Source organism: Vigna umbellata, chromosome 5, assembly GCF_029865625.1.
Source record: "Vigna umbellata cultivar VRB3 chromosome 5, Vumbellata_1.0, whole genome shotgun sequence".
Classification (NCBI taxonomy): domain Eukaryota; kingdom Viridiplantae; phylum Streptophyta; class Magnoliopsida; order Fabales; family Fabaceae; genus Vigna; species Vigna umbellata.
In genome coordinates this window covers 53491013-53563101 of record NC_142169.1, presented here as the reverse complement: position 1 = coordinate 53563101, position 72089 = coordinate 53491013, and the positions used below count along the sequence as shown (strand labels likewise).

At 36.0% G+C, this 72089-nt stretch overlaps 5 protein-coding genes across 6 annotated transcripts; 4 read left to right on the top strand and 1 right to left on the bottom strand.

Annotated features, from left to right (window-relative positions):
- Positions 1 to 46: 46 nt before the first annotated feature.
- On the top strand, positions 47 to 2092 carry LOC148198612 (isoleucine N-monooxygenase 1-like). The gene is made up of 2 exons (XM_088091527.1): positions 47 to 1052; positions 1330 to 2092. Exons 1-2 carry the CDS (start codon positions 69 to 71, stop codon positions 1957 to 1959), a joined length of 1614 nt encoding a protein of 537 aa, XP_087947653.1. The 5' UTR covers positions 47 to 68; the 3' UTR covers positions 1960 to 2092.
- Positions 2093 to 28280: 26188 nt separating this feature from the next.
- Positions 28281 to 29445, bottom strand: LOC148198611 (uncharacterized). Its single transcript, XM_088115320.1, has 3 exons — positions 29128 to 29445; positions 28932 to 29036; positions 28281 to 28852 (listed from the first exon to the last, which is right to left on the bottom strand). Exons 1-3 carry the CDS (start codon positions 29443 to 29445, stop codon positions 28319 to 28321), a joined length of 957 nt encoding a protein of 318 aa, XP_087971446.1. The 3' UTR covers positions 28281 to 28318.
- Positions 29446 to 44525: 15080 nt separating this feature from the next.
- On the top strand, positions 44526 to 47148 carry ZIP11 (zinc transporter 11 precursor). Of its 2 annotated transcripts, none has more exons than XM_088116778.1 (3): positions 44526 to 45079; positions 46167 to 46222; positions 46334 to 47148. In XM_088116778.1, the coding sequence occupies exons 1-3, from the start codon at positions 44605 to 44607 to the stop codon at positions 46865 to 46867; spliced, it is 1065 nt and encodes a 354-aa protein (XP_087972904.1). In that variant the 5' UTR covers positions 44526 to 44604; the 3' UTR covers positions 46868 to 47148. The 2 variants fall into 2 exon arrangements, with proteins under 2 accessions (XP_087972904.1, XP_087972905.1); XM_088116779.1 differs by having other exon boundaries at positions 44527 to 45079; positions 46167 to 46183.
- Positions 47149 to 50238: 3090 nt separating this feature from the next.
- LOC124827679 (large ribosomal subunit protein bL19cz-like) lies at positions 50239 to 53241 on the top strand. Its single transcript, XM_047300787.2, has 5 exons — positions 50239 to 50399; positions 51506 to 51760; positions 51844 to 51930; positions 52025 to 52158; positions 52902 to 53241. Exons 1-5 carry the CDS (start codon positions 50268 to 50270, stop codon positions 53002 to 53004), a joined length of 711 nt encoding a protein of 236 aa, XP_047156743.2. The 5' UTR covers positions 50239 to 50267; the 3' UTR covers positions 53005 to 53241.
- An 8068-nt stretch (positions 53242 to 61309) lies between these two features.
- On the top strand, positions 61310 to 64473 carry LOC148198610 (zinc ion binding protein). Its single transcript, XM_088115327.1, has 4 exons — positions 61310 to 61670; positions 62412 to 62607; positions 63205 to 63882; positions 64044 to 64473. Exons 1-4 carry the CDS (start codon positions 61513 to 61515, stop codon positions 64233 to 64235), a joined length of 1224 nt encoding a protein of 407 aa, XP_087971453.1. The 5' UTR covers positions 61310 to 61512; the 3' UTR covers positions 64236 to 64473.
- Positions 64474 to 72089: the final 7616 nt, after the last annotated feature.

Below are 72089 nucleotides of genomic sequence, written 5' to 3'. Positions count from 1 at the left end.
AGGCATGAAGTTTTGGTGATGAATCATCATCCACTTCTTCCTTCTTGGTCACAAAGCTTTTCCAAACCATGGGCCACACCCAATTTCTTCTGTTGTCAAATCTTCAAAGCTTTTGGTCTTCTTTGGTTGTGATAATCATCTGCTTCACCATTATGATCAAAACTCTAAGGTCTAACTTCATTCAGACTTATTCCAAGAAACAAAAGCCAAAGCTCCCTCCTGGACCCAAACCATGGCCTATAGTAGGCAACCTTCCTGAAATGCTTGCAAGCAAACCTGCTTATAAGTGGATACATAATCTCATGAAACAAATGAACACTGATATTGCATGTATCCGCTTAGGAAATGCCTATGTCATCCCAGTCACGTCTTCCACCATTGCTACTGAGTTCTTGAGAAAACAAGATGCTACTTTTGCATCAAGATCACTCAGCATGTCCAGTGATCTCATTTCTAATGGATATTCAACAACAATTTTTGTGCCCTTCGGTGACCAGTGGAAGAAAATGAGGAAAATCGTAACCAACGATTTGCTTTCTCCACATAAGCACCGATGGCTTCACGACAAAAGAACTGAAGAGGCCGACAACCTTATGTTTTACGTCTTCAACAAGTGCAAAATGGTGAACGATGGTACTTATGGCCTTGTGAATGTTAGGAATGCTGCAAGGCATTATTGTGGCAACTTCATCAGAAAAATTACTTTCAATGTAAGGTATTTTGGGGAGGGTAGAGAGGACGGAGGAGCCGGTTTTGAAGAAGTAGAACATGTTGATTCCATCTTCGATTTGCTCAACTACATTTATTCCTTTTCTGTTTCTGATTATATGCCATGCTTGAGGAAACTTGACTTGGATGGCCAAGAGAAGAAAGTGAGGGAAGCTTTGAGGATCATCAAGAAGTATCATGATCCCATCGTTCAACAGAGAATCAAACAATGGAATGATGGATTAAAGGTTGATCAAGAGGACTGGCTTGATGTTCTCATCTCTCTGAAAGATTCCAACAATAACCCATCGTTAACATTCCAAGAGATCAGTGCACAAATCATAGTAATATATACTTCACTTCTCTCTTTGTTTGTTTTTCCCTACTTATACTAACACGTTATAACGCAAATCATATTCCACGAGGGAAAAAGGTTTAAAAACATACATATATTTTATTTTATTTTCCATCTCACCTCTGCCATTTTGTCGTTTACCTTTTTTTCAACCTCCGTATGAATAGTTTGTACGGTATACAGTAATTTCTGATTTGACTCCATATCATGCACGTTGAAAATGTGAAAATTGATATCATTCTAACTCTAAGTCAAACTGTTTGTAGGAATTGATGCTTGCAACAGTGGACAATCCATCCAATGCATTTGAATGGGCACTTGCTGAGATGATTAACCAACCTGAGATACTGCGTCGAGCTGTTGAAGAATTGGACAGTGTGGTAGGAAAAGACAGGCTGGTCCAAGAATCAGACATACCTAAGCTCAACTATGTGAAGGCATGTTCGAAAGAAGCTTTTCGTCTTCATCCCATTGCACCTTTCATTCCTCCCCATGTCTCTATGAGTGACACTGTTGTGGGGAATTACTTCATCCCTAAGGGTAGCCACGTATTGCTAAGCAGACAAGAACTTGGAAGAAATCCAAAAGTGTGGAATGAACCCTACAAGTTCAAACCTGAACGCCACCTGAAGAGTGATGCAGATGATGTGGTTTTGACTGAACCAAATCTGAAGTTCATATCATTTAGCACAGGAAGACGAGGTTGTCCCGGAGTGATGCTAGGAACGACAATGACAGTGATGCTATTTGCTAGATTGCTCCATGGCTTCACTTGGACTGCACCACCCGATGTTTCAACAATCAATCTTTCTGAGTCAGACCATGATATCCTTCTTGCACAACCACTCGTAGCCATTGCTCAGCCAAGGTTACCACCAAAGCTATACCAACTCTAAATTTTACCAAAATTTAAATTTAGGAGTGTGAAATAAAAAATGTAAACGTCTCTCTTATGGTGTAAAAAAGGACTCAACATGGTTTTTAACTGAGTCTCTTTGTATTAGTATTTCAGAATCATATTATACTCATCTCAATAAATATCAGTTTAGGTATCACTTCTTTTGAATAGATTTATCGAAGAAACATAACATTAATAAAATATAGAAAATAAACAATATTTCCAATATAAATTAACTTAATAAAACAAATGTCTACGGATCTTAATCTCTTGTCCGTGGGAGAAATTTCCATCAATATGATGTGGCTCGTGTGTAAGCACGTTTGCCACATCCATTTCACAGAAGTTTTCTACAGTCAAGTTCTAGTACAAGTTGGTTTCATCACTGTGCCATCACGGTCTTACCTAAACTTTATTAAATTTCAAATTATTAGGATAACTTGTATCAAATTTATTAAAATTTGAAAATATGTTGATATTATATAGTCATTAAATATGAGATATTATATATTTTTTTATTAGAAGATATTAAATATATTTTATAAGTGTTATGGACTCATAGCCGACCGAACGGTAAACGTACAGGAGAGCCTCTACGTTACTTTGCTCTCATAATTACTGATCGGTTAGGATGAGATACGACCCAAAAGAACTGAATGGTCAACGTGCTGCAGGAAGAAGCCTCTGAGCCTTTCGGTCTCGACAACCGTTGACCAGAGTTAAGGCACATTAAATGTGACAACGCTACTATTAAACAATTAAGGTTTGCATTAATGACCATTAAGAGGTAAATTAATTGGTCAGATTCCTTTAAACTCTATAAATAAGGGTTTAGGTTCGAGGTAAACTCACGTTTTGCTCACTACTAAATTATAGAAGGCCTAGAGAGTAAATTCCCGACTTGAGCGTCAGATTGTCTTCTGCAGGTCACCCCCCATTCGGTGTTCGGTTAACTAGAGCTAGGAGACGGAGGACGTTCGGCTGCGACAGGAGGATGTTCGACGGTTATCCTCGTCCTGTTTCAGCAGAAACAATAAGTATTTTGTTCTGAAGATATACTTTTTGGATTAAAAGAGAAAAATATTATAATTTAGTTTTTGTATCAATTCTTAAATAATATAATAAAAAATTTGTGTATCTGAATAATATATAATTAATGTTAACACTTCGGTAAGTGTACCGAATCGTATCAAGTAATATAAAATGGTAAGACCAAGTATCGTTTCCCAAGAGACTCACGATACTAAACAGTTATGTAATCGCTTAACCAATTAAGACTTAAGGACAATTTTTGGGGGTTTTGAATGCAAATGCAATAAAAATAAACATGAATGCAAATTTGATCAATTGAAGCTAAACCCAAGGGTGAATGGATGATATTGAAAATATGAGATGAATATGGTTTGGGGTTTAGATTTCACCTAATCACTCTCCTGCATATATGAATTCATCTTCTTCATTAATGTTAATGTCACTTTCTAATTTACCTTAAACCCGATGTCTCGGTGAAGAAAGCCTACTCTTAATTACTAGATCATAATGTCTTGTATCCCATCAATTAATTATGCATTACGTTCGCGCAGAAGCTTAAAGGCAACCAACCCTCCTATCCCTATGTCTAGGTAATATTGCTTTTGGGAGAATTTCTCCAGTTCTAGATTTTTCCATATGTGTCCATATTGACAAAATCAATAATCATGCAATTGAATGAGTTAAACAAAGCATGCATAAAGCGAAGAGGAAAAACTCTAACAATTAATGAAGTAAAGCATTTGTAATATAAATCAATTCAATACATGAGAGTTTAGAGGTTACATCTTCCCCAACAACAAATAAAGTTTAGTTCACCATAATCATGGAGAAACTATATGAACAATGGAATGAAAGAATGAAAGAGATAGAAAAACCCTAGAAAGAGAAGAGGAGAATTGTCACATCCCCAAATTACCCCCAAGGGTGAAAAGTGTATTTCTGTGCTCAAGCCATCAAAAGATGTGAACCCTAGAACGTCCAAGTCCTTAAATAGAACATAAAAATAACATAAAACAAGTTCAAGCCCACGTCGTCGGCGCTCAGCGCCCCAAAAGGGCGCCAACGGTAGCTGCAGCACTAAACCGATGCTCAACGGTGGCACTCAGGCATGAGACAGAAGAAATTGGCGCTCAGTGCCCTTTTTCTGCACTCTGGTTGACTTTTCTACCTTCCAACTATTTGGTACTTTAACTCTTCTTTCAAATCATTCCAATAGCCTACAAAATCCAGGGAATTTAGTGATAAAATCATCAAGTATAACCTCAACTCTCTTATACACAAAACTAAAGCAAAAGCATGAGTTCAAGCTAGTTTCTAAATCATAAAGGGTGTTTTTAATATAAAAATTAAGTATAAAAATAACGGTATTTCAACCGTTATGAATTAACTAATAATTACAAATGAAGTGTGTCATAATGGGTCTTAATTACAAAAACTGTTGTTAAAAAACTGCATTGTGTTTAAAAACTTGAATTGTTTAAAAAAAACCTTATAATTTGATTTTAATATTTAATTATATTAAAGTAAAATTTATTAAACTAAAATATAACTTATTAGAATGAAAATATATTTTAGAATAAAATATTTATTAATAACAACATAAATGATTAAGATATTTTAACTAATTTAAAATAATTCAATTTGATTGAGTTTGTAATGTATTTCAATTTACATATAATTATTATAATTAAATTAATCTTTATAACCACTTTTAAAATTTAATGAAAATTTTTAGTAATTTATTACATTTATGGGATGGCAACAGGTCAGGTCGAACACGGATAGTGCCTACCGCAACCTAACTCGAAAAAAAATCCACCATCTACCTGAACCGCTACCCGCACGAATATTCGCTTAAAAAATATTGTCAGGTATTTTAAAACTCGCGAATACCCGTGGATACACGCAGATATCTCACTAGTACAGACAGGGGAAACGATAGCGGTTATTTTTGTCTATAGGCAACGGTTCCCTAACCGAGGCATATCCAGACGAGGCGAAAAGTCTGCTACTTTTGGTCTCGGTAGAACCGAGTCATAAAATGACAAGATTTCGCCTCGGTTCAACATTAACCGAAGCAGTAAAGTTTTTGTTTTTTTTTAATTTTTCTTTTCTGTAAGACTTTATGCCTCAGTTCGGGGGAACCGAGGCAGTATATTCCCCTAGGCTTATGGTGTTTCCAGGCCCTTTTGTCTCATCACCCCCCTAGGCTTATGGTGTTTCCAGTCCCTTTTGTCTCATCACCAAAATCAGTGTCTGCTCATAAAATAAACTGCCAAATTCTCTCTGTTAATCAATTCCAGTGTTAATCAATTCCAGAAGCCATCATATGAGAAATTTCACTACTATAGTAGGCAAACACAACTTATGTTTCCAAATTGCCTCCATAGGCATACTAAGTAACTGCAATTTAAGCCTAGGAACGTCCATGAGAAATCTCATGCGAAAACACAGAATGTTATAGGTGGATTAACATGAGAACCAAACATATTTGCTTACAATCACACACAGTCACATACCAAGCAATAAAAAGAAAAAAAACAGTCACATAAGAGTCTGAACATAAGCAATGGTTCCCATGAACCAGCTTATTCTGGAAGCATCCTCAGTCTCAAAGGCCATCTTGAACCTCATCCCAAAACACCACTGAATTCTCATAGCAGCCCTTACAGAAGAAGCCTTAATGCAAAACTCAGGAGTACTGGCTCTTGGATAATAAACAACCTCAAAAGGTTTGTTAGCAGCAGCCAGGGTCACTGCTTCAACAACAGCCTCAGGCCTCACTTTGGCCCTGCCACTCAAATTCCCACCACCACCACTGCCGCCACCATTCCTTAAGCTCTTGTTCTCCTCTCTCAAGAAAAAAGAGAAAGGCCCATAAGGACCAATCCCACAATTTCCACTTCCACCGATACTTCCAGACCCTGAACCAGAAGCAGAGTTCCACACCTCAAACCCGATTCCCTTCTTTGCCCTCCGGATCCCAACACACAACTCTCCATTCTCAGACCTCAGAAAACCTCGACTCTGCCATCGTATTAAGAAACCCCAAAAAATTATCAACAGGAAGACAAGAAAACCCTTGCCACCGTCACCTCCTCCATGTGCGAGTTCTCCGCCCTCTACCCCACCATGTGCGAGTTCTCCGTCACCTCCTCGCAAGCGCACACGTACGAGTATAACGCCTTCCAGTTCCGCACCGGGGTCCAGTGGTTCGAGCCCCGTTCCCTCGACGACGAGGCAGCAATGGGGAGGCAACGACGGCTGTTGTGAACGCAGCGGGGAGGGAGCAACGGCGAGGCAAAAACAGGGAGGCGCGGCGGCGACGCAGTGGTTGGATGGCAGCACCGACGATGGCGACAGTGGTGGCCGCATAAGCGAGTTCTTCTTCCTTGAGAGGGTTTCTTGGGAGCATGAAGTGCTTCATTTTAGGGCAGAGAGGAGAAGAACACCGCCAGGATCTCACTATTCATTCTTTCTCTTCACTCATTCCTCAACTTCCTTGCTTGATTCAGACCCCTAGAAACACGAAGAAACCTAAAATAGACCGTTGGAACCCTAGAAAAGGGGGAAAACATAAAATGAACCGATTAATCAGTGTGAAATGGAGATTGAACGGTGAAAATGACGCTAATCGAAGAATCAATCGCTAGAATGGTGTTTAATCGGTGGAAAAGGTGGAAAATGGATTTTAATCGGTGAAAACAAAGGGAAAGGCGAAATGGAAGAGAAACCCTAACAGAGTATGAGGTTTGATGTTGGAGGAGACGCGCAAGGTAAAGAAGACGATGATGATTCGGTGAAGAAGAAGAAAAACCTTGAGGCGCGAGATGTGGTTGAAGAGAAATAAAGTTCTCTGAAGAAAGAATGTAGACGAAGACGAACTGAGAAGAGGATGTAGCGAAGGAGTTCGCGGGAGCAAAGGAAGAACAAGAGAACGCTATAGAGTAGGGTAATTTCCTGAAGATAAAAAACCAAATAGGCCTCGGGTCTGGGTGAAACCGAGGCCTAAAAGGCTCCCGTACGTTTCTCTACTGCATCAGGTCTAATTGAAACTGATGTTGTAGGTCATATTCAAAAAGTTGTCAGAGTTTGGTGAAAAAAAGCATAACATTACGTCTCAGTTTGGCCACTAACCGAGGTAATTTGACCTTTATGCCTCGGTTCAAGGAAAACCGGTGTTTATAAGTTTGTTTAAATTACAAAAATACCATCGTCTTTATATATACTTCGGTTTTTAAAAGCCGAGACATATTACCCGAATTCTTTTCCGCATTTTGTATTAGTGTCTACAAATATTTCAAAACGTATATTTTTATAAATTATTAAAATAAAATTTAAATAAAATTACAAAAAATATATAAAATATAATATAAATTAAAATTTAATTTTAATTAAATTTAAACATATAAAATATAAATTACTTTTAATTTTAATTAAATTTAACTTAATAAGATATAAATTACATTTTTATTTTTATTTTTGTGGGTATCGGATATTTGCGGGTACATATAGTATAATACCCACATCCGACCCGTTTATAAGTGGGTATCAACTATTCGTCGTGGATTTTATCTACGGATATCTGCGAGCATCGATTTTTTTGTCAACCCTAACCACACCCGTATCAAATTGAAAGAAATTATAAGATCGTCAGGAAAGAGAATGTACTAAAAGCAAAGTTGTGGTTGATAGTGAATGCAATTTGTTATTTGAAATTTTAGGAGTGTAATATTCCAATTTTTCTGAGAGCCAATAATTAAAAATAGGAATATCGTTCATGAATATAACGTTATTATAATTATTCATAATATAATTAATTGTATTAAGTACATATTTCTCAAGAAAATACATGTATCTAATTTAACTAATACTTATGTATCATTAAGTTCTCATCACTATTATAATGCATCTTCTTTGTTTTGTACTGGAGTAGTTATCACTTCCTCATTTGTTTCCGTATACACATTGTAATACAAACACAAACAAGTAAGTATGAGTTAATATATAAAAGTTAATTTATAAAGCAGACATCAAACTATTAATACACATGATTTACTTGTAATAATAATAAAATCATACGACAATCATACTAGACTCAATCATCAAGATGAAACGTTGATGCGAAATCTCGAGAGGTCGTACACTTATAATGACCTCCACTCCTCATACAAAACCATGGCCAATACAATACATCATGTCATCCACAAGGTTAGTTCGTTAGCACCTATATATGGCCAAAATCAGCCGATAGATAATGACCTCCTACCACTCTCACCACATAACTCATCCTTCTTTACGTGAGACTGGATGGTTATTAGAGTATCAGGATAACCTCTAATGTCGGGACTCCATCAATGTGTACACTAATTTATTACAAACATTAAATCTTTCCACGAGATCCTAAGTCAAACTAATACCATCTCCATATTCATCAACAATTCACCATGATATATAAAATCATTTGTGCCCCACTTCTGTCCTATATAGGAGTCAACTTGTCCTGTTCGCTCTTGACCATTGTCATTTCATATTTCTTGGGAACCACATGTATAAGGCTCACCCAAGTTCTGTCAGAATTGTGGTATATAACACCTGTTTGTAGCAACTTGGTGTCCTCTTTCCTTACAACCTCCATCAGTTGAGGACTCAGTCTTCTTTGAGGTTGTCTCATTAGTTTAGCATCCTCCTCCAAAAGTATTTTATGCATGCAAAAAGAAGGGTTAATATCAAGAATATCTGCTAAAGTCCAGCCTATTACTTTCTTGTGATCTCTGATAACCTGTAATAGTTGTTTTTCCTGCTCATCAGTAAGCAGTGCAAATATAATAACAGGAAGTTTCCCATCCTTCTCAAGATAAGCATATTTCAAATGAGATGGTAAGGGTTTCAACTTCAAAATGGGTGGTTGTACCACAGATGGCAACATTTTACACTACAAGAAAAAACGTCATTATCTACAGCCAAAATCCGTATATAAGGCCCAAAATCTGTATATAATACTTGGTTATATACGGATTACATACAGGCAAAAATCTGTATATAATACTATCGTAGCTAGGTTTATGTATAGATATATCCGTATATAATGGTTTTAGAAGACATAACTACTTGTCCTGCATATAGAGTTCCCCTGAACATGCCCAATTCATACAAGCAGACCTGGATACTCAACATTCACAATATAAGCAGACCTAGACATTATACATTGCACATTAACATAAAACCAATAAGCTTTTCACATACACTTAATCCACAAAGAATACATTGTACATGAATACATAAATATTGTTTACATCAATATAAGTGCAACATTAAACATCAGTTAAGTTCATAAACTGGTTATAGTTCTAAATAAGTTCAACATAAAGAGAAATAAGTTGTATAAAATGCCTAATAATGCACATAATTATTTCCATCTGGTGGTTGCTAGTCCGGTGGTTGCTGGTCCGGATGTTGTTGTTCTGGTTGGACACCATTGGGTGCTTGATTTTGAGTTGGAGGATTTTGGAGGCTTAAAAAGTCTTGTGCAGCTGCGGTTGCCAAAGGCAGAAGGAATGGTAGGAGGACGCCAATAAAGCCTTGAAATTTTTCAAGTTGCTGACCATATTGTTGTACCTACGATCTAAGGTTAACAATTTCTTCTGAATTTTGTTGCTGAGTAGAAGAAGATGCATGTGTCTGTTGGATATAACTATCGACACAGTCATCTTGGAAATTGACATTTCCAATGTCGTGTACACGTCCCTTGTATTTTCCACCAGCAACCTCTAACCAACATCGGTTTCTCAATCTTTCCTCATCAGCAGGGTCTAGAGGACTACATGTTGAGGCACCAACAGATGCAGTCTCAGATCTTATTTGAGAAAATTTTGCTTGAAATTGTTCCTGTTATTAGTAAACGTAAGGTTTAAAAACCGACAATGTATAATGTGATAGAGTTAGTAGAAACTTACATGGGTCCGCCTAGACCTTTCGTCCACAAATTCCCCTGTTGATTGACGAATATGTGTTTGCTGAAATATTTCATCAACATGCACAGACCGACCAAGCTCCTGTGACTGCAAACAAAATGAGTTGTTAATAAATATTGGTAAAATTATGATTAAAAATTTAAGAAATAAAATGTACAAGTTACATACCAAACGAATAGCATGCTCATGCATGCTAATAGATCCTCCAGTGTGCAAACAACCACCCTTTCAGATGTCTGATTCTTCTTAGTTGTTTCACACTTTTGTCTATAAAGTGGCATGTTCCACTTTTCCAGAAGAGCATTCCAAGTATCATCCCCCAGCCAATTTGGTTTTTTTCCTACAATTCTAGCTTTTTTATACATCTTTGAGAGTCTATGAGATGCCTTGGTGTGAATTTTTTTTTTACCTTTTCCTCATCTTCAGGCTTCCATGAAACCTTTCTCTGTTATATTAGAAACTCTTTCTTATTTCTAGTGTGACCCCTAGCTCCCATGTACCTAGCTTCACCATTGCTTAAGTCTAATTCATATACTACATGAGAAGAGGATACTTGTTGGACATAACAGGTGTCATAACTAAGGAGATTTTCAAAGTTTCATGTTCTGAACCTAATGGCTTGGCCTAGAGACAGACCCTTTCAAATGGGGGAATCTAGTGTAGTTATAGTGGTAGAAGAGCAACCACAACCATAGCAACTAACACCACCATAAAAAAACTCAGTAAAATCCAACACCAGTACCTCAATAACAACAACAATACCCATAACAGGACACCTCTTGAGAGCATACTTAATTTGTTACCACTACTATAGAAGAAAAAATTCCTTATAATGAAGGAACAAAGGAAGGAAGATCTGAAGGAAGCAAGCTAGAGTCCTTTGAACCAGAGGACTTCTTTGACTTTACACCAGAAAATTCTAAACCAAATAAAAACAACATATTACACCAGGTTAAGATTCAAAAAGGCTATAATATAAGGCAGCCAACTATAGCAATGCAGAATAACCAAAAATTCATGTCCATGCATTACACTAAACTGAGCAAGACAGGAAATTAAAAACACCTTTTTCTAGTTCCTTCGGCCTTTGCAGCACCAAGTTCTATGTCTCAGCTTAAACCGCAACACAACAGCCTCAATCGATGCCTCGTCAAAATCCAACTACGTCTTGCCAGACGAACCAAAAATGGACCAATTAAAATAAAATTAACACAGATTAGGGTTCAATTTTAAATATTTATAGGCATTACAGATTACCAGATAAATGAAGGAAGAGAAGAATCACTTACCAAATTTAGGGCTCGACAGAAGAGGGGTGGAGTCGACCGACAACTGCAGAGAAGAGATGTTCGACACAATGATTAACAAGGCTCGTGACCGGAGAAGTCGACCGACAGCTGCAGCGAAGAGAGGTTCGAGAGGAGAGGTGACTGAAGGTTCGAGACGAGAGCTGACTGAAGGTTGGAGAGGAGAGGTGACAGTGTTTGATGAAGGACTGATGAAGAGGGCTCGACAGAGAAGTGGGTTCGAGAGCGAAGAGAGAGAAGAGAGAGAGAAGAGAGTTCGTAGGGTTCGAGAAAGAGGGGAAAAAGCTTCAGAATGAGAGTGATACGCAGCTCTACCATCCAATTAATTAGAAAAACATTTATTTTTTTAATTATTTCCCACATCTGTATATAATATCCGTAGTTAACAACTTCGTTCTAACTGCATACGGATAATACGGGTTATATACGGATATATCCTAGGGTAATTTTCCCGCCACCACGCGCCAACTTTATATACGGAATTTATATACAGAAAAGTTCGTATATAATTCGTATATAACACCTTTTTTTATATTTGTATATAACTTTCGTATATAATACCTTATTTATATACGGATTTAAATCCGTATATAAAGTTCTGTATGTAATTTCATTATTTCTTGTAGTGTTACTACCTAAGATAATCTCAGTTACCTCAACATCACACACATACGCTATAGAGGTATCATCTATTAACCCCGCATCCTTAATATCACCTGCTTTACAGTTTTTTTTTTGTCGTCTAAAATTAGGCACAACATATTTGAAAAAGAAAAATCCAAAGATAGAGAAAAAGTTGAAAAAACATCTAAGAAACTAAAAGAAAAATTGTTTACAACATCACTTAATAAGTCAATATAAAACAAAGAATGTTCTTCAATTGGGTGCTTCATGGCTTCCAATACGTTAAAATGCACCTTATCGTCTCCTATCTCCATTGTCAATGATCTTGCATGCACATCTATTTTCGTTCGTGCTGTCACCATGAAGGGTCTTTGATGAATGCATATTTATGCCCAATTTATGCTTTAAAATTCAAATTTTTGATGAGATTCTTATGCTTTAATGATTGATTTAAAGTGAATTTGTGGCGATTGGATTTATTAAGTTTGAGAGTTAAAGAGACGTAAAAAGTGATTTTTAGCGCATAAATTATTCTTGGATGTCACAATGTTTGTTGATGCAGCTGAAATTAAAGTTTAATTGATTGAAAGCTTGGAGATAAGTGGCCCAAATTGCAAATTAAGACCCAAAATCAGATTTTGTTTGGAAAATAATATACAAATAGGCCCCTTTACCCTTACACCTCCTAAAATTCCCTACATACATTCCTATTTTTGAAATGGGCCCAATAAATAAGCCCAACACTAAGCCCTCTCTCCTACAACCCTAAATTTCCCTAAACACACCACTCCTAAATCAAACCCACCAGATGTTGCCATGTCAATGATCCTTGCATTCACCATTATCCAATGACAAAATGCCACATCAGTAGCCCTGCCACATCATCACCATCTTCTCTAACAACAGAACCCTAATCCAGCCAAACCCTAGACGCCGCCCAACCATCTTCGCTGGAAGCCATCACCGCAACCCTCCCCGGATCGCCATAGTGCTTCCATCATCTGCGAGAATCATCTCCTTCACCAACCTGCATCACAAATCGGAACCAGAGAAAGGAAAATTCGAACAATAGTCCAGAACGCAGAAACCCTCGTGCATTCCTCACCGCTGCCGCTAGACTCCACGTTCAACCTCCATGGCCGTCGCTGCTTCAACCCAGCAACCTCCATAGCCACCGCACAACCTTCATTCTCATTCAACCTCACTGAACCTGCCAATCATTCCCAGAAAACATAAATCAAATTCGAACCATCTTCCTCGCACTACCTTCGCACTCAACATGCATCAATCATGGCTTTCTCATTCGTGAAATCACTCACCATCTTCATCTTCGTCCAACCCTGCCTCACTGGGAACAAATTGTGAGCACCCCGAAGAACCCTAAAATGCACCGTTATTCATCAATCCTCTACGCGAGACAGATGTACCATCACCACCGCGAAGGCCGTTGCGCGAGTTCATCCTTCGTCACGACCTGCAGAAACCAGATTTAACAAAACATAACCATCACGCAGAGATCCAATTCAGAAACTGCGCGATTTTATTGGTCACCACCACTCCTCCAAAAGCCAATGTGAACTGCATCAATCCTAATCGCACAACCATGGCAACTCTCGCGCAGTGCCTCCTTCGCGACATAAGCCCTTTCCCCAATCTACAAAAACCCTAATTTTTGGGAGGGGAAGGGATGCCATGTGGCAGTCCCTAATTGGTGCGTGCATGCTGGGTTAAATCTGGTCAAATCAGGTCAAACAGGGCCTTTGTGCAATTTTGTAAGAAATGAGTTTCTAAAGTGCATATAGAAGAAATTTCAGGGCTTATGTGCAAATTTGGAAAATTCAGAAAGGCTAAAAGATAAAATTAAGTTGTTAAATTAATTTAATTTTGGAATATCAACACAAATTATCTCCTAAATAATTTTATCATTATCTAAATCTTTCAGTTATTTGGAAGATATAAGATAAAAGATTTTATCAACAGAATATTCAGAGTCCAAGCCCAATCAAACCCTATATAAAGAGACCCAGGGGAAGCAAACTTCATTCATTCGGAGACTCCTCCACTTGGAAGCATTCATTCACCACTCCTCTCATTTTATTTCATCATGTATTCTACTCCATTCATGGAGGGCTAAGCTCCTAGGGCTATTCCACTGTAATTTCATTATGGATTCTGAGGTTAAGTTGGATTAATGTAATTGTTTCTTTTGATTATTAATTTGAGTTGCTCTTTTTTTTTTATGTCTTTCATCTCTCAATCATATTAAAAGAAATGATTTTTGCATTATAAAGTGTTTGAATCTACATGCATATTAATCATATAAGTTCAAGGGCTTTTAGGTTTTGTTGAGAATCTACTTTGATTAAATTTAGGAAGTTTCATATAATTAAATGGGTTTTTGCAACTAATTGAGAATGTACTTTGATTGGTGGTAATAATTTCAACTATAATTAATTGAGAATTTAATTTGATTAATTAGCTTTTAATTTGGTTAGGATATTTAAGAATAGACATGATTAAACACAATAGAATTTGATCTAGAATGTACTTTGGTTGAATTCATTATGAATAATCTAGAAAGGTCTTGTATTTAATTGGGAATCTACTTTGGTTAAATGCATGATCACCCTCAAATTAATTAAGAATGTACTTTAATTAATTTGAAACTTGAACAATAATCAATTGACCAATAATCTGTGAATAACCGATGATGAATCTATCTTGGAAAAGCAGTGGAATTAGCCTATTTTATCATAATTATTTCTAAGTTTCCTCTTTGTTCTTCAAACATTAATTCTATTAGCATAGTTTCTCACTTTTATTCTTGAGCATTGCATTGCATTCATAAGATTCAAATATTGAAAAGTAATTTTGTATTCGTTGAGAGACGACTCAGGATTACTTTAACCCTATCTACTTTCTTGAATACTACTTGGCAATACTGAAGTTGCCTTAAAAAGTAGTATTAATATGATAGCTTCAACGACAGCATATCAGTCTTCCCAAGATAATAGTTGTTGGACTGATTCCTTCATCATCCTTCATATCCAAGATATAGAAATCTACAGGAAAAATTAACTTCTCTGCTCGGATAAGCACGTCCTCAAGCACACCTGCAGGGTTAACTGTGCTACGATTGACCATTTGAATGACCACACCTGTAGTCTTAAGAGGTCCCAAAGATAGAGAGGTAAACACTGATAAAGGCATTACATTTATGGAAGCCCCTAAATCTAGCATGGCATTATCAAACTTTGAATTTCCAATAACACAAGGAACAGAAAACATACATGGATCCTTGCATTTTTGCGGTATTTAAATACGCTTCTTAATCAAGCTTGACACATTTCTTCCCAAATTCACAATCTCATTATCCCTAATGCGCCTTTTACTTGTGCAAAGTTCTTTCAAAAAATTGGCGTATTTAGGGATTTGCTTAACAGCATCTAGCAAGGGAATGTTGATCTCCACCTTTTTGAAAGTATTTAAGATCTCTTGGTATAATTTCTCTATTTTTTTGTTTCACGGCTTCAATCGATTTGGATATGGAGGAGGAGGAGAATAAGATGAAGAAACTTTTTTAGAAGAAGAGTTAGAGGATACTAACCTGGATTTATCAGTGGTAGCCTCAGGTGATAGTTCACTTGTCCCTCCATTGTTATTAATATGTGTGTCTTCTTTCTCCTTATCTTCATCTTCTTGGGCTTCCTCAGAGCCTTGTACTTGCTTACCCGTTTTTAAAGTAATAGCACTTATATTTTTCATCTTGATTACTATTTGTGCAGGTAGTTTATTTGATTCCTTAGTCTCTAACTTATCCACCCTCTGAGTCAACTCTACAATTGATTTCTAAATTTTGCTCAAGTATTATCTTCATGAAATCTTGCAGTGATAATTCAGGTTGGGATTGTTGCCTTTGTTGAGGTGGAACATAAGGTTGCATGTTCTGCTGATACCTATTGGAGGATGAATCTTGATAATTCTGGTATGGTCTATTCCTCCAAACATGTTTGTAGCAAAAGCTTGAGATGGGTTTTTCCTAGTAATTTCTACCAAGCTAGGACATTCATCAGTATAATGTTCTCTTGAGATGCAAATTCCACATTTCTTGGTAATTTGTGGAGTTGAAGTTTTAACACAAGCTCGCAATCTCATCGAATTTTCTCTCTAGCTTATTTAATCTTTCATCTATCTTTTTTCCATCAACTGCACCATTTTCGATTTCATGCACTCTCTTCAACAAAGTCACTGAATTTTCTCTTGTTCCATACTGTTGATTATCTACTTCCTTCCATTCTATTAGATCTATATCATCTAGTGACTTGTCTAAGAAAGATCTTTCGCTTGCAGCATCTGCCCATGACCTATCTGTTGGACTTAAGTCTTCATAAAAGCTTAAAATGAAATCTTCCATTTGGAGTTAAGGGTATGAAGCACATAGTTTCTTGAATCTTTCCCAATATTCACTAAGATTCTCTCTATCTCTTTGTCTTATGTCTTGAATTTCTTTACGGATGACACATAATTTGGATGCATGAAAATACAAGAGTATCTCAGTAATGATGAGTTTAAATAAAAGATGTAATTAATGTATCTTAATGCATATGCTTTGGGGTTAATGCATGTGCTCTAGGGAGGCATAAAGGAAGACGTTTTAAGACTAATACAATAATGCACATCCCTAATAACTCATGCTATATAAACATCTTTTGTTTTTTTCCGTTTTCACGTCCTTATTATTACAAACTTTTGTGAAGAGGTTATGGATTTAAAAATAATTTCGATAGATTCCTATACATGAATATTATAAAAAACTAAGAATTAAATGAATTAAGTTTTCCATAATTTTTTAAATAAATGCAAAAAAATATATCTAAATGATCAACATTTATTATAAACCCTTTCTTCTTTTCAATTTTCACACACTAGTTACAAACTTGTGTGAAAATATTATTGAACTGAGAATGATTTACTTTGATTATGTGAGATAAATACCATAAAAAACAACTAAGATTAAAAAAAATTGAAAAATTAAAAAAATGCAACAAATAACCTAGTTGACCAACTAAATTATTTTAAGTTAAATGAAAAAATTCTAAAACTTTTCTTAAATTTAGTTTTTAATAAAAAAAAACTCAATAGCAATTAATACATAGATTAAAAAATACGAAAAATGAATAAAAATTTTAAAGTCATCAAAATATAACAAAAAAGATATTTTATCATTAATTATATTATAATTGAAAAAATATAATCCATAAATAATTTTTTAATTAATAAATAATTTCAAAATCAATTTCTTTAAATTTTTAAAATGTAGTGAATGACAGAAAAAATATTCAAAAATTTAAGGTATAATCAAAATATAATAAAACACAAATATTTTATCATTAACTATATTATAATTTAAAAATATAATCCATAAATATTTTTAATTAATAAATAATTTCAAAATGAATTTCTTTAAATTTTTGAAACGTAATGAATAGCCAGAAAAAAAAAGCATTAAGTTTAATATAAATATAAATTTTTTCATGTTTGAATAATTATTTTTAAAATAAATTTTAATAGTTATTAATATATAAATTAAAATTTAAAAATTTATTACAAAAATTAAAAATAATACAAATTAAACACAAAGAAATAATTTTATTATTGATTGTATTATAATTTAAAATATAATACATATTTTTTTAACTAAAAAATAATTTTAACGTTAAATACTTAATAAGAACGGTTGAGTAGTGCAAGTGCTAAAACTCAACTTTTCATGGATAAAAAACAAAAGAGAAAACAAAGAAGGGAAATCGGAGTGGGAAACCTGAATTTCCCTTTCTGGAAAAAAGTTGGATATTTATGACCATAAAATCCAAAGTTTGTCATATTCAACCATGGAGGTATTGGAGTGTGATATATGAGAAAAGAAGAGACCTACCTTAATATTAAAAGTATATGTGTTTTGTATTAACAGTTGTTTCGGTTACGGGAATGAGTCATCAAACTCTCTCACAATTTTGCCTTCTCGCCGTCCGGTCTCGTTCTAAGTTTTGTTGTCTTGCTCTTCCGTCTGGGAGGAATCTTGTCAAAGATCATCCGATGCCAAAGTCAATGTGTTAACCGTTCGGCAATTCAATAGAATAGTAATAAATGTGCAGTAAATGCAACGTACCTACCACTTACCTTTGACCTATATTTATAGTTTTTGCCATGGGCTTGGGATTAGTGAAAGTTAATCACGACCCAATTTTAGCCCAATAGCTCTAATCGCTGCTTACCTTTATCATGGTCTTAATGACCCAGATAACCTACCGACCGGTTATTCTGCCACCGTCCAGTTAGGCTGATCCTGTGTGGTCTTCCTTGGATAGTTCGGTCCATATGGTACACAAGCCCCCCAAGCCCTAGTGCACGTAGTAGACGTTGGGTTTAATGGTTGTGGGTGTGGGAGCTCCTTTTGCGGACCGTTCATCCTTGGTAATGGACTTGTATTGGTGGGTGCGCCATGTGACTACCGGTATGACGCTGTAGAAATCTTGCGGCCCACTAATTTTTGAAAATGGGTTTAGGCGGGAAAACACGTGTCGTGCGCGTGATGGTGGGAGCTGAGGCATCTCCGCATCCGGACCGTTGATCGTGGTAATTTTTTGACAATGAAGATGCATTGACGGTTATAAAAAATTTTCCTATAATAATTTCAAGAATTTCAAGAATCAGTTCTTCAAAATCATCATTGACGAGGCCAACCGTCAGGAGCTTCATGACGCGACGGGAAATTCCTTGTTCCCTTTTTATTGGACAAGGAACCCCAAGAAAATAAAAGCCTATCCGATTGGTGTAATGAACCCTGTCGACTTGGAGGCCGTGTGAATCATCAATGCTCTCCCCCGCCGCCTTTCTGCCCGCGGCTTAGTCGAATGTCTTCGTCATGAGGATTGTGAACGAATGGCGTTTGGTATGGTATTTTATGTTCGGTTTGTCTATTTTAATAAGTCGATGTTAACTTCGTTGAATTTTTGTGTGTTTGTCAGATATCATGTCTGCTCCTCCTCCCCGCAAATTCAACTTCATGGCTTCGAGGAAAGGAGTCGGTGTTAGCTCCTCCAGCGGCCGGGAACGGGTCGCCCCGACCGCTCTCTGTCCGCCCGCCATCAAATGCGCATCTTCTACCAGCCAGATACCTGTTGTTCCTCCGGTCGGCTCCAAGGCTTCTCTAGCTGCTAATGTTGTGGTTCCTCCAGGCGTCGCTACTACGGGAAACGATCCCCCCCAGAACACCCTAGTTGTATTCCTAGATCCATCTTCTGAAGCGGCCACCACCTTCGTCCAACCCCTCGTTAGGAAGAGGAAGGGGTACAAAGAGGGGGAAAGATCTGCTTCCAAGAAGGGGCAAAAAGAGAAAGAGGGATCCTCCTCCCGGTCGGCTTCCAAGAAGGGGTGCAAAGGGAAAGAGGGATCCTCCTCCCGACCACTTCCGGATGGGGTATTCAGCCCTACGTTCAACATAAGTGAACGGACAAATTTCCACACGAGTTCTACGCACCGGGCACTGATCGAGCCCCTGTTGGAGTCGGAGTTGACCAACGCGATGTTGGAGATGTCTACGCGGGCGGCTTCTCTAGCCTAGTATCTCAGGAAATACGCTGATCGTAGAGGAGCGGAGGACGTCCGAACCAAGCTGCTTGCTGAGAAGAAGATTTCTGATGATCTTCGGGCGGCCATGGAGGAGGTACTTTTGGCTCAGGATGAGTTCGATAAGAAAAATGACGAGCTTCAAGTCGAGCTTGATGAGGCCAAGGAAAAACTAGCTAGTACCACTAATCGGCTTCGTGATGCCCGGGCGAACTATGACCGACTGGTGGAGAAGTGCGAGCAACTAAAGGTGGTAGTTGCCCGCCAAAAACGAATGGAGAGCAGGCTTATCCAGAAAAGCCAGGCGCTAGCGGACGATTTGACGAAAGCCAAAGAGAAGATATCCGAGTTGGAAGCGGGTATCATGTTCAAGCATGAGGAGGGTTTCAACAAAGCTCTTCCCCAAGCGTCCGTCCTTATGGGGGTCAAGGAGCCTTTTGCCCTGGGTTTTGACATAGAGAAGAAGGATGTGTTCAACGGGGTCTTGGTCCCCCTCGAGTCACCGGCCGCCGAGGAGACGGATTTGGAGAATCCTCCGAACGCTGAGGCCTTGGATAAAGAGGTTGAGGTTGAAGATGTTGAAGACGAAGAGGCTGGTGACGCCGAAGGAGTTAATGCTGCCGTTGATGATGACAGTCGTGGCACCGAATAGGTTTTTTAATTTTGTATCTTAGGGGTTCTTTTTTTTTTGTCAAAAATTTTGATGTAATCATTCGTGTGGCCGGGCGGCCAACAGCTTAACGTGTTTAGGCGTTGGCTTTACCGGCCCGCTACTGACTTTTTGTATACCCCCATATGCATCAATACAATTTCTTCTTTTTGATTCGCTGGTTATTATTATTTTTCTGCCGGTCGTTTGATTTTATTATCTTGCTATCTTTGTCAATGGCTTCTATCAATAGAAATTCATCTATAAAATCTACATTTCGTCATACACACCGGGTGGATTGTTCTCCTAGGAGGAACTTTTCATTCTCCATCCGGCCAAGTTGATAGTGGTTCCGTTTAGAACTCGTCGTTCATCAACTTGGAATTTTGTGCAATTCGAGCGGCAGTGGTTCTATGAGAAGAACTCGCCATTCACCGCCCGGCCAAGTCGATAGGGGCTCCGTTTGGAACTTGCCGTTCATCAACTTGGACTTTCTCACAATCCAAGCGGCAGTGGTTCATGGGAAGAACTCGTCGTTCACCGCCCGGCCAAGTTGGCAGTGGTTCTGTTTGGAACTCGTCATTCATCAACTTGGATTTCTTTTTTATTAAACGCTTATTGGATTATGTCCTTATCATAGAGATCTTTGCCAAAAGTGGGACGCCCTGTCATTGTATTAATCATCTCAAAAGAAAATGTACAATCCTAAATGACTATTAACTAAAATAAAATTTGAGGTGAGTGGCGTTCCAAGTGCTTGGAATGGGGCGTCCGTCCAGATATGAGAGTTTGTAAGCTATGTTGCCCAAGGCCTCTATAATTCGAAAAGGTCCCTCCCACTTGGCTGCAAGTTTGTCGTGAGTGGTCGTCCGTCGTGCTTCCCCAGTCTTTCTCGACACCAAATCGCTCCCTTGAAAGCTCCTTGGTTGGATCTTAGAGTTATACCTTCTTTCCACCATTCGCCTGCACGCTTCCACCCTTAAAATTGCCCGATCTCTCCGCTCCTCCAGGGTGTCAAGCTCTACCCGCAACTCCACGTCGTTCAACTAAAGGTTCTCTATCTGGCGCCGTAAAGAGGGCTCTCCAAACTCGACCGGTAACATGGCGTCAGTATCGTATGTCAAGTTGAAGGGCGTCTCTCCGGTTGTTTCGTACGGGGTACACCTATAAGCCTATAGCACTTCCGGGAGTTCATCAACCCATGCTCCCATCTTCTCGCCCAATCGTTTCTTTAGTTCGGCCACGATTGTCTTTTTCATTGCCTCCACCTGGCCGTTCGTCTGAGGATGCTCCACCAAATTGGTGACGTGCTTGATTCCCACACGTGAACAGATCGTAAGGCCCGCACGTGACGCTTTCGTGTAGACGACGAAGATCCTTCCCCCGCGAAACCGCCGGATATCGTATTGACATGCCCCTGCAGGGGACGGTCATGGATCCTTCTGCGGCTCTTGTTTCGCCGTCTCTCAGATCGCGGGCGGTCGGTTCGATCATGCCTACACCTTTCTTGTCTTTTCGGTCTTTTGGGAGTAGTCTGTCGCGGACTTGGTCGATTCAAGGGTGCTTGGGGACGGTCGACCCTCACATGCTTCTTTAACTGCCCCGCCCGGATTAATTCTTCTATCTTATCCTTTAGGGTCACGCACACTTCTGTGGTGTGGCCCATGTTTTTATGATACAAATAGTGTTTGTTGTCATCCGCCCCTGGCGGAGTAGGTCATCTCTTTGGTTCTGGGATCAGTTCAGCACCTGCTTGTCGTCGTTCATGTAGATCTCAATCCGCCTCTTCAGCTCTGTCGACACAAATCCAATGTTTCAAATGACGTCGTTAGAATGCTACAATTGATGAGAACATAGAGAGATGCATACCTTTGTTGTCGACGTCGTCAGGGTTTTGTGGAACTGGCGGGGAGTTCCATTGGAGCAGAAAAGTTTTGGTCGTAGAGGAGTTGAAGCGGCAGGTGCAGGGGCGGAGTGAAGAAGGTTGCTTGTGAACAGAGTTGCATTTCTTAGAATAGTTCTTCATTGTTCTCTGTTTCTCTTTTGCACTCTAGGGTTTCTACTTCCTTGCCCCTTACATTCTGATTACTTCTCTCTTCATTTTTTTCTCTTTAGAATATTTTAAGGAATCCAATTTACCATCTCCCAGTCCTGTAGTACCCATAAAATAACCTCTTTCTTATTTCCCAGTTACCTCCTCCTAGTCCCGCGGTTCCCATAAAAGAAAGGTGCTTCCCCATATTAAGGATTTACTGCAACGAGTTTGTTGATGGAGTTATGGTAGAGAGGTCGGAGGGGGAAGAGATGCAGAAGGCGCAACCATGGAAGTAGATTTAAATCCCTAATATGAAAAATAAGTAAAACCCTTCCTAATCTCTTAAATTAAATAAAAATTTCACATAATAAAATATTTTGACATGAGCGTATTAATTGTGTAACACATCAGTATTTATTAACGCCGTCTTTGAAGATTTAACGAACATGACTTAATTGACTTAATTTTTCAAATATTTGGATTCAATTGGCTCAATTTTTCAAATATATGAACCCAATTGAGACAGTTGAAAATATGATGACCCACTTGAGATTTTCCAACAAATACGAGGATGATCCGAGGGTTTAAACCTAATATCTAATATCAATTACATATTTAGATTTTACTGTTGTTCATAGTAAAACTCGAACAATGCTCTAAAATAATATAAGGATTGCAAAAAAAAATATTATTTTGTTTTCACATGAAATATTCATATTTTAAAAATACTTATCTTGTTGATGAAATTTCACATGGATATCGTGATCCATGTGGTGTAGCTTTCATTTTGTTGAAAGTTCATGTAACAAAAGACATGCCTTTAGAAATTATTATTGAACTTTTTTGTTCTTGTTGCAAAACATGGTACTGATCCGAAGTAGCGATGTCGAGACTAAGGACGCTTCTGGTTCCTCGTGGTTTTGTGGGGATGCCGTTCAGTCCCACGTTGGGTGCCAAAATATTTCGGGTTAGGGTTGATATCCCTTACTCAAAGCATTCCAAGTTGTTCTGAAGACTGAATGAGCTTCCTGACAATCGTCCATTATCTAAATTGCATTGTTCGCTCCCTCTTCTCTTTATCCAAGCCATGTGGGAGGGTACATGTGAAAGGTACTCCGATGCTCAAGTCAATGACTTTGCGTGATAATAATTATAATATTCAATAGAAAGTAAGTACTCAGAATTAGTTACATAATCTTCTTGTCAAACATATATTTATATATATATATATATATATATATATATATATATATATATATATATATATATATTAAAATGAGCTTACCTTTAGGCCTGGCCCATTACCAATAAATGGTAAATATTTTTATTAACTGTCAATCAGTTGTAACTACCGCAACAACTATCTTAACCGATTGGTTAAGAGTTGTTAATTATTTGTTTGCTCAGTCCATTGGCCTGACAGGTATTCATACCATACATTACCTTTTATTTTAAATTACACTACAATTACTTATGTGAAATATATCAAAGCTTGAATGAACAATAAAGATTATTGATGCATATAATGAGATTATTGGGCTCTTTGACCACACATGGGAGGGGTGTTTGCTTCTATTAAAACAACATCAATGTTATCGTTGGGAGGTAGATGTGTTGCATTCAATATAATCTTCAAACGTGCACTTGTGTAAGGACTATGCTAACTTCCTGTAGTGCTAGAGAAGGTGCAGTTTCTTAATCCACACACAAGGTTCTTCAAATGAGAAAACTTTGCAAAATCGATTATACCCCATGTATAAGTTCATGAGAATATTATAAGTGTTGATGAATTGCACAGTTTGACATTTGGTTGTTAACAATTTAAACGACGTTTGCAAAAAAAACTAAATTGAACACAAATTACGATCTTTAGAACTACATTAAACATTTTAAAAAAATTTAGGACTATTTAAATAAAGTTGACAAAAATTGGACCAACAATTATCCTTTTCCCCAATAGTTATTATTAAAGTCATACAGAGTAAACAATAGAAACGTGTTTCTTTTATCTTTGTACTTTTGTTTCAATCAGGATACTAGGTAATAGCCAATAGGGTGACAAAAAGGGATAAATTCTTTCTGCACCACCATAATTTTCATATGTGTAAGTCTCTAGTCATCGCCCCTTGTCATTACCAACATTTATGTGTTGGGTGATGGATGAACTAAAAGAAGAAACTGTTATTGTTATACATGGTGTAATTCAAAAATTACTTTTCGTATAAAAGAAGTTATTTTTAGATTATATAATTTGTAAGTTAAAAAATAACTTTTTGATTCTACGATCTAAACTTTTTTTGTGAGTTAAATTTCTGAATTATATAATCTGAAATAACAAAAGTTTTTTTTTGCATAATAAAAAAATGATTTTTTAATTTCATATACAAAATTACTTTTATATTGTATAATCCATAAATTAAAAACTGTTCAGATTATACAATCTGAAATTTGTTTTAAGAACAAAGTAATAATTTTCCAAATCATGACCAGAAGAAAAATATGGAGTTGCATAAAGAAATTCCACGTAAAACCATAGGAAAACAAGGTAGGTAGTCCAAGAGAGATCATCCAGTACTGAGGCCTTTACAATGCCCACCCATCTTTTATCTATTCCCACCCCCAATTTTGTTTTATAACTTTCATTTCTTAGTATGCCCCTATCAAAAACTTGTTGCCATCAAACTTTAAACACCATGGAAATCTTTTCTGTTGTGTATACTTATTTTAGCACATGAAGAGTAACTAATGACTAATGCGTTCATCAATTATATTAACTCGTTAAAAGCTAATTAGTTAAGTGATCAAGCAAAGTATTGAACTTTTTTAATCATAAAATTATTTGAAGGAAACTTAGTTGTTTTAGGATTTAGTGTGAAATTTTACTACAAAGGATTTTTGCAAAATAATTGTTGATTAGTGTGAAAATCAAATACAAAGGACATGGCTAAAAGTGGTGTTAGCTAATATGAAATTACGCTTACGAGGATTAATACATTGTCAACTAAATATGGATAGATCACTTCAAACATTAGTGAAATAGTTAAATGCAATAAATTTTTCTTTAAGATTTGGTTGTTATAGTTAAATTCATCCATATAGTTAAATATTTGGTGTTTGATGAATGTTAACTAGGTAACTAAATGTTGATCATTTAATTTGTGAAGGCTTGTCAATTTTTTTTTTAAACATGCTAATTAACTAAATTTCAAATATGTTATGTTTTTGCAAGGCATGATATTATCTTTATTTTTGGGTATGAATAGTCACTAGTGCAGAATTGATCTTTAACGTCACCCCATAGACGTCCGTCCACGAAAACTCCAACGTAAATAATTGACCGGTGGCATAAATGTAAATAATTGAGTGTGGAGACGTCCGTCCTGGAGGGGGACGGACGTCTATAATATAGTAGACGACAGACCCCTCTTAACGGACGTTCAAAAGACTGACTGGTTGAACTACCCGGTCAGCCTCTTGAACGTCCGTCCTGGAGGGGGACGGACGTCTATATGTAGTAGACGTCTACTACATATAGACGTCCGTCCCCCTCCAGGACGGACGTTCAAGAGGCTGACCGGGTAGTGAACCGATCAGCCTCTTGAACGTCCGTCCTGGGGGGGACGGACGTCTACTATATATGGACGTCCGTCCCCCTCCAGGACGGACGTTCAAGAGGCTGAGGGGTTGTACTACCCTGTCTCTTGAACGTCCGTCCTGGAGGGGGACGGACGTCCATATATAATAGACGTGCGTCCCCCTCCAGGACGGACGTTCAAGAGACTGAGGGGTTGTACTACCCTGTCAATCTCTTAAACGTCCGTCCTGGAGGGGGACGGACGTCCATATATTATAGACGTTCGTCCCCCTCCAGGACGGACGTTCAAGAGACTGACCAGGTAGTACAACCCCTTAGTCTCTTGAACGTCCGTCCTGGAGGGGGACGGTCGTCTATTATATATGGACGTCCGTCCCCCTCCAGGACGGACGTTCAAGAGACTGAGGGGTTGTACTACCCTGTCAGTCTCTTGAACGTCCGTCCTGGAGGGGGACGGACGTCCATATATAATAGACGACCGTCCCCCTCCAGGACGGACGTTCAAGAGACTGAGGGTTGTACTACCCTGTCAGTCTCTTGAACGTCCGTCCTGGAGGGGGACGAACGTCTATTATATATGGACGTCCGTCCCCCTCCAGGACGGACGTTCAAGTGACTGACAGGTAGTACAACCCCTCAGTCTTTTGAACGTCCGTCCTGGAGGGGGACGGACGTCCATATATAATAGACGTCCGTCCCCCTCCAGGACGGACGTTCAAGAGACTGAGGGGTTGTACTACCCTGTCAGTCTCTTGAACGTCCGTCCTGGAGGGGGACGGACGTCTATTATATATGGACGTCCGTCCCACTCCAGGACGGACGTTCAAAAGACGTTTAAAATAAAGATACACACTTCAAAACGCGAACCCGCGAGGAGTTATGCGAACCTTTCCCTCTGCGCCTTGCATTTCCAGGTTGGTTTTTATGCGTTTTGGTCCATTTAATCTTACTTTTGTTCCGATTAAATTGTTCAGTGATGACATATCTTTCATTTGGACCGATTAAAAATCGTTTTCGGTGCATTTTGGTGCAGTTTGTTGCGTGTTCTTGGGCGGCGTTTTTTGGCCTACATTTTTAGGTCGTTTACTCCTCCATCTTCCTCCATTTTCATTTTGAATTTGTTCTTCAGACGTGTTGCAGTGCACAAACAAACGTTCAAACCCGTAATCCTAAATAATCCTAACCCGTAATCCTAAATAACCCTAAATAAGCCGTCTAATAAAGCCCTTTCTGCAGTAGTATATAGACGTCCGAGAGGTTCACAGCGGACGTCTATATAGACATCCGGGCTGACACAGCGGACGTCCATATAGACGTCCGGCCGAACACAACGGACGTCCATATAGACGTCCGACCTGACACAACGGACGTCTACATAGACGTCACCCGAATAGACGTCCGTTGGAGGTCGAACGTTAAAAGGCCTAAAGAACGGACGTCTATGCCCGTTTCTGCACTAGTGAGTTTTCTTATACTTCTATAAGTTGTTATCTGCTTTGAGTTTATGGTTTTCTTACCATTGTCACATTGTAATACTTACACAAAACATTTTGATGTTTATTTTTTTGTCCAAATTAGAGTATAATAAATGCATATAAGGTAATATAAGGTAAATTTTCCAATTACATTTATAATGTTTTATATAATCTTTTACCTTTTTGGAAGTTTAATTATGATTCAATGACATCATAACCTTCATTACGAGGTTAATGCATGGTTTACAATCTTAATTATATTGTCTTGTTGACTTATCGATCATAATGTTTAAGCTTGATAATGTTCTTAACACTACAAAAAAGTAGGGCATTACCGAAGGCCAGAAGCCCTCGGAAAATGCCAAAAGCCGTCGATAATGGGTGTTTACCGAAGGCCTATCGGCGGCCAAAAATCCTTCGGTAAATCCCCTGTCGCTAACCATTACCGAGGGCTTTCGCCCTTCGGTAATTACCGAGGGCCAGAAGCCTTCGGTAATTACCGAAGGGCAAAAGCCCTCGCTAATTACCGAAGGGCAAAAGCCTTCGGTAATTACCGAAGGGCGAAAGCCCTCGGTAAGTTCCGAAGGGCAGGAGCCCTCGGTAATGAGCATACGATGGTATTTACCAAAGGGCGAAAGCCTTCGGTAATGGCCATACGAGGGCATTTACCGAAGGGCAAAAGCCTTCGGTAAAATGCAGGACAGGTTTCAGCAAAATGGTTTTTCTTGTGCAACCCAGACCTGTATAACAAATTTCAATTACAAACAGACCTGCATAACAGTTTTCAAACACATACAAACATGCATAATGTGCATCTCAAAGATCCAATCAATGATCAATATCCAATGCACATCAAATAATCCACAAGACATCCATTAATGTATAAATAATGTATGGGGTAGTTCAAACATAAAACAATGTAACACAAGGATGTTGTAACATCCAAAGTCTGTAAGTACATCTAACATTGAAATGATATCAACTGAAAATGTTCTAATATCCAAATGTTTGTCTAACAAGTAATAAGAAAATGAAACCTAATAATGTACATAACTATCATCAGAATGATTTTCATCATCCTGCTCCTCTATTGATGGCTGGACTGGTGTGGGTTGGACTGATGAGGGTTGGACTGATGAGGGTTGGACTGAAGTGGGCTGCTGAGTGGCAGCAGGTGATGAGGAGGCTCGTGGCTGGGTCAGAGGGATATTTTGTACTTCCTGTGAGGTTTCAGGCAAGACTCTCATGATCAGGGCCTTGAAGTTCGTAAACTCTGTTCTGAGATCAGTGATCTCCTGGTCACGTTGATGGAGTTCCTGCCTCAGGCGAAGAACCTTGTCAGGAGTAGTGGTGGAAGAAGAAGGCTGGTGCTTCAGAGTACCTCCTCTGGATGCTGTATAGTTTGCAGCAAGCTGTCCCGCACCATATACTCGTCCCTTTTTCTTCCCACCAACGATGTCGATCCAGCACTGTGTCCTACGGATGTCATCATCTGCATTACTGGCATCATCCGGTGTAGGAGTTGACTCATGTTCAGATCTAACCTGTGAAAGTCTCGTAGAAAAGTCTTCCTGTTGAAACATTAAAAGCAATGTCAGAGAACGATAGTATAACAGAAATAAAAAATTAGTAATAGTGTTATTTGCTTACATGAGTCTTCCGAGATCTTTCATCAACAAATTCATTAGTTCCCTTCCGAACATGAGTCTGTGCAAAGACCTCATCAACATGGACCGCCCGTCCTAGAGCCTGTGCCTGTAACATAATTAAGAATTACAAGCGTACATATGAAATACAATATACATAACTTGTGTATGAAAGAAAAAGTTATGTAATGAGATTATACCATACGAATGGCATGCTCATGAATGGTGATCGACCCACCAGTATGCAGGGTGCCACCCCTTTCAGACGCTCTGTTTCGCTGGGCTTTGGCACACTTATTGCGGAACTCTATTGTATTCCAATGGGCCAGTAAAGAGTTCCAAATGTGCTCACCCAGCCAGTTAGGGCGCTGTGCTGCATTCCGGGCATCCCTAAACATCTCTGACAGCCAATGAGATGCTTTCATGTGGAAATTTCTGTGTATCTGAGTTTCATGTTCAGGTTTCCACTGCACCTTCATCTGTAACATTAAAGAGAACAAACATTGATTAGGCAACATACTAAAATAAGAGCGACAATTAGTTTAGTGGATTGTTCACCTGAAAACGCTCCCAGAATGCCTTTCTGTCGTCGTCAGGTATTGCTCCCCAAGTAGGCCATGGACTTAAAAACTGTTGCTTTATTGAACGTGTGATGGCCTGGGAAGCAACCCTAGATGGAATAAACCTGCATAACAAAACTCATTTCAATTACAATCTGGTTTAAACATCAAATGATATCAACAGATTATAAACTTACCCTTTACCATAGGGCTCAATCCATGGTCGATCATGGAGGGACGGGTCAAGATCTTCAGCATCACCACTTGAATCTGGATGACCAAGTGGTGTGACAGTCTCAGAAGGAGTTATAGAAGATGAGGAAGGTATAGAAGTAGGGTCAGGGAGAGGAGTGGGGGTAATAACAATAGGGGGAGGAGTGGGGGTTGTAGAAGGGTGTGCTGCAGGAGGAGGAGAAGGGTCTACTGCAGTGGTAGTAGAAGGGTGTACTGCAGGAGGAGGAGTAGGGGCTACTGCAGGTGTAGGAGTCTGTATACTAGGGGTAGGAGAAGGCCCCACAGATGATGTAGTACCGGGAGCAGGGGTAGGTAGTCTAGCAGGCACCCTAAGTACATACTTTGGTGCCTGCCGTTGTCTCTTTGTAGGCCTTGCTACCCCTTTTCCTTTATCAGGACGCTCTGAACCTTGTCCTGTCATTACTGCACTCAAATGGTTACAAATAAAGCGAAAAAAATATAAACAAATAAAGAAGGATGAATTGTTTTCAAAGTCAATGTATAAGTAATTGCAAACAACTTAAAGATGGTATTTTAGATAATGGTAATGAAATGATAGTCCAATTCGCTACAATAGATGTTCAACATTCAATCATCGTCATCATCATCATCATCTTCATCTTCATCTTCAGCATCGTCTTCTTCTTCTTGTTCTTCTTCTTCATCGTCATCATCACCATCATCTTCTTCTTCTTGTTCTTCTTCATCTTCTTCTTCTTCTTCTTCTTCTTCCTCTTGTTCTTCATCACCTTGTATTGTTGCTTCTAATTCATCTCCATCACCATCAGGGTCGACCAATGCGGTTATACGTTCAACTTCGATAATTTGTTGTGGTTGTGACATTTGGTCAAGTTGGTAGGCTACATCTTCCTCAACTTCATTTGAGTCTATGCGACCTCTAGGCTTCGTTTGTATTGCTACGGCCCAACCACGCTTGTCAATATTGCGAAATGGTGGATATGGCACATAATAAACCTGTCTGACATTAGATGGTAGAATGAAAGGATCAAAAGGCCCATATCTTAATCTCTGGTTCAGTTCGACAATATTAAAGCGTGGATCGACTCTAGTACCAGCTCTAGAAGGATCAAACCATTCACAATAAAACAGTACCACTCTGTTTGGAGAAGTAGTGCTGTTGTACTCTAACTCATATATTTTATGAATGATGCCGTAGAAATCATCATAAGACCCCTCTGTTAGGCCCTTGACATACACACCACAATTTGATGTTTTCTTTCCTTTAGACCATTCATGTGTATGGAATTTGTAACCATTGATGAAGTAAGTGTGCCATTCTTTGACACATCTCATTGGCCAATTGGAGAGATGTCTTAACTCTTGAACCGTGGGAGTTAATGCCTGATTAAAAACCTACAAAGGTACTAACAAAATTATAAAAACAATAGTCAAATTAACCTTGCTCTAAACGGAGGACAAAACTACGGACCTGATTTCTAAACCAATGGGGAAACTCAGAGTGTATTCTAGCAGAAGTATTTCCTTCTGTGACTTGCTCAGCCACAACAAATGAGTTGGTACAAATGAAATTAATTAGTGTATAACAATTAAACCTTTTGATAGATTAGAGATGGATGATGACATACTCAAGGTACGGCTTGACTTCACTGCAATTGATCAAGACATGGACATGAGCGGAGTTGAATTCAGCATCAGTTAACCAATGAGTGAATTCTTTCCCTGCGTGACGGCCTGATTGTCAGAAAACTGATAATGCACCTTCACGTGGTTCAACTTGCCATTGCATTTCATTTCTGACATGAGTGGGAGACAACATGAAGTTCTTGAAATAATGTGAACAAAAATAAGTTGTCTCTCTGTGCAAGTAAGCTGCACAAATTGAGCCTTCCACTCTAGCTTTATTTTTAACTGACCGTTTGGATTCTCCCATAAACCTTTCAAAGGGATACATCCACCTGTACTGCACGGGTCCCCCAAGCCAGGCTTCATATGCAAGATGAATTGCAATGTGCTCCATTGAATCAAAGAATGCAGGAGGGAATATTCTTTCCAATTTGCAGAGAATAATCGGGATATTTTCATCCATCTTTTTAAGGGAATCTTCCTTTAGTGTCGTGCAACACAAATCTTTAAAGAAGTTACTGATTTCTATCAGTGGATGTAACACGTGCATTGGCAAACAGCTGAACGCAAGAGGGATGAAAGTCTCCATGAATACATGACAATCATGACTCTTCAACCCTTGAATAGTACCGTTCTGAACATTGGCACATCTGGACAAGTTAGAAGCATATCCATCTGGCATTCTAAGCTCCTTGATCCATCCACACACTATTCTTGTCTCGTCTTTTGACATGGTGTAATTTGCTTTTGGTTTAAATAATCGGCCGTTACCTTGTGCCTTCAACTCTAAGTCTTTTCGTGCACAATACAAAGGTAAATCTTTTCTTGCTTTCTCATTATCTTTTGTCTTACCTTTAACATTCATAACTGTGTTGAAGACATTGTCAAAGAAATTTTTTTCTGTGTGCATCACATCGATGTTGTGTCTTAGCAAGTTGTCCTTCCAATAGGGAAGTTCCCAGAATATGCTTCTTTTAGTCCAATTATGCCATTCCCCAAACCCTTCTAGCCTATTCTAACCAGATTCAGTGACTTTTGGATAGTCTTTCACTCTTCTCCACACGTGTGATCCAGTCAACTTTGGCGGGGGCATATCCGTTTCAACTTGTCCTTTTCGAAATGCCTTTTTGTTTCTTCTAAAGGGGTGATCAATGGGCAAGAACCGTCGATGGCAGTCAAACCAACTACTTTTCCGGCCATGACTCAATTGGAATGATTTTGTATGTTCCATGCAATGTGGACAAGCTAATCGACCATGTGTGCTCCAACCAGATAACATGCCGTACGCTGGGAAGTCATTAATAGTCCACATCAAGGCTGCCCTCATAAGGAAATTTTGCCTCCTTGAAACGTCATACGTCCAAACACCATTCCATAACTTCTTCAAATCATCAATCAAAGGCTCCAAGTAAACATCAATCAATGATTTGGGATTAGATGGACCTGGTATTATACACGATAAAAACATGTAAGGCTTTGTCATGCACATCTCAGGTGGTAGATTGTATGGTGTAACTATCACGGGCCAACATGAATACGGTGATGCAGACGCCTGAATGTACGGGGTAAACCCATCAGAGCATAGACCAAGTCTGACGTTACGCGGTTCACTAGCAAAGGATGGATGTTTACGATTGAAGTGCTTCCAAGCTTCACCATCAGAAGGATGACGCAAAAGTCCCGGAGTTTTGTTACCATCATGCCATGTCATGTGTTCTGCTGTTTGCATTGAAGTAAACAATCTTTGTAATCTTGGAATTATAGGTAAATAGAACATGGACTTTAATGGAATTGGTTTTTTTTGCCTCCGTCCAGCATGCATTGTCTGATATCGAGGTGAGCCACAAAACTTGCATTCCACCAACAATGCATCATTTTTGCCACTGTCATTGTCATAGAATAACATACATCCATTAACACAACAATCAATCTTCTTCACATCCAATCCCAACTTTGAAACACATTTTTTGGCTTGGTAATAATTCTTCGGCATAAAATTGTTTGGTGGTGTCAAATCTAACATCAGTTTTGTATAGAAGTCCACTGCTTGAATGGGAACGTTCCAATTAGATTTGCCAGCCATGAGTCTAATGCACACTGACAATTTTGACTCAGATGAACCTTCAAATACAGGTAGATTTGCCTCTGTCAGTAAATTGTAAAACCTCTGCGTTGTTTCATTTGGAGGCTCTTCATCATGACTATCGTCTGATTCTGCAGCATGGTGACGAAGAGCATGGTCGACCATCTCTTGCATGTAGGCAAATTGATCTATCTCACATGTATGTACAACAGTATTCGAACCTGATGCAAGCCGTTTTTCAGCTGCAGTGGAGGTCGAAGGAATCTCTTCACCATGAAATGTCCAGACCGTGTAATTAGGCATGAACCCTTTTTGGTAAAGGTGAACTTTGACGACTTCATCTTTCAGAATGCTTGTACATTCGCACTTGATGCATGGACATCGAATCCCTCCATCAAGGGCATAATATTGATATCGTCGTGCCGTCTCCACGAACTCTTCAACTCCCATGACAAAAGATTCTTTCAAACCTCTCCTTCCACTATAACAACGGTCGTACATCCATCCACGATGGTTGGGAAAATGGGCCATGTTCTGTGACAAGCCAAACAAATAAAAACTTAGCCAAAACAGCAACACTCCATGTGACATTAGTAATAAACCTATTACTACTGAAGTCGAACATGGAAGGCAATTTCAACACTATGGTCATAGGCATTCAATAAGGGCATGCAAAGACAAGTCCTCAGTATTGAAATGCATTAAACATCCTAAGGGGTTGTGTATTAAAGTTGGAGGAGACAACTTATTACACCTGAAGTTCTCTTGTCTAGAGTACTTCCACATTTTTTGTACGTTCTAAGTGTTTATAGTATTTTTACCCTTCTCATTTCATTGAGAATGTGTGTAGTACCATAGGATTTTAAATGACTACTTAACTTAATCAAGTTGTAGCCTAATAAATGAAAGACAATATACATGAACATACAATATAAAGATGAACATAATTTAGGCAATCAAATATCTATAGAAGCATGGATATATAATACATATAAACATAATTTAGGCAATGAAATAGCTATAAAAGTATGTACTGACAATCACATTAGTTAAAATACCCAAAGTATTTATGTTCTAAAAACTCAAACTTTGAGTTTAAGGTAATTCTTTGCTTTTGACATGTTTCCTAGCTTCATTCCACTACTACTTTACACATGGTAGGATGTTCACATTACTTCAAATAAGTGTACATTAGGTGTGGTTGCAAATTCTCACCTTTTAAGCACACTTTTATACCTTCCAACTACTCAAAATTTTAGTTGTACCTAATTCTTTGCTTGAATCATCACTTAAGCTTTACAAACACTGCCAATCATTTTTGGGTTTGAAAGCACACTTTTAAAGTCCATTTTGTGGTGCAGTTTTCATTCTTAGTGCTGTTTGATTTTGTATACTTTGTATTTTCGAATTGTGCCCTCATATCTATCTTTCTTTTATGTTTTAAAACTTGTGTATATAGTTGTTTTACTGTTTTGGTTAATGCTTTAATACATTTTGCATTATGACCACTTTTAGTGTATTCTACTAACTAGTTATAGGTTCTAGGGTGTCATATTTTTAGTTCTAAGTTGTTTTTGTAGTGTGACTTTCTCATTAGCATTGATTTACCATCCTAAACTTGTTAGGACAGTTTGTTTCAAGTTTCTTAGGCTAGTTTAGTGCAGTCATCAAAATTTGACCATTCTAGTGCATTTATAGTAGCCCTTTTGAGGTTTTACTGGTGATTTCAAGATACTGTAATAGGAATCAGTTCTTCAGTCCATTCTTAGTCATTTCTAGGAGGTAACAACTTGTGTAGAGACTTTTAGGCCTGTTTAACAGATTGCTCATCATCATTCTTACCAAATTTACCATGGTGTAGTGTAATTTTAGGTCACTAAATAGTCAAATCTTCTATTTCTTTGTGTTTTCGAATTGTCCACTCATTTCTATCTTTCTTTTATGTTTTAAAACTTGTGTACATACTTCTTTTACTGTTTTGGTTACTACTTTAATACAGTTTGCATTATGACCACTTTTAGTGTATTCTACTAACTAGTTATAGGTTCTAGGGTGTCATATTTTGAGTTCTAAGTTGTTTTTGTAGTGTGACTTTCTCATTAGCATTGATTTACCATCCTAAACTTGTTGTTGTGAAGCTTAATATATATGTGTGTGTGTGTGTGTGTGTATCCTGTATGAAGAATTTGGTGCTGTTTAGTAATTTTGTGATAGTTTTTTAGAATATCTAAAGAAAGATTTGCTTCTAGGTTTTTCTCTGTTTTTCCTGGTGTCTTCAACAATCAGACAGTAATGTGATATCTATGCATGTTGTTTTCAGACACATGATACATGGAAAGTTAACCCTTAAGTCAGTTGGTTTCAGAATTGTGATTCAAACTAGAACTACGAAATATTTTCTGTTTTTATATTTATTTATTTTTTAATCATTTTCTCATGTTTGAAAATTATTCAATGTTTTCAGGGCAATGTGCTACATTGACTTTGGGTTGCCTGTGGAGCAAGATGAAGGTCATATGCTTAACACACAAGATTCAAGGTCTGGGAATTTACAAAATTTTAGTGTTAAGAAGGGGAGTAAGAGGAAGTTTGAAGTTTTACCAATAGATAAACCTGTTACGAGGAACTTTCAAGTTCTACCATTAGAGAATCCTGTTTTATTTTTAGCTCATACATCAAAAAATTCGTTGTTTATAGTAGACAAACCCTGGTTGGAAGTGGTCAGGAGTTTAGAAGCCCCACCAGTCCACAGACATATATATGGGACATGAGCTATAAGCAGCTTAGACAATTGTTCTCAGCTTTGAGGGGATATGATGGGGATAAAAGTCCCTTGTTTTTCTTTTTTGTCTCGTCATGGTTGGGAGGATCTAGAATCATGTATTGTGTTATCATAATCAATTTTGTTCCATTAGTAATAGCTTCAATTTACATTTTTTTTATTTACACAAGTTCTGTACTTTTACTCTTAATCAAATCCCCATATTAATTTTGGCTGCTATTTTGTTTCATATATATCCTACCGAAACAAAAGTTCAATAATTGTAGGGAGTGTTATGAATGGATGAGAATTGAAATGGAATAGTTTTGACTAGGTGGTGGGGTTGCTCCTAAAATGAAGGTTGGCTTTTGGTTTGATTTGGATACATTGTCCATTTTGGGTGTGAAGCTAAGTTACCTTGCCACATTTACCCACCCAAAGTGGTTGTGAGCTAGGCTGCCACTGCCTCAACTTAATAAAGTGGGTCACTACTCATTACTAGGCCTTTGGATTTGATATATGCTTCATGCTGGTGAGTGGTGAAATGACTTTTCCTTTTTCTCTGGCTCTCTTGCTAGCTAGCTGTGTTCAGTGGTGAATTACTTAATTCGGTTTTCTTTTGTGTTTATTATTACTGGAGAAAAAGGAGGAATAGTGAATTCCATATGAGGAAGAGTTTGATCATTCATCACGCATCATGATCAAACTTCAAATGAAACATATGGTCAACCAAGGTTGACAAAAACTAGCAATCATATTCAATCAAGTGCATTTAAAGTATACAAATATCAGAAGGGGTATGTTAAAGTGAACCTTGGGTGATAGATTTTCCAACCACTGACAGTGGTTGAAATCATATTTTAAACTCAGTTTTGGTGGTGTGATGGAGTGATTTTACCACATTTTTTGGCCATAACAAAGTCATATTTCGAATGCTAGAAGTTTCTATGTTGTGTGACAGTTTCAACAAGTCTAAAATGCTGTTTAAAAGTTGCTAGCAGAGTTCAATTACTGATATAATGGGCTGAGTGCATAATAGTATACTAAACCATCAATTTGGAGTCAAAATTGGGAAGTGACAAGGTGTTCTTGAGTAACAGTATGGATTTGACTGAATTCATAGTTATAACAAATTTAAAATCACTAAATGAAGTTGTTGGAGTGATTAGTTTTGACCTACAACCACTGCTATGACATTTCCTGTCTTGAACCACCAAATTTTGACTCATTTTTTTGGAAAAAATGAACCAGACAACACTTGTGTAGATAGTGGTAGCATCTTCAGGAGTGGAAACTTGAATAGCTCTTGATCTAAGTGGCTATACAGCAACGAAAATTAGCTTACTGAAACATCATTCTGCAGTGAGAAAAACAGTGAAAATTTGGCAACTCCACTAGCCAAATTTGGAGACACAAGCAAAATAGTTGAGGGATTGTAAGATTGAGTGTCTATCCTCTAAAAGAAACTTGGTACAGAACCCTAACAAAGTCTAGAACTGAGATTTGAATAACCTTGGTCGAGAGGAACAACCAATCACTACATGACACATCTAAATTGTAGTTTTCAAATAATTTTATAAAAAGAGAGAGATTTTGTTTTCTTGTATACATATGGGATGAACAAGTGGTTGAAATATGTGAGACCCTATGTGCATGTTGGAGGGACATGGTCCTGGCCGATCATTTTTGGGTGGAAGTTAAATGAGAAAGGAAGGAGCAAGGTGTGGGGGGGGGGGGCATGGTCCTGCCAAGAGCAGAATGAAGAAAGAAATAAAAGGCAAATATGAGAAGAAGTGTACAATACACATTCTTATTGTTGTTGGCAACCTTAAAGCATGTACTTTATCTCCTTTTTCATTAGGTTTGTTATCAGTTGTTATAGTTTTTGAAATTAGAGAACAATTAGGTGTCTTCAACGAATAGGCTTTTACACAGATCCATCAACAATAAACTAAAATAAAGCATCTACATAAGTTTCCATGGTCAATTTGCAGAATTTAATTCTCATGAAGGCTATAATAAGCAAAACAAACATTCATACATGCTCAAATTGCTCAAAGTGTGAAATTTATAAAACAAATTAAATACTCACCTCTTTAGTAGACTTTTCTAGGAGGGATATAGGTTTGATAACTTTGTATCTGTAAGGAAATAAAATTGCAAGATGTTCAGCCATGGTCTAAATGCCAAACAGAAGAAATGTCAAAATTACACAACAACAACTCTAGATCAAAACTAACTACTTTACCAACTTTGTTTGATGAATTGAAACATGTTCAAACTCAATTTTAACTCAAAACCAAACTTGTACTGAAAATGACCTTTCTACTTCCCAAAATTTACTCATAATTGGTGGTTTTGGAAGTGATTTTGTGCCTAAGCTATTCTTACACTTTGGTAATCATTTCAACAATTTTAATTCATCAAAATACACTCCTTTGAACTCTAATTACGCACAAAATAGATCAACAACTCAGATTCAATTTCCAAGTTCCAAAAATGCCTTAAATATGATGGTTTGACATATTCAATTGCATACAAGTGATACTAACTTTATATGAATGGTTCTAACAACTTTAATACATCAATTTGGACTTGTTTAAACTTCCAAACACCACAGAATCACACCAGAACAAAAATTGATAAGTAATCACCCTTTTAGTACACTTTTTTAGGTTCCAGCCACTCAAACTTTGACTTTTAGGTAGTTGTTTGCTTTTTAGTAGTTTCCTAGCTTCATTTGACTATTTTAGACTTATTAGGATAGTAACATTAGTTACTGTTATTCTACTTTAGGTCAATTGCCACTTTCTCAGCCTTTTACTTGACTTTTTAAGTTTTCAAGTACCCAAACTACTTGTTAGGATTAGTACAACACACAGTCTTATGCTAATTTAGGATTCTGCCCAAATTTCTCACCTATATACTACACTTTTGTAGGTTTTAAGTAGTCCAATTATGAGTTTCAGGTACACTACCAATTTCACTTCTTTCTTACCTTCATTTAACTAGTTTAAACTTGTTACAATATGAAGATTACACATTCTAAGGTTACTTTAGGTGAATTTCGAATTTATCACCTATTTAGTACACTTTTTTTATGTTTTAAGTGCCAAATTTAGAGATGTGAGTAGTGATTTTTAGAAGTTGTCTTAGGAATCAAAACTTCACTCAATTCTTTGTCATTTCTAGTCCATTAGAACTGCTGTAGATAGTTATAGGTTTGTAAAACCGAATGCACATTTGCATCCTTATCTATTTCACCCTATTCTACTGTAACTTTAGGTTCTCAATATATACTCAAATTTGATTGTCATCTTATTTTCAATTTGTGACTTCATTTTTATCTATTTTTTATGTTTTACAAGTTTTCTAGATAGTTATTTGACAATAAAACAGACCCAAAGAAATAATGAATGATCAAACTATATATGACTATGACAAGGCCTTTCCAGTCAGAATACACAGCCTATGTTTGGTACATTGTACTTTTAAATTACAACAGATTAATTAAGATTAATAGTACTACTCAATTACATTAAACACAAGACAAATACCCTTTTGTAATTATCAATGAAAACAAAAAAGATTAAGGGAAAAGAACAGATTTTGTTGAACTAAAACAAAGTTTCAATTTCCCTGCTTGGTTCAGATGTTGTGATTTGATGCAATCACCTAAATGTGGAAGAAAGAGTTTCTGTTTTAGGAAGTTATATCCACCAACAAACTGTTTCTGATAGCATCCAACTGAAAACCAACTTTTCTAAATGTTCTAAGGTTGTCCCTTTTTATCATGACCCAAGAATGGTGCACCCACCCACCTGAATTTTCCTACTTCCTACATCTCTAATTCTATTTTAACTTAGAAATATCATATGGTTGTCTCTTTCATCCTTATTTTCATTGATGTGCATTTTAATTAACTAAGAGTAAAAATAACCTTCTGAGTGAAAGGAAGTTTGAATGCACTATATTGAGTGCAACTTACTTATTATAAGGTTATGGGTATTAGGTATAGGACAGAGATATCAGTGTCCATGCAAATGTTCCTTGTTTATCACTGCCATATATTAAAATAATCAACTCCCAATGTTGTTCCAGGAACTTGTTCTCCAAACATTATTTTACACATCTTAGGAACTTAAAATTGAATTATATACCATGTTGGACAGCACAAATATGGCACTATTGTTTCTTATGCAAAATTGAGCTCATTTGCATGTGTTACTTAAACAAGGAACACATCCTAAAATATTTGACAGTCTTAGTCCACCGATTCAATTACTAGATTACTTAGGACCTCTTTTCATTCAATTCCAAGGTGGAGTTATCAAACTAACAAAAAAAGTAAAAACTTTGAACAATATTTTCAACAACAAATCATATTGCACAAACTAATTTAGAGCATGCATTGAACAAAGTCAGAACGAATTCTTCGTAGCAGCTATAGTTCATCAATCAAAATGACAACTTACCTCGACGGTAGCCCCTTCAATAGCCTCTACAGCGGTAGTGGAAGACCTTGTCACACAGCGACACTCCCCTGCTTACGCTGCCTCGTCTACGCCCCCTCGTCAAATATCCTCCCTCGACAATGGTAGCCTTCAACTCAACCACCCACCACCTTCCTCAGCTCAGAACACTGGAAAACGCGAAAAATTAAAAGAGCTTCCTCCACTAATGCATAATCGAAAATAGTAACAGTAAAAGAATATGAGATGGGAGAATGGGAGACCTCACCTATAATGGAGGAGTGGGGAAGAAGCGTAACGCCAACGATAACACCTCCTAACACGAGCTGGACAGGCAACGACAATGGTGCTTTCAGATTGTGAACGATTGAGGGAGATACAGATTAGGGCAACGGAGACCGGACAGTGGAAGGTAGGGACGGGAGCCAAATTTTGGGGGAAGCTTTCTCGGAGTGTATTTGGGAGAATGGAAGAGGGAAATCCCAAATTCAGATTTCATTAAGTGCATCCATATACCGACGGCCAAAGTCCTTCGGTAAATCCTCTGCACAATATCGAAGGCCAGAAGCCTTCGGTAATGAACAACTTTAATGACCGTCGAAAAATCCTTCGGTATTACCATTTGTACCGACGGCCACAAGGCCTTCGGTAATAATCCTTCGGTAATCAATGAAATTCTAGTAGTGTTAGCTAGACAAATATTTGTTTTATGTGTAATTGCAACTATGAAATCAAAATTGACCACTCTATCATTTGTGTTGGTGATTTACGAGTTGTGTTGGTGATTTGGAGTTTTATGGAAATTGGTTCTCCTGCAGGTTTCTTGTTCAGGCGAGGTTGGTGGTGCTACCATGGTGGTTGCTGGTGGTTTTCACGGCAACGTTCACGGTGGTAGGCCGAGAGGCGAAGAAGATGGTTGTGGTGGAACAAACCTGGTTGCACCCATTGAGAAGAGGAACTCGCGATGAAGGTTTTTGTATGTTGGTGGATTTTGCGATTTTTGGCACGGTGGATTGTGGCGGCGTGGAGCTCGTGGTGACAAGTTGGTCAAGTGAGGTGGTTGTTGGCCTAAGGGACATTAATGGTGGCACAAGGAAGGAGAAAGGGAATTAGGGTTTCTAGTGGAAGAAATTAAGCTGACGTGGCAGGATTTGATAAGGTGACTATCTCCCATTGGTTGATTGGGTGTAACGTCATTTAAAAACCATCATCATACCATGTGAATGTAATACTAACGTTGTTGGTCCAATTTAACGACATAGGTCTAATTTTTAATTGGAATAATTTTGGTAAAGTAAAGACCCAATTGAGAGAAAAAAAACCTATTTGAGATTTCCACTCGAAACAAGAATCTCGTGAATGATTAAACCTTAAAAAAAAGTATTCATGTAAGTTAATGAATCTATTTGTCTAAATTATTAATGTGATAACAAAATTATACTTTTTGTTGAATCATTCCTGGGAAATTATTAATGATAAGTTTAAATAAAAGATGTAACTAATGTATCTTAATGCATATGCTTTGGGGTTAATGCATGTGCTTTGGGAGACATAAAGGAAGACGTTTTAAGACTAATACAATAATGCACATCCCTAAAATAACTCATGCTATATAAACTTCATATGTTTTTTACCGTTTTCACGTCCTTATTATTACAAATTTTTGTGAAGAGGTTATGGATTTAAAAATAATTTCGATAGATTCCTAGAGATGAATTAAAAACTAAGAATCAAATTAATTAAGTTTTCCATAATTTTTTTTTAAATAAATGCAAAAAAATATCTAAATGATCAACGTTTATTATAAACCTTTTTTCTTTTCAATTTTCACACACTAGTTACAAACTTGTGTGAAAAGATTATTGAACTAAGAATGATTTACTTTGATTATGTGAGATAAATACCACAGAAAACAACTAAGATTAAAAAAAAACTTTGAAAAAATAAAAAAAAAAACGCAACAAATAACCTAGTTAATCAACTAAATTATTTTAGTTAAATGAAAAAATTAAAAAACTTTTGTTAAATTTATTTTTTAACAAAAAAAACTTAATAGCAATTAATACATAGATTAAAAAAATACGAAAAATGAATAAAAATGTTAAAGTCATCAAAATATAATAAAAAAGATATTTTATCATTAATTATATTATAATTGAAAAAACATAATCCATAAATAATTTTTTAATTAATAAATAATTTCAAAATCAATTTCTTTAAATTTTTAAAAAGTAATGAATACCAGAAAAAATATTAAAAAATTATAATAAAAATATAATAAAACACAAATATTTGATCATTAACTATATTAAAATTTAAAAATATAATCCATAAATATTTTTTAATTGATAAATAATTTCAAAATGAATTTCTTTAAATTTTTAAAAAGTAATGAATAGCCAGAAAAAAAAACCATTAAGTTTAATATAAATATACATTTTTTCATGTTTGAATAATTTAAAAAAAAACTTTTAATATAAATAGTTAATTTTAATAGTTATTAATATATAAATTAAAATTTAAAAATTTATTACAAAATTTAAAAATAATACAAATTAAACACAAAGAAATAATTTTATTATCGATTGTATTATAATGTAAAATATGACAAATATTTTTTTAAGTAAAAATAAATTTTAAAGATAAATACTTAATAAGAATTGAGTAGTGCAAGTGCGAGAACTCAACTTTTTATGGATAAAAAACATAAAAGAAAACAAATAAAGGAAATCGGAGTGGGGAAACCTGAATTTCCCTTTCCGGAAAAAAGTTTGATAATTTATGAACATAAATTCCAAAGTTTGTCATATTCAACCATGGAGGTATTGGAGTGTGATATATGAGCAAAGAAAAAAACCTGCCTTAATATTAAAAGTATATGTATTTTGTATTAACAGTGATAACAAATATTAACAATAAAAATAGTTTAATACACTAGTAATTAAAAAAAACAACTAAATTCAATATTTTCATTAAGACATGTAATTATAGTAAAAATGCCAAACAGGAGAAAATAACAAATAAAGTAAAAATATCAAGAGAAGACTTAATCAAAGTCTTCTCTCACTCACCATATCTCTCAACTCAATCGTCAATTAATGATTGAGATTACGTAAACCAAACATTTATCTGATGTCTGCAGTTACAAAATATCAATGAGACTACGGTAACCTGACGCCAAAGAAGGTAAGAGAGCAACGTTAAAGTCTACAAAGAAAACGACGTAGAAGTCTACGGAGAAACAGATATAGAAGAAACGTTTTATAGATCTGAAACCAAAATTCTCTCTATTTTATTTTAATATCTACCATAACAAGAGTAGGTAGAAAATGTCCATAAATACAATCTTATTTTAATATATAATGTTTCAAAAGGATAATTAATTTAGGCTTAGAGACCGTTTACGTCAAATTTAAAGAAGAAAACAAAGTTATAGATCAAAACGCGTGCTTTCATTGCAAGATAATAATATAATTAAGATTCCAATGACTTAAGACCCGTGACATAAGTTGCCGCTTTTAGTACGAATCAGATTTTATAGTACACACGCTTTCTTCTCCGGTTCACTTGGAACTAACAACACATTGCGACATCAAATGAAAATAATTCTTAAATTATTTCGTAATTAAAATATATATAATTTTAAGAAGTAATTTGACTGTAAATTTAGAACTATTTTGTAATTAAATTGTGATATAATGAGTTTTTACTTTTATTATTTACATTTAAAACATAATAAGAAAGAAGTAGAATTGAGATCGAAGCAAAACATTATGATGGCTTGAGTGGTCCAACGTAGTACAAACTGTGTCACTCTCACTTAGGCGCAGTACAAAACAAACTTCTAAACCTTACCACCAATCAAAAACAAAGCAACGGTCCCTTCCCATTAATACATTCACATCCATTTCCATAAATTTTGTCTACTCTTCTTCTTCTCCTTCACTTCTAACGTTGCAGCAATGTCTTCCTCTTCACGCACACTCCTCTTCCTCTTCACGCTCTCCCTTCTCTTCTCCCTCATATACGCCCATGGCGGCCACGACGACGACGACGGCGGCGACGGTGAACCCGACTCCAACGAGGTTCCCGTTGACCTCCACTCGAGGACTTTGATCCTGGCGAAGGTGTGGTGTCTGATCGTGATCTTTTTGGCCACGTTCGTGTCTGGGGTGTCTCCCTATGTGTTGAAATGGAACGAGGGGTTCTTGGTTCTGGGGACCCAGTTCGCTGGAGGAGTGTTTCTGGGAACTGCCATGATGCATTTTCTCAGTGATGCTAACGAGACTTTCGGGGATTTGACTACCACAGAGTACCCTTTCGCGTTCATGCTGGCTTGTGCCGGCTATTTGCTGACCATGCTTGCTGATTCTGTCATTTCTTCGGTTTTAGCGAAGGTGGGGCGTGATGGAGATGCAGTAGATGTCGAAGTTCAAGGTTGGTACTCTGGCTTCTGCTTGTGTTGGCTCGTTGAATGGTATGCGAAAATGAAAATGTGATTCAGTTAGAATTGCTACTACTACTGCTATAAGTATTTTACTGTGTTGAGTCGTGCTTTTTTTCAGGGAATAACAGTGTTATGTTTTTTGGGTAAATAAGTATCGAATGGAATAGTAAATATGTTTTCAAAACTTTTTAGACATTCCATTTCAATATTTTCTTTTTATCAAAGTAGGATGCTTAGTAAAAAAATTGAATTCTTCTTTTTAAGCCGAAACTTCGATGCAATTTGTATGTTGGTAATTCGTGTAATCAGGGTTTCTGTGATCCATATAGATTGCTAAGGCGAAGCTTCAATTTTGATAGAAGATCAGAATCAAAAGGGTACAAGAACTTGCATCCAAGTTTTGTCATACTTTTGTTCTCTTCTTTTGAGGTGTGATTTTGGATTATAATTTTGATGGGGAATGCATAATGATTCAGCTAACAGACTGTTCTTTTTGTTTAATTTGTTTTGTTGAATTTGTGTTTTTCATAAGCTGATTGGTCGCTGTGAGTGATGGAGTATTACAATACCTTCTGATTATGCAATTCAATTTGATTTTGGAAATCTCTCTTCCTCTGAACTGTGTTTTGTTTTTTGTTGTTGGGATTAAATGCTTGAATTGCGGCGGTGCATGATTCAGACTACAAACCACCTTAAAATTACTCTTGTAAATGATTATACGAAATTAAGCACTTGTGATATAATTTCTCTTGTAATTAATTCTTATTAAAAGAACTTGTGATATAATTTCTCTTGTAATTAATTCTTATTTAAAAAAATGTTTATTTTTATTCATCCACTTTCTATAAAAGTGTGTTTATGGTGATGGTTGAATGCCATAAACAAATGAAAAACCAAAGGTCATATATTGCTTCATTTCAGCATGATCATTGTGCTGTATTGAATTGTAGTAGCACTTCTGAATTTGTCATTATTGTCATGGCCTATCAATTTGGCAAATATGAAATTGGATTTGAATATCCTCAAGTTCGACTATCTCTAATGAAAAAAATGTAACATTATATTTTACTTGTGCAGGAGCTGATACAAGCAAAGTAAGTGGAAACGGTGTTACTTCTCAGTCACAAAACCAAGTTAGATATTCATGTTTTTGTATCAGTTCAATGAGTGGTGAAAAAGATGTTGTAATCTTAGGCTTGCTACCTCTTTTTTGGTACTAACTTCTTGTTTCTCTGTGCTATCAGAACCATTCTGTTTCTAGCACCGATCACAACTTCGCAAGCCCTGCACTTGGCTATGCCCATTCACTTGGAGACACCATCTTGTTGATTGTTGCCCTTTGTGCACATTCTGTGTTTGAGGGCTTAGCAATAGGAGTTGCTGAGACAAAAGCAGATGCATGGAAGGCCTTATGGACAATCTGTCTGCACAAGATATTTGCAGCCATAGCCATGGGAATTGCACTCCTTAGAATGATTCCTAACCGTCCCCTTATGTCATGTGCAGCCTATGCTTTCGCTTTTGCCATCTCCAGTCCAATTGGTGTGGCCATTGGAATCATTTTGGATGCCACAACACAAGGTCATGTGGCAGATTGGATCTTTGCCATATCGATGGGTCTGGCCTGTGGAGTGTTTATCTATGTATCAGTAAACCATCTGTTGGCAAAGGGATACAAACCACACAACCCCACAAAGGTTGACTCACCCTATTTCAAGTTTTTTGCAGTGCTGTTGGGCGTGGGAGTGATAGCAGTTGTGATGATTTGGGATACCTAAGGTTGTCCATAAATAGGAGACATACATAATGATAGCTTAGGTTCCAAGATAACTTCTCTTTACAGCATATGCAGACCTTTTTCTTATTCTGTTTTCATCTGGGTTGATGATGAATACGTTTTAGAAAAAGTTGTGCTAGTTCCTACGATTGAAAAGGTTACATAAATTTCCTCAAATGATGCAAAAGATGAGCAAGAAGTATGGAGAAGAATTAACCTTGTTAGATAAGGAATTTTAAAATTTCCAAAAAATTAAAATATATGATATTTGAATTTGAATTACTTACTATTGAATTCTCTTTATTTCTTAACTAGTTTTCTTTATTTCTTAAATAGTTAAAATATTCTGAATTTTCAATTCTCTTGTTTGGATAAAGCAAATTCATTTATCTTTGAATCAAAATTCTATTTTAAAAGTATTTGGTTTAATCTTTGGATCGGACTAATTCAACTTAACTTTCGGTCTGAACTGGCTCGTTTTGACCTTTGTCCTAAGTCGTCCCGTCTAGACCCTTGACTATGGTTGACTCCATTCATCCTTCATCCTAGGTTCAATCGGCTCAACCTTCAGCGTCAAAGGTTGTGCTAAGTCTGTCTAAGTTAAAGGGTTGAGTCAAGTCAAATAGGATAGAAGCTTAAGTCGACATATAGTAAAGGTTAAGTCGAGTTGGCCCTAACTAAAGGTCGTGACTAGTAGGACTTAGCCAAAGGTTGAGACTAATTGGTCTTAGATAGAAGTTGAGATTAGTCGATCCTAGTTGAAGGTCAAGAAGATTCATTCCTAACTATAAATAGAGACCATTTGACCTTAGTCAAAGGTTGAGTCGAGTAGGTTCAGGTTAAAGGTTCAACTTAGTAGGTTCGAGTTGAAAGTAAAGGCAAGTCACTCGGGATGGAGGTTCAACCCAAGTCAAAGGATCAAGTTGAGTTGACTTAGTCAAAAAGTCAAGCTAAATTAGTTAGGACAGAAACGAGTCGACTTTGGACAAAGGTTGAGACAAATCAATTCATACTCATGATCAAGTTATATCAACCCAGGTTAAATCTCAAAACAACTTGACCCGAGTTAAATATTGATATAAGTTGACTTTCTGAACTTGTGGCCTTTTTTTCATCTTAAAAAATCCCACAAGAGGAATTTCATTTACATTCTTTTTTTGAATTTCAAATTTTATAATTTAGTTATTTAAAATACCTTTTTAAACTTTATCAATTTTAATTTTCTTGTCCAAACAAATAATTTTATTTTAAAAAAAAACATTAAATTCTTCAAATAAATAAATTACTTTCTTATTGTTCACAAAAATAAAATGTGAACGGGAAAAGAAATATATACAAATCTATAGTACAAATATTATTTACATCAAAATACTATATACGGCTCTCTTTAAACATTATTTACATCATAAAGTGGTTCTCTTTTAATTCATGTAGTCTTATGAAAAAAAAAGGTTATTGTATATGATTTAATAATATTGACTTTTGTTTTGAAAGATCAACATTTAAAAAGAGAGTTTAAGTATGTTTTCTAGTAATTGAAATTTCGGCTGATGTTGTTTTACCTTTCAAATTTAAAGTCATCTTCTTGGATCTTTGTGATTTGAAAAATTAATATTTATTTTAATACCTAGTTAAAATGGACACTTTAAAAGAAAAAAAAATAATAATTATGTTTTTGAGTTTTTGATGATGAAAATTATAAATTAAAATAAATGATCTTGTGAATAACTTGTAACTTTTTAAATTATAGAACTAAACAATTGAATTTAAATTTAAAGGACTAAAATCAATCTCATTTTAATAAAATTATTCATCTAATTGGAATTTATCTTATTTTTATATCAGGTCGTGCTATATTATATAGTTTCATATCAAAATGACAATGTTGGTGCTAATTTAGAAAAAAACTCTAAGGTTATGTTCTCTTACACAAAATTCTATTCAAAAGGATTTTGAGATACGGATTTGTGGGACTCGTTTTTGTTTATTTTGTTCATTTCATGCAATTTAAGAATGAGAAAATATTTGTAAGGTGGTGGGTGAGTTTTTCTAATCTCGCTTGAGGTGATACGATTTGAGGATAATATATAAATTTTCACAATGATACTCTTTTTTAAATTACATTCTAAATTTCCATTGGTCAAGGAAGATGATTGTGAAATATAAATTGTACGTTGGAGTGATGAGAATCGATTCTGGATGTGATGGAATCGATTTCAAGAACTCTGCATATGTAGGAATCAGTTTTCTTATTGCTGAACCGATTCCAAATGTCTGAAAAATCAGTTTTTAATTTAAACTGCTCCACCGTTGAATATAAGTTTTTGTCGTATTATTTGATATTATTTGAGTTTTGTAGATGGCTTACGGGTCTCGGGTGGACACGTGCATAGAGTTTATCATCAGAGTTGGAAGGTTCTTCCAGAGGTCTGGACGTGAACGCGCAGCCCGCCGTAGGCAGAGGATGAGGCAGAAAAAGTGGTGGCACATGAGGGATGTGTGCATGTATAATAGATGGGGGAGTTTCTACAAAAGGAACTATGAGGATGAAGCTTATGATCAAAGGTCCTCTTCAAGAGCCACTGAGGAGGAACGTAACACTAATCATTAATCATGTTTCATAACTAATAGCTTTTAGAATAATTAATATCTAAATATTCAATTTTTTTATGTTAAATAAATTGTATTCTTTATTTATTACTATTATTTTTTCAAAATTATTAAATAACACTTCTTTTAAAAAAAATTAACTCATCCAAAATTATTTCATATTAGTTTTAATATTAAAGATAATTTGTAATATTTATTTTTACTCTATTAAATTTTTTATTTATTTATCACGTCAAACAAATTACTTAAATTTTTATAAATTTTATTTTCAAAATTACTTACTTTCGCTTTTAAATCTTTTAAAATAAACAACACAAAATTTATTTTCAAATTCATACGTTTTTATTTCTCCACAAATCCATCTTTAAGAAAAAATATTATTAAACCTTGAATAAATAAATCAATACTTTTGAATTTAAGAATTTAAGTTTTGGAACAGTGTAATGTTAAAAAATCAATTTACCTGTTGTTTATAATTAATCTTTTATAAACTTTTTAATAAATCTTTATAACTTTTTAATTGTTTCATCATGTTTTAAATTTAATTATTTATATATTTTAAAATAGATTTTATTATTATGGCTTACATTAAATATTTTAATAAATTTTGAAGGGATCGCATTTTCAGAAATCTATTATCAAAGTAAAAACTAATAGAATTTTTTTAACTAAAATAATACGGTTCGGGTCGAAAATCCGGTTTATTCGCCCGACCCATATCGTATGGTCCAAGCCATAAACCCTAACCTAAACGAAGGGCTTTTCCCTTTCACTCTCACTGCGTTTCGGTTATGGCTTCTCGAAGGCTCTCATCATCTCTACTCCGACCATTTCTCCGTCGATCTCCGCTGCAATTTCATGCTCCGGCATCTTTTCGGTCGTTCTCTCTCCCAAAATGCACCTCTCATGTTTCTCCGATCGCCGTAAGCATCACCTCGTGTCATTCATATCCTTACACTTTTTTATACTTGATTTTGTTGTTGTGATGATGATAAATAAAGTAACAAAGAAGACCCGTGTATTTTCTCGTGTTGGTTGATAAAATAACTACCAAAATATGTCCTCATATCATCGTACTTCATGAGTCCGACAATTGCTTATCCCTGTCTTACATTTTTTTTCATTTCTACCCGTATAATTAAGCACGATGTCATCCTCTCACCAAAAGCTACCATTTTCGGTCGTTTAGTTGGTCTCTGCTACATGCTAGGTGCTAAATGGTTGAAGTTATAAGAATTAATAAAGAATACTACATACTCCTAAATTTATGTATATTGAAATTGAAATTAAAATTAAATACATGATTTATCGTCAAATAAATTTATATATCAAAATCCCATAAAGAAAGAATGAATAGAGACGGGAAGTGTGACATGTTTCTAATTCACTGAATAGTATTTTACAAGAATTGTCTCTTTTAGTAGTGTGTTTGTTTCTATCGGTAGAATCCCAAATCTCATCTCAAGTGTGTTATTAGGCACATATAAATAAAGTAACAAAGAAGATCTATTAATAAGATATAATCTTGAACTGTGATTGGGAGATTTGTTAACTTGCAGATAATAATGTTTACTAAAAGTTTGATCTTCTCAGTTTTCTTGTTTCTTTCTTGTTAATTATGCATGATTGAGTGGAATGAATAAAGGAATTTGAAATGACAAAGTATCAAGAGCTCGTCAATGGGTTTATTTTGGGGTTTGTTTGAATAAATCTCTCCACGTCACTCATGTAGGAGAATAAAAGTAGAAGGAAAAATTAAATAAGCTTCTTCATTCTGAAAATTAGCTTAAGGAGGCTAATTTGTAGAAGTTCTTTCAGGTTAGCTTTTTCAAAAGCTAATTTTTAACCTATGCCTAACTAATTTAACTTATGGACATGCTTATTTTATTTTCCCAAAAGTATTTATAGAGGAGTTTATCATTGTCCAAGCTAATTCTATGTTTCAGTTTAGTTTTTTGAAAGTGTGACCTGATTAACTTTAGCACAAATTATGTGGGATATCAGCTCTTATGGGTGCTTGCTTTTGTAGATTACGAAATCCCCTCAGACTGGGGCATTCTCAAGATTTGAATGTGGCTATGGTTTAGCATCAGTTCAGCGAAGTTCTGAACTGGGACCATTTAAGATTTCTAGGGGGATCGCACCACCTTTAGCTAGCAGGTATATGTCAACAGAGGCACCTTCTGTTGATTCTTCTTCTCAAGGTAGTTTGATGCCAGAACCTGAAGTTCCTCCTCGTATCAAATTTAAGAGATTAGACAAAACTGGCCGGCATATTATGCAGGCATGTGACTGATCTGGATTGCTTTTTAATGAGAAATTCATTTTTTGTCATTTGTAAAAATGGTTGGTATTTATATCCTTTAGATTTTAGACAAGGAAGCAGTAGAGGAGGTGAGAGGGCAAAGAGAGATACCTGACATAAAGCCTGGTTATATTGTGCAGCTCAAAGTGGTATGAAGGTTTTTATTTTCTATTCATTTTTTTTTCTTCGTGTTTGTTTGTGATAGGGATATGATCTTTTGTTTAATAACATCTGGTGTAACAGGAATCACCTGAGAATAAGAGGCGCATTTCTATTATAAAAGGCATTGTTATTGCCAGGCGTAATGCTGGACTCAATACTACATTCAGAATTAGGAGGCAGGTGGCTGGGGTTGGGATTGAATCTCTATTCCCTCTGTAAGTATGACCTTCCCATATTTTAAGTATATATACATTCTATTTGAACTGGTAAAATAATCGTTTCACATATCTTGGCATTGGATGACGGTGTATTTAAATTGCTTCACTCACCATAAAGATAAAAGGATTATAGAAATAATTATTTGAGGTGGTGATAATTATTTAAAATTCTAGTTATGGCCCAGTTATTTGTGTTGTTTACTATCTTTTAATTAAAATGTCTAAAGTATTGATGATTAATGAATTTTTTAAGAAAAAAAATAAAAGGAAGGAAAACGCAATTTTACTGCTTTTCTTATAAGCTACAAAGTGTGAACATGATTGTTTCCAAACTTATTCAAATGAAAAATTAGATTTTTGGAAAGGACTTGTTGGAATATACATTTTGATTTTCAATTTCAGCTCAATCTGTAATTTTCCCCAAGCATTATCTTTAGGGAAAAAGTGGTCTATTTTACTTCAGTGTACATTCAGACTGTAATTTTTGTTCTCTTTCATGAGCTTAATTTGAGGTGTTTTTCTGTGTTTGGGATGAGTTCTTGAGTTTGTTATACTAAAAGGGTCCTCTGTTTATCCTCATTTCAGTCTGCCATATGATTTATGTACTATTGTGTGGGGTTGGGAAGGAGGAATTGATGTGATTTTGTGTTGGGGTTTTTTAATTTTCAGCTGGTTGTGCTTGTAGTCATATTACATAAAGCTTAATGCCTGAAATTTATGCCATATGTGAACTGTAATAGGTATTCACCTAACATAAAGGAGATAAAGGTGCTTGACAAGAAGAAAGTGAGAAGGGCTAAACTCTACTATTTGAGGGACAGAATGAACGCACTTAAAGGTTGACGTCAATCTTCATCTTGGTGGACATTTTTTTATGATTCATTTCTCATACTTAGCATCTACATTTACATGTGTATTAATTTATTTGCTGCTGTTATGTCGTCAACTAGATTTTTTGTTTTTCAATGTGGCTTATTACAACCTAAGAATATGGTCCATCAGTTTTATCTGATTTAAAACTTGTCACGTTTTGAATGGTGGGTATTATCTCGAGTAATAAGAAGTTAAAGTTTTATCGAAGGCAAGTTTCCCCCTGTTATGTTAAATCTGTGAAAAATGGGCTAGTATTTTAGCTGCCTTTTGACGTAAGATGAAATTGTGATCAGCAGGCTTCAGGGATTTGATTGATTATTATGTAATTGTCCAATTTCACATTTGCATCGAAACATTCAAGCTGTGATAAAACAGTTGCCCCCCTTTTATTGGTAGTTACAGTCTGGTTACTATCTTATAGAATTTTATCAATCCATACCAAATGGTTACTAATCTACTTTCTGGTGAAGCAAACACTTAGGCATATGTTTCTAAACTATAGTTCTTTGAAAAAAGAAACTTAGTAAGCGAAAAAAAGGTATTATGGGTAATTTAATTATTTGTGGTAATTTAATGATTTGTGCCTCTGTTGGAGATACATCAATCTTTGAAAGGAGACGATCTTTTTAAGCTGTGTTCAACTAGCAAACTCTGAACTCTAAATCTGAGTATTTAAATTTAAATAAAGACAAAACATAGGTATAGATAGTATCACCTCGATAATGTTCATAGATTATTAATACATACTTTTATTTCAACAATTGTTGCGTTAAAACTGCAATTTTTAATTTGAAAACAGCAAAAGCAGTAATACTTTTCTCCTTTAGAAAAAAACAAAAGACAAGTGGATGGCTTTGCTTAAATAAATCAATAAAAACAAAATAAATAATGAAAGTGAAAATTTGAAGCACTAAAATTCAGAGAAAAGAAAAACGCCAAAACTCTTTACAAGACATAACTTAAATATATTACAAATTATGAAAACTCTTTTCTTTTGTGCTTCAAGCCTCAATAATGGTTATAATTAGTATTGTCAAATAATAATCCAATTTTGTTCACTATGTCGGTGCATTTATTAGCGAATAAAAAAAAATTGAATCTAACTCAGTCCATTACGGATTGGTAGTTCAAACGGATTGTGGTTCAATTAATTATAATTTTTTTCAAATCTAAAAAAAGTTAATTTTTTTTGTAATTCAAATATAAATAAATTTCACTCTAAAATGATGTTAAACTTCAAAAGACAATTCAAAGCAAACAAATAAGTTTCTAAAATTTTTGTGTTACTTATCCGTTTTATAATATTAGAGTTTTGAATAGATAAATTCATAATATTTTTTTTCTTAAAAGTATATTTTTCTTTATCTCCAACTATAACACAATAAAAAAAAGTGTTAACTAATAATATTGAAACATAAATTACAAAAACATAGGATCATATTTTTTTTGAGTTGATTTACCTAGAAATTAATTTAGTAGAGATTTTTTTTCTATTGTTTAATAGAGTTTATATTTCTAAGAATTACTTTATTAATATCTCTCTTGTGCGAATTTTTTGTTTGAAGGGAATGTGAAGCACAAATTTGTAAGACACATTTGTGTTCGTTTCATGCGATTTGAAAGTAAGGAAAAAAGAAAATTTGTAAGATGGTGAGTTTCTTTAATCTCGCTTGAGGTGAGACAATTTGAAGGTAACATATAAGCTAGGACAATAATATGAGGAGACCATGGACCAGTCTGGCAATCCTTCCAACCTCTTTTACCTACATCCTAGGGAAAATCCAGACCTCACTCTCATCTCTTAGGTTATGAATGAAACCAATTATTCTTTTTGGAGAAGAAACATAAAGAGAGTTTTTCTCTCTAAGAACAAGATCAAATTCATAAATAGTGGAATCAAGAAACCTAAAAGAAATTATCTCCTATTTTATGCTTAGGAAAAATGATGATTCTATCTTGGATTATAAAGATCATTTCTTCACAAATTGTAGAAAGTGTCATACATGTTGAAGATGCTAAAAATTATGGGATGAATGAAAAGAAAGGTTCTCAAAAAGTGATTACTTCAAGATTTCTGACTTACTTCAAGACATTTACTCAATTAAACAAGGAGAAAGAGTGCAAGTCAAAAATTTTATTGATTTGAAGATTCTTTGGGAATAATTAGAATTTCTTAGACCCATACCATGTTGTACTTGTGATATTCCTTGTAGTTGCGATTTGTCTAAAATCTCTTTCAAATACTGAGAAATAAAACATGTTGTTTTCTTTCTAAAGGGCCTAAATGAGACCTATAATACTCTTAGAACACAAATATTGCCAATGGAGCCTCTTTTCAACATCAACCATATATTCTCTCTCATTATGTAGTAAGAAATGCAAGAAAAATAAGGTATCGAGATCACCAATCAGAATACTAAAACCAAGATTCTAGCTAACACTATTGATAAATAGAAGGTTTAATTGCTTCCTTTGTCCCCAGTTTGGTTGAATTGTGTCAAATTCATCCTCATTTTTAAAAAAGTTTCATTGTCGTCCTCACGTGGTATAAAAGTGTCAATTGAATCCAAACATAGAAAAAATTTGTGTCAAAGTAGTCATTTTTCCTATATCTCTGTGTCTTCCTTTCATATGTCACTTCTCTGGAGCTATGAAAAGCCTTAAATTGGATAAGGTAAAATGAATATCTGTACTTGATTGTATGAAAGGAAGACACAGATATATAGGAAAAATGACTACTTTGACACAAATTTTTTCTATGTTTGGATTCAATTGACACTTTTACACCACGTGAGGACGACAATGAAACTTTTACACCACGTGAGGATGACAATGAAACTTTTTTAAAAATGAGGATGAATTTGACACAATTCAACCAAACTGGGGACAAAGGAAGCAATTAAACCTAAATAGAATGAGTGGAAACCAGAACAAACCTAAAGGTCCCAAGGTTGTGGTGCTAGATCACATGGTAAAGAAAGAGGGAGATGAAAAAAATCCCAATTATGAGAAACAATGCTTCTACTACTACAGGATGAATCACATTGTGGATGAAGGCTACTCTAAACATGGTTACTTATCGTGGTACAAGGAAAATGACAACAATCAAGATAAAGGAGGACAAAATGAATGGAACTCTACCAACATCTGCAAGAGTGATTTTGCCCTTATAAAAGCATAGCCTACCCAATAGATAAACACTAACACTGTCTTTCGTTCTTTTAGTCCAGAACAGATGCAAAAATTGCTAAAGATGATAGAAAACACTAACAACCCTTCACATAACATTAGTCAAATACAGAGGAACACAACAAAAGATAAACTAGGTACATTTTCTTGGATTATGGACACTATGGTTACTGATAATGTGACCTATGAGAAAAAACACTTTGTCACTTTTCATAAGATCAAACTCATATTTGTTAAACTGCCAAATAACTCCATTATGACTGCCAAACATGAAAGAACCATTCAATTTTCAAAATATTTTATTATCTTTAATGTCTTATACATCTATGATTTCTCTTTTAATCTAATATCTGTCCAAAACTTAACTAGGGACATAAACTGCACCCTAACCTTTTCCTCTAAGATGTGTCAGATATAGGACAGTTCTACCTTGAAGATGATTGAATGTGTTAATGTCTACAAAGGTCTCTATTATTTGTGGTATTTTCCCATTTCTGACCAAGATTTCATTCCTAAAATTTCTTTTTATTATGAACGTATGATATTAATTTGTGACATTATAGACTACGCCACCTTAGACACAAAATTATAGAATATATATGCAACCAATTTCCAATTTAAAAAATAATTAAAAAAAATACTACATTAGTTAATATTAAGATGTAGTATCCCTTATTTTCATAACTGCACTACAAATATATTTTGCACTTCTCTTGTCATGCTTTGTCTTCTTCACCTTCTCCCTCACTTCATGACAACATTGTGAAGCTTCTTTCAGTCCATTTTCTCCTTCATTCTCACTATTTTAAGGTTATTTAGTGTTCTCGTTGTATGCATTGTATTTTCCAAGCGCTTTGAATATTTTCTTGTTGTAGTTCACAACCTATTTTCAAAATCATCTCTCATTGTCGTCGCGATCACATTCGTGGAAGAAGTCTCATTGAAGCTCGTCGTCACTTTCACTCAGTCTGGTTGAGGCTCACTACCTCTCTCGGTCACGCCTCTGCTCGCTCATTGTCTTACCCACGTTGACGTTCTCGCCATAGATGGTAGGAAGGTTGTTCTCTTATTTTGGAAGCCGCCACCAATGATAAAAAGGTGGGTCTTTGTTTTGTTCTTTCCATAACCAAATAGGGACCTATAACCATAAGGTTTAGGGTTTTGTTTATTGTTTGTTAATATTCTGCCTTTCTATGTGCGAGGGAGATGAATGAAGAACCCTTTATTTTTCACTTCGATGTCATATAATCATTGGTTGTTCTACAATCGATGTATAAAGTTTTAAACTTATTTTATCTTTATCAGATGCAAGATTGATGTAATACGCTCTAAATAATCAATGTAAAAATTAGAAGCATTCTTTATTCTCTTTTTAATTAAAGTTATTCCCTTCACGAAAATATTTCAATAAACATTCTATGTCCTAATTTTTAAACTCGAAGAATATGACATCCCAAAAATATACGACGTGCATATATAATAAAGACGTCATTCAATTATAATATTGGAAAGCAGTTAGAGACATATAACAGACTATATTGGTTACAGTCATCCAAAATAAAATCAGATTTGGTCTCTTAAACGTAAAGGACCACTGGGAATTATCATCAGAATAATACTACTAATCAAGATCCTAGACATGCTAAGCTGCAACATCACCGTCTCCCAGCGCTTGCTCCACAGACACCTCCTCTTCATCTGCTCACATCCAATTTTGGATGATCATTGCAACAGAAAGCATACCCAAACAAAGCACAAACACACAAGCAAGGGTGAGCTAGTTTTACAAGCAAGCATACTATATTAGAGTAAACAATTCATCAAATAAATACTTTAAGCCAAACAAGTTAAATCATACAAAGGAACATGTCATAAACTAGACTTGACTCGTCCGGACTTAGAATGACTACCGAGCTATGGCGGGTTATGCACTCGTGGTGGCTTATGAAACTTGGGTTTCCCACCCTACCACACTCATGAGGTTAGCCTGTTTCGGGCCTTGAAGCATACTGGAAGCCCCCAAGACTAAAACCTCCTGCTACTCCTCACCACATGGTTCAATCCTTTCTACTTGAGAGTGAAAGACCATTGGAGCGTCAGGAAAACCCCTAAGACTGAGCTTCCTTGCAGATCATTCTAAACACTAAGGCACCACCATGAATCTTCTCCTTGAAGATCATGGAATTACGTCAATCCACCACACTCTTAACCACATATCCTTTTACTTTAACCATACATAACATGTTGAATCTCCTCATACAATATAATATGTTCCCATAGATATTTCACAACCAATGTAACCACCCCTTAGTCAATCATACAACAAGAGTATATTAATCTACTAGACATCATAACTTCTCGCACAGCGCATGCCATCCGCAAGGCGAGACAGGATCCTCTCGCACCGCGCACACCTTAATTCGCATAGCGAATTAAGTCGCAACATACATCAGACTTCAAACCTCTCGCATAGCGTACCCAGGTCGCTATGCAAGAACCCAGACAGAGACTAACCTCCCCAATGCTCTCGCTATGCGCCCCACTCGCCCTTCAAAATTAAATGGGCAGTGATCCCAGACCACCACCAGTCGCATAGCGACAAGATTCACCATACGAATCTGCAAGCAGAGAGCAACACCCTTTGGTAATTCGCACATCGCACCAGCTCGCCCAGTGAATTACTCAGATAGTGAGCACCCTCTATAGGGTCTCGCTATGCGAGACAGATCGTATAACGACTCTGCATCATTTGCAGAACGCGAATTCTGCAGAATCACACACTATCACCAGCCCTTACCATTTCTAGACTTCTTGACCAACTTCTAAGACTTCCAATTTGTGTATTAAGCTCCATTAAACTCGCCTAAATGATCATGAATGTTATTATTATGATTCTAAAGTGATTTATACTTCCATTTTTCTCTAAAACACCACAATCCACAACTTAAGGGCCTAAATCCAATTCTGTCATTTTCAACATGTTCTATTCTAGTTTTATGACTCTAATAAGTTCTAATTGACTCATCCAAGTTAGCCCAAACTGCCCAATTGGTCATCAGAGAAGAACCTAATGTTTGAACGCATCAAACTCACCTTAGACGCCAACACATATGACTAGTCACAACTGACTGGATCAGATCAGGGCTGCTCTATGATCAGGGATGTGCCAACTCAGGTTTTTAAGGTTCCTCTATCCTACCAACAAAGTACTCTCAGAACTTCCCAGTTAATTTATTTAAGTTATACAAACTGTTCTAAGGGGTTCTAGACTCAATTTGTCCAATTCCAATACTACACTTCCCTTCACAGTAATCTAAAACAGTACTTGTACTATCCATATTGACTATTTTATCATAATTCTTACCCCAAACCTGAAACTCAATACAACCAACAACTCATCCAAGTCAAAAACATTCAGTGCACCATGATTATGCTACTGTTACTCATCCAATCATACAAACCAATATGCTCATCACCAGAAACATAACATAACAGTAAAATAAATCACAATTTATTTAAACACACACACAATACAGTTCAAACAATATATGACTAGCTCCCCTTACCTTAGTGGTTACAAGCACAACACTCTTTAGAGGAAACCCCAAAACAGTACTCTTGCACAGAAGCACGTTCAACAGGATCTACAAAATGTCAAATTGGGTATAGAGACATCTCTTAGAGTTAGAATAGGTAGAGAATCTAGAGAGAAAATCCATTGTTTTCATGCAACTAGAAAATTGCATGCCCTAGGTTCAAAGGAAAGGGAGGAATAGAGAAAGATAACTTACCCGTCCAAAGCAGAATTTTAATCGGATGAATGGGAAGCTCTCAACTCCGTGAACGAAAGCACACTACCTATTTGAAATTTCAACAGTGGGAAGTGGTGGAAAAGTAGAGAAAAGTCAAAGCAAGAAGAAGAAAATTGAGTTGAGTTTAGAGAGAGAAATAGTAACTGGATGAAGAACTCAGAACTGAAAAATGAGACCTCTTCTAAGGTCCTAGTGTCCTTAACTTATTGGGCCAAGCTGCATGGCCAATAGCCTTAGATTTTCAGACTCTTACAAAGAAAACAATCAATAATAGTTAAACAGAATTTTTTTATTATAGAATGTTATTAGATAATTAAAAAATAATCATGAATTATATATTTTTAAAGTATTTTGAAATATAAACTTTGTTCAATTTTAATAACATGTGTAAGGTGAAAATTTTTAAATATATCTATACTAAGATTTCCAATATTTATAAAGGGTGTTCTATTTCAACCAATATATTTCAATGAAGGGACTTTTCTTTGAGCAATCATAATCACAACAATAAACATTATTAATTAATTAGTAATAATTAAATATAAAACTTTTAAAAATTTATTATTAAAATGAAAATTATTTCAGCATGCCAATAAATTTATACCATTGTATTCTTTATTTATTACAATATTACTTTTTTCTTCAAAACTATTTATAAACCTCATTTTTAAAAACATAATTTTAACTAATCCAAAAATAATTTTATATTATATTTACATACAAGAGCAATTGGGTAATTTTTAATTTTTATCTATTAAATATTTTTTATCTATTATATTAGTTTAATCACTCACAATATTTTACAAATTTCATTCTAAATCCACTTACTTTTACATCCAAATCCCAACCATACAAACTTTATCTTCATATACACTCAAATTCATTCAATTACTCTCCTTTAAATTTATTTTAAAAAAGAAAAACCACATAAGTGTCTTACTTTCAGAGTTCTTTCCAATAAATTTTAAATATAGTTTTAAAGTTATTCTTGTCAAATAAATATTATATTTAAATGTACTAAATCTATTACATATTGAGATATTTTTTTCTTAAAAATTAATAAATAATTATGCATTTCTATAAAAGAATTGAAAAAAATATTCTTTTATTTTATTTTAAAATATCGTAAAAATTAATAATTATTTATCTAAAATAAACTAAACCAATTATGCATTAAGTGATATCCTAATCATATCCAGCAGTTGCTGTAGAAAAAAGATACATTATTCATAATTTAAGAAGGGGCAGCCACACGTGTGACAGATTCAAAATGCCGCCCAGACTCGCGCGTTAATTAAATCCTTTCATTGCGTCGTCGTTTCTACTCCTTTTTGTTCTCCATTCACATCAAATTCTCTGCGATCGTTCACCAACCATCATCGTCCTTTTCAGATTCTTCAATTTTCACCGTCGATTCCCTTCCTTCTCTCTCAATTACTGTAGATTTTGCTTAGTTTGAGATATAGGGTTTTGGAGGATGAACGTGGGCGACCTCAACAAGGTATGGGAAATCAGAGCTCTGAAGAGGAAACCCGCGACAGAAGAAGCGACGAAGATGTTGGAGAAGATCGCTAAACAGGTCCAACCCATCATGCGCAAACACAAATGGAGGGTCAAGCTCCTCTCTGAATTTTGGTACTTCAAATTTCCATTTTCATTATTTATTGGTTTGTTTGTTTGTTTGTTCACGAGTGCAATGTCATTCATTTTCAATTACTTGAAGGAGAAAACTTACACCCAGTATTATTTTTTGATGTTCTTCGATCACAATTGGTCTTTAAGCTCGACAATACCCTTAGTAAAAATTTGTAACAATGGATTATGCAACTTATTGAAGTGAAACTTCTATTATAATGGGAGAGAAGCAGAACCGGAACTTAAGGTTTTTTCTTTATTTAAGTTACTTGGATGGACAAGATAGAGTTTTCTGCTTACAGTGATCAGACTCGGACCCAGGACGACTGTTTCGGGTGAAAGATATTTGTTACCTCCTCTGGACGATACCTGTTATTGACCGTATATAAAAATTTCATTTTTCCTGGAGTTTTCTGTTAATTGGTAAATAAGGTAAAATGGAGCATTGACGTTTGAAAGAGTGGAGTTTCCTTTTTGGAGTAAATACCACTGTTTTAATCACCAAAGATGTGTTGGTAGATAGTAATTAAATTAACAGCTTTTTGTGATTGGAAGTAGGAACGTTTCAGTTTATGTGATTGTTGATTTCTTTTAAAATTTTTAGTTTGAGTTATGCTTTTGTTTATACAGGAGAAAATTGCTTTTCATTTGGTGAATAGATTTTTATTTTGGCTTGATTTACATCTGTTCACCTTTTAATTTTGGGGGGAGTGACTAAGGGGCTGGTTATTGTGATTGTAGCCCAGGAAATTCATCTCTCCTGGGGTTGAATGTTGGGGCTGGTATACATGTCAAGTTGCGGTTACGGAGGCCGAACAGGGATTTGGACTTCTACCCTTTTAATGAAGTTCTTGATACGATGCTTCATGAGCTTTGCCATAATGCCCATGGCCCTCATAATGCCAACTTCTACAAGCTTTGGGATGAGCTTAGAAAGGTTCTTCTTGTTCCTCTGATGTTGTTATAATCTGTAAATGTTCTTTAGATTTCCTGCATTAGAAATACTCTCTGGATTTTATGTGACCTTTATTTGTCATATTTACGTTCAAGTGTATTCTTTTAGCTAATATTTTACTGGTTTAGTCCTCAAGTTTATCATTTCTTTCCATACCGGAAGATATTAGCATAGGATGAGAAGGTATATTTGTTTAGCATTTTTATTAGCTAAGATCCCTGACAAAAAAATATAATAACACAAATGAGTAAATAAATAAGTATGAAAGGAAATGTAATAGGAGGCAGGAATTTTATTTTCCCAGCAACTTATCCTTAGCTGCTGGTCATGCTAGAAATGGCAGGTTTCTAACAATATAGACATTTGCAGAATCCTCTCCATTTAACATCCTCCTTTGATAAATTATGTTCACTTTTCAATAAAATATATTTTAAAATGGAGAAATTTTTATTAGAGGAATAGTTGGATAACTCATGCTTATGATTGTTCTAAATACTCGTTTACCGCTGTGAATTCTTAATAGCAAGTTATTAATTTTATGAGCGTCCTTCATATGTACATGTTGTTAATTGTGCACAGGAATGTGAAGAGTTGATGGCTAAGGGAATAACTGGTGCAGGACAGGGGTTTGACCTTCCAGGAAGGCGTTTAGGTGGTTATTCCCGACAACCTCCACTTCCATCCCTCCGTAAAACTGCTCTGGAAGCTGCAGAAAAGAGATCACGATTGGGATCTCTTCTTCAATCTGGACCAAAACGTATTGGTGGTGATAGTATTATAATGAAAGCCCTTAGTCCAGCACAAGCTGCTGCAATGGCTGCAGAACAGAGATTGCAGGATGAAATATGGTGTGGTTCTCAATCTTCCGCACATTTGGATCAGGAAGATGTTGACTATGATGATGCTGAGAACATTGTGCATAAGGGGGAAAATGTGGGAACCTCAAGACTAACAGACAATTCTACTCTACCATCAAAGCTGTTATCTCGAAAAAGAAGTCAGGATACCTCTTCAAGTTTACTTGTTGGCTCATCATCTAGTAGTTCTGAATTAATAGATTTGACTATGGACACACCAAAAACGGGATCTAAACGAAGATGCTGTGGGTCTGAAACCATTTCACATTCTCAATCCAATTTTCATGAAGGACCTAGTTCGGCAAATTTATCAAGTGTATCCGTATCTGGTGCTAGTAGAACATTTCGTTCTGATGAATCTGGAATGTGGGAATGTACGATGTGCACTCTATTGAACAACGTAAGTATCCAAATATTTTTGCGGACATTGTTTTTTCTGTAGTTAGAAAGTATATTATTTATTTTCATTCATTCTTCTAAATATATAATTAGCACTACCTATTTCTGGCATTAAAAAATAACGACTTTTCTAATCTGTGTGAATGATGTGGATCATTGCAGAAATTGGCTCCCATTTGTGAGTTGTGCGGCACTCACCAGCCAAAAGATGTTAGTACCAAGTACAACACTTGGTCTTGCAAATTCTGTACGTTGGAGAACAATGTGAAGTTGGATAAGTGCACTGCCTGTGATCAATGGAGATACTCTCGTGGTCCACCAGTGTCAACCCTGGCACCTAACGTTGGTACATAGCAGAACTGTGTAATTTGCTTAATGGTTTTTGATTCATTTTTTGGTTTTAGTCTTCACAAACCTGCTCCACCTAATTATTTATCGTTGGTTTCTTATTTTTCTATGCACCAGTCTAGATTTAGATCATATCTTTTCCCATTAAGCTCGACGCTCCTATCATTATTTGACAAGGGATAGAAACATCTTTGAACTCTGTCACGAGGGATTTAATGAAGGAGAAGGCATTTACAATTGATCAGGTGCTTTCTGTGTTCTAGTCTTAGATCTCGCGATTCGCATTATGTTCATACATGTTAGTACTTTTCAAAAAAGCTAGCATTTACAGTTTTATGCTGGCTTGTTAATTAAACAGGGAGATCCAAAGAAAAATAACAATAAAAAAGGAACACGCACAAAATAATCTAAGTTTTAACAGTTGACATAGTTCATGATCATATATAAACTCGCTTAAATTAATAACTACAGTCCAACACCGTACAATGCTCTAAATATAAGTGCACAGAATTCATTACGAAGAAGTCTAACAAATTATAATAAAAAAAGGAAGCACCCTTATAAAACATCCCCCTTCTCCCTTGACTGTAGCACTGTAGTTGCAATGGCTCTTACAATATCAATATATAGGGGAAAATCTGGTACTCCACAGAGAGTCAAAGGCAAGCAAGTGACTGTATGAATAATGATCAAGACCTGCTTGTATTTTTCATCAATGACACAGAAATTATCTGAAAGAAAGTTGCAATTTAGTGGCAATTTTCTTGGAAAATTTGTGATTTCTATTAGAAAAGCGAGTACAGAGAGGAACATAATAATGAGGGCAGTGACGGAAAAGCAAAGGATGTGACTGAAAGAAATGACTCGAATTCATTTCTGGTTTCTGATGGAGGTTGCCTCTGTCACTAAAAAATCACCAGGGATAATGGTAGATGTGGCAAAACAAACATGAGCAAAAGCAAGATTGTGATGTGTTCTTGAGCCACTCTAACATATCTTTAATGAGGCTTCAGTGTGATTATTTGAAAATCTCCCCTGCAGCTATCCCATCCTTATTGATTCTAACTTTGAATTATCCTTTCACCAGTTCTATTATATACTACTCCATGTCTTTGTGCGCTTGCTGATAAAAGAAATTGTCTTGTGTGGTTGAAAATATGTCATATTACTTAGGTTTGAAGAGTTGTTTCATTTTAATTTTTTTTATTATTTTTGGGTTTAATTTAGTTTTTAAATTTTTTAAAAAAGCTTAATTTAATCATTCATGTTAAGATGACGTTAATGCGGTAAATGTCACGTATTAATTCTAAATTTTTTATTTAAAAAACATAAACTGCCATTAAATTATGGAAGTGTCAAGTGGTATGGGCCTTGTCGGTGGTATTGTTATATTACAGTGATTATTTAAAATTTTAATTTAATTTAGTTCTCTTATTTTTTTTAAAATGATGTAATATTATTATATCTAATTTGAGACTAAATTAATAATTAAACTTATTTATAATTTATATATACATGTAAAAAATTAACTGACATTATTTACACGAACATAACTTGAAAAAAATAAAAATAACTTGAAAAAAATAACATAAAAAAGAACTTTTTTTTAAAATAAAAAAGAACTTTTTTTGTAACATCCAGATCAGTCTTTACACTAAAAGCCGAATATACGCTTACAGACGAATGACCTTACAAAAAAAATTACAACTTTAAACTGTATAGGTTTTAAAAATATCTGACCGAACGGTTTACAAAAGCCTATACCGAACGGTCAAATAAATCAAAAGGGGAAAGTGATCGAACGACCACCTTTCATTCAAACTAAACTACGGTCCGAACGTACTACGATTCGGTTTTCACTTCAATCTCAACTAGATTATCTTCCTCTAGCGCCTCTTCCAACAGCTCATCTCCTTCTGCTAACATCCACACGGATGATCATTGCAATGACAAAGACGGACGTACAAAACAAGACAGGCCAAGAAAAACACAGGGTAAGCTTATGTAATTTAATTCAGATATAATCATACAATTCATATCATCAACACACAAGATAAATTTTGTCATACGTTTCATACAAAGCCTAATACTAGACTGACTGTCCGGACTGTATGAAATCTGTGTAGCTACGACGTTCGTGCACCCGGGTGATGTAGTAACTGGGATACCCTCAACAGCTGCCACTCGAGGTTAGTCCTATATGTCCAAAGTAACCCTAAGGACTAGGACCTCCTGCCGTTCCCACACATGACCTACCCTCCTCTACGTGAGGACGAGTACTCATGAAACATCAGGATGAACCGCCAGCTTAGCATGCCCACAGTCATACTCTACAAATTCAATAATCATCCATGAGTCGTTCCTCCCTGGAACGCTCGTTCATAATCCAGAACATTTCATCCATCTCATATTTTCTTCATCTTTCATTATCAATCTTCTCAAATTCATCTTTCATTATTAATCATTTAAATCCCATCTTTGTTCAAGGTTTATTAAGGACATCAAATACCGAACGTTCAGTCCTCACTCAGAACGAGGATGAACACTTGGAATGAGATAGAGAAGTCTCCCGTTCCAGAATAGAATAAGACCGAGAGGGTTACTATCAGGTTGAGAAAGAAACCGAGTACAATTATATGTCACAAGAACGAACGTTACTTACAACATGAATCAGTTAAATGAATTGACTCTCGTGAGCTCAAACCAACACTTCAAAGAACATGCCAAGTACTAAGGCTCTAGGCTGGAACCAATGAATGTAGACACGTCAAGACGTTTAAAGAACCATACTTAGAAGAATTCACATAAAGAAACATAATGCCAGTCAATGACCGAACACGGTAGAGGGAAATTCTATTGAAGTTGGACGAACGCTATTTTTATCAAGATAGATCATACCATAAACGAGTATGAGCGCTTGGTGTAAGACCGAGCACTACTCATTACGAGCGCTTGGTGTGAGACCGAGCACTACTAAACTTATAATAGAAAGCTTAATAAATATAATAAGATACTATTGGAATAGTGTTTAAGAATAACTAAAATATACAACTACATATATTTACAAAATTTAAGTTTATCACCGAATACTCAGATGCAACTACGCTTGGCCGAACGCTCAAGCATAGTATTACCACACGAAGACGCTCGTCCTCAACTAGGATTCTTCCCAAATGAAAGAATCCAATTTTAACCAAGGTCACTAGTATTATCGAACGATCAATGACCGTTCAAATGACGAACGTACACTATCATAGGGAAATTTTATATCCAGAATTCATTTATATTCAAACTCATTTCTCAACATATAACTTCATAATTTCATACATTCATATCATAGCACATTTCATATTCATTATACATCAAAACATAATAACCATCATATTTCATATAGTCAAATATCTCAACAATCATGCTTCACTTTAATTTAACAACACAGCGAACGTTCATGCAGCACAGTAAACATACAAATTAAATTAAATAAGCTTTCCTTACCTCTGAGCGTGAACGAACGTCCTAAAGACAGAATTTGGTTCGCCTGACTACAATTCCCTCTACCCTCACGTTAAAAAATTCTTCAAACCAAACCAAACAACAGAAAACCAACAATGGCTCAGACAAGAAGACATCATGCAACCAGAACTTGGTTTACATGTACCAGAGAACGAACGGCTAAGGACAAAAAGAACTTACCAGTTCAGAACTCGAAACCGATCGGTTCAAACTGGAGCTCTTGACGCCGGAAGTGCTTCTATGGTGCCTGAACGGAGATCGAAGTAGAGAAATGGTGAGTTTTGGTAGAGAGAAGGGAGAGCTTTTTAGAGAGAAGAAGGAGAAATGAAATTTCAGAGTTTGGAGAAGAAGGTGCATGCAGAGAGTGTGATGTAAACTTTCAAAAACTCAGTTTTGCTTAAAACAAACGTCCGCTCATGTGCTGACACCTGCATTCCACTATCTGATTTTCGGGTCCTTGCCGCTTGACACCTGACGTCCGTTCAGAGTGGTTTTTGGGTGCGTTTTTAATGAGGTCTGACATTTTTAAATTGAAAATTTCACAAATTACCAAGTGATAGATAAAGTGATAACGTTAATTTAATGAAAATAATTAAATTAAACATTTAAAAAAACAGTTAAATAAAAAAATGATATAAAGACCAAAATAATTCAAACCACCTAAATCACCAATTAATAAAGCCTGTTAATTAATCATGTCACACAAGAAAAATATATATTTAAATTTAGACACATTTCGTAATTATTAAATAAATTAAATATATTTTTATCATCAAATTATTTTTAAAATTGTATTTTATTTTTAAATTAAATTATAGATTTATTTTGTTTCTATGTTTAATGGAAAGTCGTATATTTTTAGTGTTGTTAGTTAAAATCAAAGTTTTATTCCAGGAACATGTATTTATTATTTTTTTTATTTTAAAAAAGATGGTTTAACACTTAATACCAAAACTTATAAGCCGCAAACTTCTTTAATGCCAAAACCTAAAAAACCAAAACACCAAATCCTTAAAAAAGAATTTGCCAATTCCTTCTCGGCTTTATCCAATAAAAATCCACCTAACTCCAATCGGAGAAGCCTGTTTTAACTTTATCCCCACAATTCACATATACATAATTAATATCAAGAAAACATGTCATGCCAAAAATTTATTATTTGTTAACATGTGAGAATTTGTGGGAGAGTAATTGAATGAATTTGAGGATAAACTTTTTGTTGTTTGTTTGAGTGGATTTGGAGATAATTGAGAGTGAATTTGAAACTAAAGTTTTTGAGAATTATTGTAAGATTTAATTAATGTAATAGATTTTAAAAAAATTGTTTAATTGATAAAAATTAAAGATTACCAAAATGTCTCTAGTTATTAAAGTAATATAAAATGATAATTATTAATGTTATATTTAATAATAAAAATATTTATAAAGAAAAAAAATTAAAATTAATTATTAAAATGTAAAAAAATTGTAATTTAGTAAATTGAAATAATTTTTTTTAACATAAGGACAATGCTATTTTAACATCAACATTTATTTATTCTCATACTATCCTTTGTTAATTTTTTACTATTTTTTTTATAAATACAAAAATTTAATTTTTTATCACCACGTAACTGTCGAATTGTAAAATGAACTCAAACAATATTTTTTCATAAAATAAATTAGAGGAAGTATGACATGAAAAGCCAATAAAACACAATGTAACTTTATTATAGAAAAAAATATGTATAATTATATTACCCTTGTTTTTTAAAATTAATTTTCTAGTTATTTCCTCTAATTGTAACTATTACAAAAGTGCAGTTTAGAAGATAAATTGGAAGGACCAATCACCGACCCCGAGTCTTCCCTTCCCTTTCCCTTTGGCCTTAGAGAGGTCTGTTTTCTCAACACCTCATTTCTAATCACTTGCAACCAAAGTCTTTCACTACCCATTCTATTCTTTATTATTACTACTAATAAAAAGGTGCGGGTGCTGGACATCTCCATCGACAACAAACTACAAGTTTCATTTCCGGTTGCCACAAGTTGTGTCAATAACAAGACTGCTGAATCAAGCGACAATTTCTTTTTCATCAGCTTATACACACCTTTTCACCTATCATCAAGCAAAACAAGTTAACTGTATTGGGCGCTTACACGACAGGAGCAATATCCGACGAATAAAGCACCAAGCTTCGAAACACAACGCATGGAAAAAGCATGTTTTGGCTTGCTGAAACCGAATAAAGCATGCCAGGAATCGGATACAAGAATACACCATGACCAACGAAGAAGTAGAACTGAATACACTGGGAATAGAATAAAACACTTGAAAATCGAATACACCTTGTACTATATGGTGTAGACGACCAACCGTCAACACTCAATACGAAGGAACCGATCGGTAGACATTCAGTGACATTAATGGGTAATAAAGGTAAGTAATTAACGAATGATATCAGGCAGATTGTGCTGGATATAAGGAAATTAGAAAATGATGAGGCACAAAATATATTGCATTAAATGGCATTCAATGACATTCAATGGGCTGACAATTACAAAGCCTATAAATACAGAACTATTGACCAGGTAAAGTCGAATTTTCTGAGATACATTAAGATCTTGAAGGACACCACACTGACTTGAGCGTCAGAGTGTTTTCTTGCAGGTCACCCCTTGTTGAGTTGATCGGAGAAGGAGAGTTGAGCCATTCGTTGCGCACTTTGGTAGAAAGGAAACGCGTGGAGCGACGACCTCAGACCCACATTCAACATAAACATTTGGCGCCCACCGTGGGACCGAGGATTGCAGAAGAAAACCTACAGAAACCACAATGGCAGAGCAGCTCCAACTACAGGTACTTCAAGATATGTACAGACAGATGCAGGAATTAAGAGAGGAAGTAGCGGCTTTGAGAGCGGAGAGGAGTAGAGGACCAGGAGGGCGTTCGATCCAACAGTCGGTGAATAATGAGGCTGAAGGTCTTGGTCTGGAGGGTCGAGGAGAAAGCAGCCACATCATCCAGGACGTAGGTAGAGGGTCGGAGTTGAACAATGTCGGGGGAAGTAGTTCTCAGAATGTCGGCCACAATGTGGAAAATGTGGCCCCTGAGAATCCTTTGGCACTGGTGGAGCGTCCCGATCGGGCGGAGGGACTCCATCCTTTTACCGCAACAGTCATGAGGACGATAATGCCTGAGAACAAGATACTACTGGCGATGGAGAAATACAATGGAACATCTGACCCAGTGAAGCATCTGCGCTCTTTTCTAGATGCAATGGTAGTATATTTGTCGGATGACATGGTATGATGTCGGGTGTTTTCCTTTTCATTGAAGGGAGAGGCTTTAGACTGGTTCCACTCCTTGGAACCTCGAACGATTAATGGGTTTGAAACTTTGTGAGAGGTGTTCAGTTAGTAGTTTGCGTCCAACAGAGCGGAAGATATGACATAACTGGAATTGGTTAAGATGAGTTAGGGAAGAGAAGAAACATTGAAGGACTTCATGGATCGCTTCAATAAAACAGTTCGTCAAGTCAGAGACGTGGGGCCCAAGTATATCTTGAGAAGTTTGACCACGACATTGAAGCCAGGTCCTTTTGCTGACAGCCTTTATGCTGAACGACCACAGACGACGGGGGAACTGCAGAACATGGCTGCTAGGTTTATTCGTGTGGAAGAAATGAGGGCTTTTCAGAAAAGTTAGAAGGAGGTGATAATGCCACCTGCAAGTTAGAAGTTTGATCGGAGAGAAAAACGAAAGCCTCTAGGATTAGAGGAGAGGCAAAGAGGTCGACACGAGCAACAAAAAGGGCACAAGTTTAGCAGCTACACGCCGTTGGGGGCACCTCGTACCATGATATTTGAGGAGGCGATGTAAACAGAGCAGTGTCCCCCGAGGCATCGTCACAACGTTCGGGACGTCGAAAAAGGTCAGTACTGTAGGTATCACATGCATGTTGGCCATAACACAAAAGAATGCCTTGCTTTGAAAGACAAAATTGAGGAGTTAATAAGGGCGGGACAGCTGAAAAAGTACGTATAGGGTGACACCCGAAGGAAGTCGCCAGGGAGAGACCGTCACCCAAACAAGAAGAACGTTCGCTAGGACAACAGTAGGAGTAGGGAGAGGCCTCTTAAGGGCCATATTAATATTATTTCAGGAGGCTTTGCGGGAGGAGGTTCTACCTCATTGGCAAGGAAGAGACATTTGAGGGGGTTGAGGAGTGTGAATAACATAGAGGTAGCAAGACGATCAATGCCAAGCATCACTTTCTCTGACAGGGACTTCCATGCCCTTGATCCTGATCAGGACGATCCGATGGTAGTAACGACAGTCATTGCCCGATAAAGTGTAAGCAAAGT

Bases quoted from the DNA above. Each gene is read 5' to 3' on its own strand.
- ZIP11 (XM_088116778.1), top strand. From the start codon at position 44,605: ATGTCTTCCTCTTCACGCACACTCCTCTTCCTCTTCACGCTCTCCCTT. The intron at 45,080-46,166 runs GTTGGTACTCTG...TTACTTGTGCAG, and splicing joins AGTAGATGTCGAAGTTCAAG to GAGCTGATACAAGCAAAGTA. The intron at 46,223-46,333 runs GTTAGATATTCA...CTGTGCTATCAG, and splicing joins CTTCTCAGTCACAAAACCAA to AACCATTCTGTTTCTAGCAC.
- LOC148198610 (XM_088115327.1), top strand. From the start codon at position 61,513: ATGAACGTGGGCGACCTCAACAAGGTATGGGAAATCAGAGCTCTGAAG. The intron at 61,671-62,411 runs GTACTTCAAATT...TTGTGATTGTAG, and splicing joins AAGCTCCTCTCTGAATTTTG to CCCAGGAAATTCATCTCTCC. The intron at 63,883-64,043 runs GTAAGTATCCAA...GGATCATTGCAG, and splicing joins TGTGCACTCTATTGAACAAC to AAATTGGCTCCCATTTGTGA.
- LOC148198612 (XM_088091527.1), top strand. From the start codon at position 69: ATGGGCCACACCCAATTTCTTCTGTTGTCAAATCTTCAAAGCTTTTGG. The intron at 1,053-1,329 runs GTAATATATACT...AACTGTTTGTAG, and splicing joins AGATCAGTGCACAAATCATA to GAATTGATGCTTGCAACAGT.
- LOC124827679 (XM_047300787.2), top strand. From the start codon at position 50,268: ATGGCTTCTCGAAGGCTCTCATCATCTCTACTCCGACCATTTCTCCGT. The intron at 50,400-51,505 runs GTAAGCATCACC...TTGCTTTTGTAG, and splicing joins CTCATGTTTCTCCGATCGCC to ATTACGAAATCCCCTCAGAC. The intron at 52,159-52,901 runs GTAAGTATGACC...GAACTGTAATAG, and splicing joins ATTGAATCTCTATTCCCTCT to GTATTCACCTAACATAAAGG.
- LOC148198611 (XM_088115320.1), bottom strand. From the start codon at position 29,445: ATGTTGCCTAATCAATGTTTGTTCTCTTTAATGTTACAGATGAAGGTG. The intron at 29,037-29,127 runs GTATAATCTCAT...ATTATGTTACAG, and splicing joins ATGAGCATGCCATTCGTATG to GCACAGGCTCTAGGACGGGC. The intron at 28,853-28,931 runs GTAAGCAAATAA...ATGTTTCAACAG, and splicing joins AAAGATCTCGGAAGACTCAT to GAAGACTTTTCTACGAGACT.